This window comes from Crinia signifera, chromosome 2 (genome assembly GCF_055691185.1).
Source record: "Crinia signifera chromosome 2, ASM5569118v1, whole genome shotgun sequence".
In the NCBI taxonomy this organism is placed as follows: domain Eukaryota; kingdom Metazoa; phylum Chordata; class Amphibia; order Anura; family Myobatrachidae; genus Crinia; species Crinia signifera.
Genome location: NC_139218.1, coordinates 52498594 through 52556900, shown reverse-complemented (window position 1 = coordinate 52556900; position 58307 = coordinate 52498594). Strand labels below are relative to the sequence as shown.

Here is a 58307-nt window from a genome sequence, read left to right as displayed (position 1 = left end):
GCTAAACCTAGTTGTAAACCTGCTTGAAGAAAACCAAGTACTGAGGCAACTTTACTTGGTATTTGCTGGTTTGAGCTGCACCAGGACAAATACTTCTTCCATACTCGATAATATATTTTGGATGTTGATTGTTTTCTTGCTTTAAGCAAAGTGTTGATCACTGAATCACAGAAACCTTTAGATTTTAATGTAGCGGTTTCAGAAGCCAGGCCGTCAGTTTCCATGCTGGTGGCTGCGGCTGACGTACTTGGCCTTGGACTAGGAGATCGGGCCATTCGGGCAGGAACCATGGTCCGTCCACTGCCATTTGCATCACCGTGGCAAACCACGCCCTCCTTGGCCAATACGGAAGTATTGCTATCACTTCCGTCTCCTCTCTCTGTATCTTTCTCAGTAGGCGCGGAATGACTGGAATCGGCGGGAAAACATATGCTCTGAACATGTTCCACTCCGCTGTCAGGGCATCTACCTGCTCCGCTTGTGGATCTCTGAACCTTGAGAAGTACCTTGGGACTTTTTTGTTGTGCCTTGTGGCCATAAGATCCACCTGTGGCCACCCCCATCTCTTCTACGACCATGTTGAACAGGCTGTCGTTGAGCGCCCACTCGCCCGGTAGGCACTCTGTTCTGCTTAGCGAGTCCGCAACCAGATTGTCTTTCCCTGCCAGGAAGACTGCCGAGATGCTGTGCACGTGACACTCTGCCCATTCCAGCAACTGGGATGTTATCTCCATGAGGCGTCGACTTCTCGTCCCACCTTGACGGTTTATGTAGGAGACTACCGCCCGGTTGTCTGATCTTATGTTTAGATCTCTGGCCAACAGCTGATCCTGGAACTCGTGACAGGCCATGACCACCGCCTTCATCTCCCTGAGGTTGGAATGTGCGGCTTGCCACCTTGGAGACCACCGTCCTTGCGCAATGGACTGACCGCATGTCGCTCCCCAGCCTCCTTGGCTGGCGTCTGTTGTTACCGTGACCTGGTTGACTACTGCAAACGATTTTCCCGCTTCCAGTCGTTTCACGTCTGACCACCAGGCCAAATCTGACTTTGCGGCTTTTGTCAATATTATCTTTTGAGTGAGATCTTTGCTGTTCTTGTTCCACTGTGACAGGAAGCAACTTTGGAACTTTCTTGTGTGGAACCTTGCCCAAGGTACAGTTTCCAATGCGGCTGCCATCAATCCCAGTATTTCCATGCAGTCCTGGGATGACACGACTGATCTCCTCATCATTAATGTCACTTGGTGTACCAATTTCTCTCTCCTGGTCTCCGTGAGAGACACTCTCATCATTTGCGTATCTATTGATACCCCCAAGTATGTAATCTTTTGAACTGGCACCAGTTGGCTCTTTTTTACGTTGACCAGCCATCCATGATGTTCCAGGCATTTGAGCACTAGCTCTGTGTGCTCCTTTACCAGTTCTTCTGAGTCCGCCACGATTAAGATATCGTCGAGATAGGGCCAGAGTTTTATCCCTTGTTGTCTTAGCCTTGCTATGATCACAATCAACACTTTGGAGAAAGTTCGCGGGGAAGTCGACAGGCCGAAGGGAAGAGTCACAAATTGATAAGTGACCCCTTGCAGACGAAACCTGAGAAACTTGTGATGGTTTGCGTAGATGGGTATATGTAGATAGGCGTCTTTTAAGTCTATGGACGTCATGTAATCCCCGCGTTTTAAGTCTGGAATTATCGATCTTACTGACTCCATCTTGAACGTTCGACTTAACACAAACTTGTTCAAGCGCCTTAAGTCTAGGATGGTCCGAAAACCTCCTGACGCCTTTTTCACCACGAAGAAGCGAGAGAACCATCCCTGCCTCTCTTGCTTCTTCGGCACTGCTTCGACAACTCCTTGTCTTAGCATTTCTTCCAGACTTGAAAATAGCGCCTGTCTCTCCTCCATGTCGCTGGGTACTGGCGACTCCACAAAGAGACTTCCCGGAAGTCTCATAAATTCGATTCGATATCCGGACTGAATTATTTCCAGAACCCACCTGTCCGTGGTGGATTCTCGCCAAGCTTGGTAAAACTGTTTGAGCCTGGCGCCAACTCTCTGTATGACGGCGTCATTGTTGCTCCTTTCGGAAAGGAGCCTTCCCTTCTTTCCCTCTTTGGGAACGAAAGGACGCCCGAGACATCCAGCTTCCTCTCCTATAGGCCCTTCCCGGCCTATAAGCCCTGGAGTCTCTGTATTCCTGCTGCTGAAATCGATTAAATTTCGCTGGAATATTCTTTTTGACAGCTTTATCTTGGGGCAACCAGACTGATTTGCCCCCCGAGATTTTAGTAATTAGCTCATCAAGCTGTTTGCCAAACAGGTACTCCCCTTGGAATGGCAAGGATAACAGTTTATTCTTTGACTGTACGTCAGCCGCCCAAGGTTTCAACCAAAGGGCCCGACGTGTTGCCGCTGCAGTGGCAGCTGCTCTAGCGGATAGGCGTATGGAGTCCATAGTTGCCTCACACATAAACTCAACAGCCAATTGTACATCTTGGACTGTTTTTAGGAGTTCGGACCTTTTAATACCGTCCAAAATGTCCGCCTCCAATTGCTGGCACCATCCTCGCATTACACGTGATGTGACAGCCATAGCAGCCGCTGGCTTAAGGGATGCCCCTGCCGTAAGGTACTGCTTTTTTAGACCCAGCTCAAGTCTGCGCTCCATAGGGTCTTTGAAGATATTTACATCTTCCAAGGGAAGTGTAGTCTTCTTAGACAGCCTAGAGATAGCTGCGTCAACCTTTGGCGCCTCTTCCCATGTCGACACCTGATCCTTGTCGAATGGGTACATTTTCGTTACTCTGGTGGAAGCAGCCACCCTCTTATCCGGGTGCTTCCACTCCTCAGTAATAACAGCTTTCAAAGTCTGAGATAAGGGAAAACATTTCCCCTTCCTTTTCTTATCCTTGAACAAAAGTTCCTGTAAATTAAGGTCCTCTTGCTGATCCTCAATATTGAGGGCCCTATGGATAAGCTCTAACAGGTTATTGATCATATCAGGATTAAAGTCCTCCGACCTGTCCTGAGGTACATCTTGATCCTCATCTGGATCCTGACCCAGCAATTGCGCACAAGTGATGTCCTCCACAGAGTCATCCGAGTCGTCACTTAAGACCACATGCTTCCTTTTGCCAGACATTTTACTCAGGTCTTCTTTTGTAACAAAAGTCCGTGCTAATGCTGTTTTCAGCATATCCACTAGGTTCGTCATTTGAGCCGTGGGTAAAGGCTGAGGGGCCTTACACTCCTCACAGATGCCGCCCACATACTTTTCCGGTAAAGTTTTATCACATGAAAAACACTTAGGTGAGTGCGTCCTCTTGTGTTTGGCTTTACTCTCCTTCTCTTTGCTGGCCTCAGACCTGCAACAGCCAAATACCATGCCTAATTAGCCTTAATCCAAAGCACCATCACCTGATCACCATAAGGAAAAAATTCCCAAAACCACAACCAAAGTACCAGTAACAAAAACCAAAATCAAAGTACCAATAACCAAAACCAAAATCAAAACAAAATCACCCAAAAAAAAATCACTGTTTGTGGCTTACCCTGACTTTTTGGCTGTCTGCCGATTTTCCTCTTCCATAGTATAGCAGCGGTGCGTACTGACACAAAATAGAACAACAGTTCAGACTCTGCTTAACAGGAAAGCCAGCAGCCCCCCAGCATTAAAATGCTGCGCATACCTGCTCCAATAATGAACACCTGCAAACTAACAGCCACCTGGATGCTCTGCCTGCTTCAATAATTATCCAACTCCCTGTACAACAAGACAGATACTTATTATACTGAATAATATACACCCAGTGTGGCATGGAACTCAAGGCTGGAACCATGCCACACACTTAACAATAAACGACATAAGCTCCATACCTAGACAGAAAGATACACAGGCTCACCAGACCAGATCGTACTGCTGCCGCTCTCCGCTCCTTAGCCCGCTGCACGTGGATGCCGGGATACAAGCATACAGACGCCGGCTTCTTCCGCCCTTAAGAGGACGGAGAGCCGCGTCATCACCCTGCGCCGCGCACCGCCGCTGACGTCCGCCTGCTTTCACTTCCTGGATTAACGCAGGCCAGGCGTGCTGCGGCAACGCGATCCCGGCCGCCATTAGCAGCACGCCTGTGGACGCCGCCGCTTGTAGCTGCCCCCGTAGGGGTCCGCATGCGGCTCAAGGAGTTTACATACCTCCATCCGGGCTCGGCCTGCCCTCCCTCACTGCAGGACCGCCGGAGCTGCCGCAGGGGGACACATAATAGTCAGACTCTTCCTCTACAGCCCCCAGGGTAAGCCACCTCTCACACACTACCCGAAAGGGAAAAAAAGACACTGAGGCCAGGAGGAGGTGCCTTCTTATAGGGGCAGGTGTCTTTTTTTCCCTTTCCGGAGCACTACCCAGTGGGGAGGAACCCATTTGTGATGGCTGCCATGGGGGAGGTAGAGGAAACACTAATATTAAACATTTTGTATGCTACAATGTATGCAAGCATTGGGAAAATTAGAATTCAGACAGACAACAGGTGCATGTGGTTCCTTCTGTTTTAATATTAATAAAGGCAAACACTTGTTTTCATATAAACTGTACTGTACATGTGCCAAACCCAGACAAAGTCTCCCTTTATACAAGATCACAAGCAAACATTGAATATCTAGAAAAGGGAAAAGTCAGTACAAAAAAATGCACAAAAAAAAAAAAATGACTTTTCTGTTTGACGGTCAGATACCTGTGTCGGCAGAGAGGAAGTTTAAAAAAAAAAAAGACTCCTTCCAAGAAGAAGGGGACCACAAGGTTATCTTCCAATCTATCAGTCCTTGCTGGTAGCGTTTTAAATAGAGGGAGGCAGGCAAAGTTGGGGGTGCTGGTGATTTTCTTTTTAGGGTTGTATCCAGCTTCAGAGTCTCCTATCTGTGTGTATCTAGGGCACATTTACAAGGAGCAGTTGGCATATAAACTCTAAATACCGAAGGTGTGGGGGGAGAGCTCAGACATCCCTTTATATATGACAACACAAATACAATTCGGAGTCCGGGAGCCAAGTGACCATTATAAACTCTGCCGGTAATGTAGCCGTTTTAAGGTCAATGATTTTCAGAACCCAAACAGTACCGAAATTCACATGAGTCATTCTCTGGCTGGACACACCAATAAGTGCCTTTGATAGAAGTGTGCGCAGCTTTCACACCAGTAATAGAGAAGGTATGTGGTGGCCCTAACCAAGTTGCCATTTGTGACTTAGGACACAAATATTGTTGAGAAACATCAAGGTTTGAGCAAACTACTAGGTGATTGAGCGTCACTTGACTGCAGCACACATCCAAGAGGGAAGAGGGAGAAATAAAATAAAAAAACAAAAGCACACCTCCAAATCTTTACTGAGCCTCCCAGACATTATATAATCTCAACAAAACATGTTTGGTCTCTAAAATTGGGGAAAACTTCCAGTTCAGTCCCCCACAACCTCCATTCTACCCCTCTCAAACCTCGACTCCCACCCACCTTCCATTACGAGTATGCCCTCATTTCTTCCGCTTACGCCCTGGCCCATGGTTTTCTGGTGACTGATCGAGTGCCTGGTGCTTACGGTGCTTCCTCTGGTAGGGGTGTCCGGGAAGGTGTTTGCTGAGGAGGTCTCTAACACACTGCTCTGTTTTCTCTAAGCAGGACATTTGCTGGGCTCCTGGGTCATAGTACTGCTCAGCATTTCCAAATACCAGTTTCATGTCGTTGAGGAATTCTTGTACGGTCTGATAGTTGCTGCATGAGCACTTGCTTTGCATGGTCTGGAAGTCCATAGGGGTAGCCACCACTTTCAGATAGTTCTCGTCATCCTCTGTGTTCACTGGCTCCCTGAGTGGCACAATTAGAACTATTCAGTCATTGAACACCATAAATCAGCGGTTCTCAAACTATTTTGCTCTGGGACACAGTCAGACAATAAAAACTATTACGGGACCCCAGCAAGTTACCACAGAACGGTCACCACACATGCATGGTCAGCACATGCACGGCAGTATTGTGGAGGCACCAAATGATGCAAAGAGTCTGAAGTAACAGACAAATCAACTGATTGTTCAAACTCCTTGAATCACTGGCTGAGAGATTAGAGATGTCATCAGCCTGATGGTCAGCAACATGGAGTCATGACCCACTTTGGGGTCAGGAACCACTGCCATAAACCAAAATGAGAGCACTATTATATCTTGTAAGGCACCACATTGATTTCTGATGTGGACAGTGAAATAAAAATATAACCGACATATAACCTAACATACATGATCGATGAAACAAACCCATTCAATTACTTGAACTTAAAAATGTCAAAGTTATGTACAAGATCTTGAATGTATTACCCTGTACGTTTATTTGTTTTTCTCTATGGCAGCAGGTGTACAAAGTCTGGCAAAGAAAGTGGAGAGAAAAGCTACCAATCAGTCGCTGTCTCTTTTCAAGCACAGCCAGTAAGCTGGCATTTTGGAGCGGATTGGCTGGTACTTTAGGACTCTCCAGTGCTTAGTACATCTCCTTAATGTAATGACATTTTCCCGACTAGTTTAGAAGTTTTGCTGTAGAACAAATTTATATAGAGGCAGATGTCCACATGTCTGACCAGCCTACACACAAGCTAAATGTTGGGTTTGTGCAGCATATTATACCCTATTCCTGGGTCTGATGAGCAGCGTTCACATGCTAGGGGCAGAGTATGGTGTAGGAGAATCCCTCAATATCCCCCCCCCCCCCCCCCCCCCGCCTCCCCAATCCCTTTTTCGTTCTATGCGTGACACTGGAGAAACCAAGTGAGGACTTACCTGAATGGCCAGCTGAAGCGGTACTTGATGAGTTTGCATAAAATCTCTTCGCACTTCTGTAACTCATGGTTCTGGCGCCTGGAGGCTGGCTTGCTCTGTCGTATCTGCAATCAAAGGAATACAATATTGAACACATCCATGTAGTCTACTTTATGCCCCTTTAAAACAGACCATTCTAAGCCTTCTGTGACAGTTATATGGACAGCAGTTCATTTCTCTGCCAAATACAAATCAAATGTGTGATTTTAACGAGGTCTGCGCTAAGGGACAACCTAACCTAGCCATTAGAGCCCTCAACCAGACCTCCTAGTACTGGGACTTTCTAGACCTACCCGACACATTCTCTCTACACTCTTCCTCAGCCAATCTACTTATCGTAATGTAGGACCGTTGTATAAGCAGCATTTCACTACATATTGTACTATGTATGATTTTTGAATGTGACATAAAATTTGATTTGACATTGTCTTCCATTGGAAGTACTAATAGGTGCAGAATAAATCGCAGCTGAGGGCTGCTTCTGTTTAGCTTGGTACACACTAATAAATCTGCAAATCAATTGATCCGATTCACACTGCACGATCCGTTGAAACTGACATTACAAGTGGGAGAGTGTATTTGCATGCACCCACCCACTGAGCTATCAATATATCTGAATGCACCTTTAGATACCTTTTGTCATTCGGGTAAGTTGTTATATCAAATGGATTTAAACAGTTTGTCTGAACAATAGTTTTGGTCTGTTTTCTAGCTTTCTGATTGTCATATGCTCCCATACATTATCATTTATTGTTCAAACCACAGATTGGACAGAAAGCTTTTGGTGTGTAACCAGCTTAACTCATCCAAGCATTATTAAAAGACAACCATTAAACATGATCTGTTAGTGGTACATGAGCAAACTTGCTGTAGAATACCAGCACAATGATATGGGAAATATGTCAAGTGTCTAGCAAAAGATCCACGTGGGAAATAGGTAAATAAGTAATTCCCCCTTTAGGATGCCAATGCCCAAGGACCCCCAACCAGTGTATCGCTTTGCGTGCCATGCTTTGGGTCACGTGCCTCATGATGGTAGAGGCTACTAATCTTCAACGGACACCTAGTGAGAACTTGTTTTGTGATGTGCTTATTTTGAGAAAAAGATATTAGGAAACGACTTACCACCTCCTCTACTTCAGCATCATTTTCTGGCAGTGCACCTCTGGAGGACCTCTGGTTCTTCTTTCCTGGCGGGCGTCCACGTCGATTCGTACTTTTAGGTTTGCTAGCTTTAACCTTCGTTGCTTTGCGAGATCTCACTAAAAAAGGAGAGTACATGAAATTTAGTTAATGTTGAAAATGTATATAAGGTTGAAGTACCAGAATTAAAGAAAAAATAAATAAATACCCAGAAGCTCATAAAAGGTACGGAAAGCTTTAAATGGCACAATTAGTCATAAATGGAGAGATGCAAACCTTCCATAGAATTACTAGTGATTGCTGTAGACAACTGCAGAGGGACATTTGTTCCCATCTCAGCCCCCTCCTGACTTAATAGCTGTGATACAGCTGCTGCCGGTGAGAGATGAGTCGAGTGGAAAACAAAAAGAGGGCCACACAGCAGGATCCCGCAGTTGCTACGTTAATCAGTGGGAACTTAACCGGCACAGGGTAGGAGGCAAACACGTGTCGTGTTACTACCACAAGGGCTAAACTTTGAACTTTAACGCCTGCTGCCTCCCTGTAACTGCATTCTCCAGTAAGGCGGCTGTCACTGGTGGAGAAATGCTGATCCTGTTCGATCCCTGTGCTTTAATCTTTATGACCCACACTCACACACAAACGTGTCTCTTGTAAATGAAACGACGGCCGACAGCATGCCATGCAGGCGGTTCCTGTGTGCAAGGGCCAACAATTCCCAATTCTATGAAATCCCATAGGATTGTAAAGCATATCACTAGCGTTAACTCTTTGGAACCGGCAAAACAGCCCCAAGGTAACATTGCTTGTGACACATGACTGTCGCTCAGATGAAGGAACAGTACGTTCCACAAAAACAGCAGACTCACTTGCACTACAACGTCCAAGAAGTTTCCAATCAGAACGAAAGAATATTCACAGAATAACCAAGCTCACTGAACTCTAAAACCTTACCCATCATTCCTATCTAATGCTTTACACCAGAGATTGTCCGTGTTAAAACTCCTGGTTTTTTTTACACATGGATGAAAGACTCACACGGTGCCACCATCAATCTCATGTGACACCAGCACACATGGCTTACATGCAGCATACAGCTGTTGCAGAATAGCGCCAAGTAAAACTGTACATGGAAGTATAAAAACTTAGGTTTATGAAAGACCAAACAAAAAATGAACCATGACTAGTCTAAGTTATTTCATGTAGACATTGCAACAGTCCCATCCATATTATTGGAGACATGGAATTATTCCGTATTACTGAATACAATGCATCTGTACCGTTGATGTGAAAGTGTCAGATGCTATGGGCTCTTGGCTTATGTAGACATTTCATCTCCACTTTCAGACCTTTTCCTATAGCCTGGTAAATATGGTTTAAACGCATGGCACACAAGTGCACTATTCAGCATCATTTAAAAAACTGGAGCCACCAAGCCTGCAAGGAAACCTACAGCAGCAATTTCAGCGCCCCACACATCTAGACGTGACATGACCCTAGAATGATACATTGAGATTTATATCATACATGTGAGGCTCCATACATTGAGGTATGCCAGGGGCTGTATACACATATGCCACAATACAACCACACAATTTTTTTGCTGGATAAATTGACACCAAAGAAAACAAAAACAAAAGAACGAACATACATGACAGGTGAGTGTACCACACAACTAACTTCCAAATATACATTGCTGGACCAACGTTCGCTGTACTTGGCATACTGCTGTAATGTAGACAGAAAATGAGCATATATGAATTGTAGTAACACAGGAAGTGGTCAGTTCAGTGTTTTTTCACTTTATGACCATATTGTGTTTGTATGGCATTCTCTGCAGTAGGGTCTAATGTTGTGCCTGTGGTTTAAAAAAGCTTAAGATTCTGCCATAAGAAAATTGTTTGGTCACGCAGTGCTGTTGCCAGTCCACAGCAAAGAGAATGAGATTGTAACTTACTGCATTGCAAGAACATAAGGTCAGTACAGATGACGACCGCAGTGAAGCATTCAATAAACTAAGCATTTGTGAACAGACCAAGCGGCAGTGATGTGAAGGATGGTGAAGTACTGTACATGGATCAACTATCTATGTTATTGAACCACATAAAGAAAGCGTTCTCAACACTGCACACCATTGTTACACATTGCTAACCGTGCTGAATAAGGAAGGTAAATAAAACTTACAACACTGACAAATCTCCAAGTTAAGCAAATTAATTAAACACAATATACTATATACAGATATGACCTCATCTTACAGCCGCCAGTGGCTACTTGCGGCTGGTGCTACAAATGCACCAACTTTCACTGGAATACATGGGCATGTACACACGCTGCAACCAGTCGTGGCAGAATGCATGTAATCACTGCCGTGATGGAAAAGCAAGAGGCATTGTATCACATGACAGATAAGAGGACATCTGTATTAACTGTCCCCGCCCACTTTTATCCCTGAGAACATATGTTACCTCTTGGGAACATATATACCAACTAGGTGATTCATCGCGCCCTCCGGGCGCTCTTCACACCGTTGTGAGGGGCTTCGCCCCATTAGAAGTCGAAATATATGTGAGTGTGAGATATAGTGTAATTTATTCATTCATACATACACTGACACTCTTATTCATGCAAACATACATGCTCTTATACATAGATATATACACTGACACTCTCATTTATACATACATACACTGATGCTCTCATTCATACATGCACTGACGCTCTCATTCATACATACATACACTGATGCTCTCATTCATACATGCACTGACGCTCTCATTCATACATACATTCACTGACGCTCTCATTCATACATACATGCACTGACGCTCTCATGCATTCATACATACACTGACACTCTCATTCATACATACATACACTGATGCTCTCATTTATACATGCACTGACGCTCTCATTCATACATACATTCACTGACGCTCTCATTCATACATACATGCACTGACGCTCTCATGCATACATACATGCACTGACGCTCTCATTCATACATACATGCACTGACGCTCTCATTCATACATACATACATGCACTGACGCTCTCATTCATACATACATGCACTGATGCTCTCATTCATACATACATACATGCACTGACGCTCTCATTCATACATACATGCACTGACGCTCTTATATATACATACATGCACTGACGCTCTCATGCATACATACATACATGCACTGACGCTCATATATACATACATGCACTGACGCTCTCATGCATACATACATGCACTGACGCTCTTTTATATACATACATGCACTGACGCTCTCATTCATACATACATGCACTGACGCTCTCATTCATACATACATGCACTGATGCTCTCATTCAAACATACATGCACTGATGCTCTCATTCATACATACATACATGCACTGACGCTCTCATTCATACATACATACATACACTGACGCTCTTATATATACATACATGCACTGACGCTCTTATATATACATACATGCACTGACGCTCTTATATATACATACATGCACTGACGCTCTCATTCATACATACACTGACGCGCTCATTCATACATACATGCACTGACGCTCTTATACATACATACATACATGCACTGACACTTATACATACATACATGCACTGACGCTGTCATTCATACATACATGCACTGACGCTCTTATACATACATAAATACATACATACACTGATGCTCTTATATATACATACATGCACTGACGCTGTCATTCATACATACATGCACTGACGCTCTTATACATACATACATACATGCACTGACACTTATACATACATGCACTGACGCTGTCATTCATACATACATGCACTGACGCTCTTATTCATACATACATACATGCACTGACGCTCTTATACATACATACATGCACTGTCACCCCTCAGCATACACAAAGTTACCTTTTCCCTAGTTTATTGAGGCAGGCTGCTCCCTGAGGACAGCAGGCTCAGCCTGCCAGCAGCGACACACAAAAGGGCACCTGTCAATAAAAGGAGCTTAGGGTGCTATAGTGAAGAGCAGCCGGGCATGAAGCGTCCTCTGTGCCTGCCTCCCTCCCGCAGCCAGCTGTGAGCAGTGTGTCCGGAGACCTGAGCGAGAGGGGGCTGAGCACTGGGCTGACGCTTAGGGTGCTATAGTGAAGAGCAGCCGGGCATGAAGCGTTCTCTGTGCCTGCCTCCCCCCCGCAGCCAGCTGTGAGCAGTGTGTCCGGAGACCTGAGCGAGAGGGGGCTGAGCACTGGGCTGACGCTTAGGGTGCTATAGTGAAGAGCAGCCGGGCATGAAGCGTTCTCTGTGCCTGCCTCCCCCCCCGCAGCCAGCTGTGAGCAGTGTGTCCGGAGACCTGAGCGAGAGGGGGCTGAGCACTGGGCTGACGCTTAGGGTGCTATAGTGAAGAGCAGCCGGGCATGAAGCGTTCTCTGTGCCTGCCTCCCTCCCGCAGCCAGCTGTGAGCAGTGTGGCCGGAGACCTGAGCGAGAGGGGGCTGAGCACTGGGCTGACGCTTAGGGTGCTATAGTGAAGAGCAGCCGGGCATGAAGCGTTCTCTATGCCTGCCTCCCCCCCGCAGCCAGCTGTGAGCAGTGTGGCCGTAGACCTGAGCGAGAGGGGGCTGAGCACTGGGCTGACGGCTGAGCGGTGGAGGTGAGCGGCTAAACTGTCCCCTTTGGACCCCCCTTCCCCCACCGGCCTGGTTGATCATGCGGGAGACCGGCAATAAAGCTCACCAGTCAGGACTCTGAGGCTTTGTGTGCATGGCGGGCGGGTTGTGCAGGAGACTGGCAGCAGAGCTCGGCTGTCAGGAGGCGCGCAGGCTTTAGCTGCTGCTCCCGGAGACTTTAAGCGCTGGCACCAGCAGCCGCACGCATCCTGACAGCCAAGTTCTACTGTCCGTCTCCTGCACAACCCGGCACACAGTCAGGCCCAGGACACGACAATACATACGGCCCAGATGGACGCAGAAGGGGGGCGGGCGATGTGTCGGGGGGGCGGGCTAAATGTGGTTTTTTTTGCTGCCGTAGCCGGGGACCGCTGTCAGGTCTGAGGCAGAAGGGGGGCGGGCGAAATGTCCGGCGGGGCGGTGCCAAAGTAAGAGTGTGTATGAGGGGGGGCTGGGCGCGCGGTGTAGATGTGGAGATGGCCTATGGGCGGCCAGGGGATGAGGGGGTTTGGGGGTGGGGTTGTGGGTGGTGAGCAGCCGTGGGGTGGAGTTAGTGGGCAGGCATGGGGAGTGGTGGGCGAGGAGGGGTGTGTGCTTGTGGAGAGCATGTAGAAGGAAGTGCCTTGCTTTTGCAGTGTGGCTGACGGTGGATGGGCCTGTCAATCACCCGTGAAACCCCGCCCACCGTTTGCCACACTGCTTTGACTGACAGATCTGGCTAAATATATAAGAGATAATGTAATGTCACTTATATATACCAATAATGTAATGTCACTTAGGTAGCTTTTAATTAACATTTCTGAAAGGAAAAAAACACATGTACTTACATCTGAGCTTTAAATCCTGGTCTTCACCCTCTGTGTCCTCAGCATACTCATCTTCGTCGTCATCGTCGTCGTCCTCCTCATCGTCATCTTCATCATCGTTAGAGGATTCTTCAGCGTAGTTCCTTTAGGAAGGAAACAGGAATGTATGGCTCATGGGCATAATAGGATAACATCTGAGCAGACAATTTGAGAAATAAAAATAAACTTGCTGAAACGCAATAGAAGGTCTAGAAACCTAACCAAAAATAAATGACGTCACGCTCAACACAGGAGCGAGCTCGTTCTACAGCTGATCAAGAAATGTAGTCGCCTTACCTGCCCCGGGAATTACGTCTGAGAGTTGCCGGCTGACAAGCGGGGCACAGCCATTCCCGGTCGGGTATCATTAAGAGAACCGGTCGCAGACAGAAGAGATGGAATGCCTTGTTACACTCGTCACATAGGATCAACTTGTCATCCTCACCTGGTAGGGGAATATGAAAAAAAAAGTCAAAAGAGCATCCTGCGGCACAAGTAAATCTCTAGGACGGTTACAGTGCTTTCGGCGTCCTACAGAAGCAATTACAAATAAATTGTTGTAACGCATTCCCAGTTTACTAAAAACCTGTATAAGCACTCAAACAAACATGCTAGAAACCACCAACGCCTTCGCTGCAGTGTACCTTTCTTTCGACAGACTTTGCAACGGGCATTTTCAGAGGACATGTCCCACTTGATGCAGGCGTCCAGCATCCCCAGCAGCACGTGTACACGCGAGTATGTTTGGGCCTCAAGGATGGCAGTCTTCCATTTCTCCACAGCTGATGCCACCTGTAATACAGAGGCAAAACAAGGGCAAGTGAAGTAATCCTACACATACAGGTTCCTATCTCATTGGCATACCCTCCCATCAGGATCAATGTTGCAGAGACATTTACTAGACATGGGAGAACAGGGCCTAGATAACACGGACATTCCACGCGAGACAATGGCCCAAAGCAACCACATCATTAGGATAGGGAAGGAAAATCTTCTCTTTCAAACTTATGTTACAATAGCTCTTGTAAATACATTTTAAAAAAGAAACCGTTTATAGACAGCAGATATAAGGGTTGCAATGCACTGGATTTAAATAAAGCTGTTCTTATTGACAAGTTGTAGTTTTAGGATATCTGCAATAGGATATGTACAAGTATTTTTGAAGCACACCACTCCCCCTGCCTGGTGGTTAAATGTTAACCACTCATTGGATGGCATCACTTGTTCTACAGCCGTTATTTCTAAATACTTTTGCAGAAAGAAAAACTTGCACAAGACCACATTTATACCCCTTTCACACACAAAATGAAATTCCTGGGTGAAGCAGCTTTACCCGGGAATTTAATTACAAAACACGGGTCATTTTTCTTTGTGAAAGGGTCGATCCGGATTTTAGACTCCGGATCTCCGACAATGCAAAAGACCAAAACCGTGCAAAAAAACCACCAGACAGTACAGATCTTCTAGGACGCAATTTTAGACAAATGTTGGATATAGTTTTAATTATTAAAACTGGTAATTTATTAACACCTCTAAATACTGTGTGAAATTAGTGTATTTGGATTAGAAGTACAAAAAAATTAAACTTGTAATGAAAACAAGTTTCTTTATTAGAAGTGCGCTTTTAATCTAGCAATTTCATTTTGGTTTTTCCTATGTATTAACCCCCCACAAAATAATAGCCTGGCGATATTGTACAAGTTCACTTTGCGTATTTTTAGCTTAGTAGAGTGTTTATTCCCTTTAAAATCAGCCATTATCACCGATTTATTAAATACATTCAGGTAGATTGTGAACCTCTTCATCATGCAAATAAATGAGGCACTGGCACCAGCGTTCCATGCCAAATGGGTTTTAATCACGTTAGTCAATAGCTGATCATTTCTTGATACATAAAGGGAACCTGCTCAATGTCACCAAGCTATTATTGTGCGGGCTTAATACAAGTGAAAATAGAAATGAAAAGCACTATTGTGTAAAGAAATACACTAATATATACTTTAGTGCTTTTTAGAGGTCTAACATGTTTCTGAAAGTGCGTCCCAGAAAGATTTCTATGTTTTCTTTGCTTTTGCAAACAGTGAATGCGCCAGTTTCCCTTCGCCATCATAAAACACACTTTCAGTGTGATTCAGCTTTTACTTATCTGCTTCTATTGAAGAATGAACGGAACGCTACAGTGGTTAAGGTGAAATGCTCAGACTTATCTTGTCACATTCAGTCTAGTTCAGCCATGCGAGCAATGCACATGGACACTGTACTAAAAAAACAGATACTAACAGCGAAAATCCGTGTCCCATTGCGTAAGTCATCTGCTGCTAAAGCCCGTTAATGCCAGCTCATTAAAAGACTGCATTTTGCACTTCAGAATGAATCACATGCACAGTATACAAAGTTTCAATATAGCATTTACCTAGTGAAGGAAACACCAATGCAATGGAAGCCTTATACAAAATAAAATAAAAAAGCCCTACTTCAAAACATTACCTCCCCATACTGGAACAGAAAGTTACAAATATACATTACACCTTGTAGTACAGTGGTGACAAACTCATGGACCTCCAGCTGTTGTGGAACTACACGTCCCAGCATGCCCTGCCACAGTTTTAGCAATCCATTATATAAAGTCTGTGGCAGGGCATGCTGGGACGTGTAGGTCCACCACAGCTGGAGGGCCATGAGTTTAACACCACTGTTGTAGTACAAAGAGCAACATCCAGACAGACGTTTTAGTTTGCTGCCACCGTGTGGACATTTAAGAACTGCGCACTAGGGGAGATATTTATGCCTCAGACATCAGCAGGGACAGCCATAAATGGGGAACACCCATCCACACTGTTATTTTCACCTTCACAAGGATACTGATGTAAGAATAAAAAAATGTTTGGAACATAATCAAAGGCCTCCTAAAAGCACCATATGCAAGCAGGAGAATAATCTAAACTGTGCAGGGATAGATGTGACAAACAGCATTGTGATCAAGACACAACCTGGCAGCTTTGTAATGTAATCATACAGCTACATGACATTTAGACTTAATTCAGTATTTGTGCTATAGAAACGGCCTATTGCAGGGATTCCCCATCTTTTTTGATTCACGGCACCCTAGAGAATCAGAATTTTTTTCACGGCACCCCTAGGCCCCCCAAAAATAAATTAGATTGGGTTTATATGCGATTCTTAGCGGCAGTTATGTGGTAAAGGGCAGGATTTGCTTCTGTTTGTACACATTCTATGATTGGCAGCCACCAGCACTGGTTTTGCTCCTAAATAATTAACCATTAATAATTTGAGTTGGTCCTGGACCACCAAGCCGTGGCACCCCTGCATGTGTCCCGAGGCACCCCAGGGAGCCACGGCACACAGTTTGGGAACCATTGGCCTATTGTTGTCTAACAGCATTATTAAACCGACCATTCTCTAGGTTAAAAAAATATATATATTATATATATATATATATATATATATATATATATATATATATATATATATATATATATATATATATATATATATATATATATATATATATATATATATATATATATATATATATATATATATATAGAGTACGGTGCAGGCCGGCACTCCTAGTCACTGTAGGCGAATACTTGCCGGGTGCCTTCTGAATTGAACACGTGCGGCGTGTTCACAAATAGCGGGGATGATCAGCGTCACTCCGGTCTTGTAGCAAGATAATCAGGAAGAAATCACATCATGCACAAAGTTACTTTTCAGCAACGTTTCAACTCATTTATTGACAAAAACTCTAATAAATGAGTTGAAACGTTGCTGAAAAGTAACTTTGTGCATGATGTGATTTCTTCCTGATTATCTTGCTACAAGACCGGAGTGACGCTGATCATCCCCGCTATATATATATATATATATATAAATAAAATAACTAGTTTAAATATTTGCCAAATAAAGGGTTTGTCTTTGTGACCAATGGTAAAATCTCCTGTTTGTATTTCAGTATACAGCCAATTAGAGCAGCTTGAATACCTTTGCTTCCTCAGCCATTTTCTTTTCCTCATCTTGCTCCTCTGCTTTGGCCGCGGCCTCCTCAGATTGGTGTTTACGCTGCTTCTTTTGCTTCGGAGCCATAAAACCCTGTAAGAACTTCTTGATGACAGCGGCTTGAAGAAAGATGATACATTCTCCAAAATCCTTTAAGTTCTCCAGAGAACGAACCTGTCAAAAGAAACGGAGAGAGTGAGCTCTGCCACTAGTCATTCAAGCATGGGATACTGTGGTTTTGGACTATTGCAAAGAATATGCAGCTTTGATTTTTTTTACCTTGGCTTCGAATTCAGTGGTGTCATCCAGATATCCCAGGCCACCCTTCTGAAGCCTTGTTGCCACTTCTATTACATCACTGCGCAGAAAGTTCAGCAGCTCCTGGGCACCGTCGCATGACTTCAGGCCTAGATTGGACTTACGAGCAAGGTGAATGGAATGCAAAATGTCCTGATACCTGTGCACAAACGCCAGAACAAAAATCATAATTATGTGCAAAATGTCTCTCGTAATAAACACATTAAAGGTTTTCAGGAGACCAGATTGCGGGACTCATCTCATCATTTTTGCAATGGTCATTAGTTACAGATCCTTCTCATCAATTTAGTAACTGTAGTGATGCGAGTGCCAGATGCTAGAGTCCCATAATATAGTAGAATGGGTACTTGTTTCCTAGCACGGCCACCCCGATTTCCATCGGGGTGGTCGTGTCGGAAAAATCGCGTCGGTCGCAAAAGATTTTTTAATTGAATCAAATGTGAATAGGGTCCCTGGGACCCGATTATACATTTGATTCAATGTAAAATATTCTCTACACCCCCAATTTGACATCCTCAACGCCACCCCACGATTGACGCCAACCCGAAGCGTGGCGAACGCAGCGAGCCCGCGAGGGGCGGCGGTGCGCGTCCTCCGACCTTTTCATTCCCCTACTATCCACGTTGGTGTGGAGTTGAGAAAATAAAGTGTGGCGAGCGCAGCGAGCCACCGAGTCCGAAGCGTGGCGAGCCCCGCGAGGGGACACGTATAACTTCACAGGTATACGCGTCCCCTCGCTGAGCTCACCACGCTTCGGGCTCGGTGGCTCGCTGCACTTTATATTCTCAACTCCACCGACATGGATAGAAGGGGAATGAAAAGGTCGGAGGACGCGCAACGCTGCGTTAGCCACGCTTCGTGTTCGCGTCAATCGTGGGGTGAGGACGGGGCCATATACAATGTGAAATGGGTCATATTGGCCCATTTCACAGTTTCCTATGTGAGATGGACTTAATAAAGTCCATCTCATCTTGTGCCATTATAATGGCACAAGACTGACGCGATGCTCCCGATTTCAATGTTAAAAAATATTTTAACATTGAAGCCTATGGCAAAATCGCGGGCATCGTGTCGGAGGCTATGTTAATGGCCGCGACCGACGCGATGCCCGCGATTTTGCCTTTGCCGGCAAAATGGACCTGATTTCAAAGGAAATCGGGTCCATCGCGGGCATCGTGTACCTTAACTTTAAGGTACACGATGCCTGCGATTGTGGCTGCACTAAGAAACAAGTACCGTGGAATGATTACATGATGCAAAGTACTCACTCGTTGGGATTGCCCACTGGAACAAGGGAGCAGCTATTTGTAATCAGGCACTACTACCAGTGGTAGAACAGGAAAGCAGAGGTGCAGTGAACCCAAAATAGATTAAACCTATACAGGGAATAATTCAGAATTGCTTCAAAGTCCATTTCAGAGATGAACCTTGTGTGGGCGTAACTGGGCATTCGGATCTAAGCTAATGTTAGGGAGGACAGACTTAATTGTCGGCTAAATTGAGTTTTGCATATCAGATCTAATGACAAGGCAGATCAAGTGGACTACATCTATGAAACCAAGCATTAAGTCAGTGGGGACAAAATTTGTTACTACTCTCCTCAGAGGTTAATATTCTCAGTATGCTACGGCTATTATATTGACTAAGTTCCCATGGTCTTTTGCCCGGATAATAGAACCCTGGGTACTTATGTAATATCTGGGCTCCCGTTTTTCTTATGAGACCGCGTTCCCTCGCTGCGCTCGCCACGCTTCGGGCACGGTGGCTCGCTGCGCTCGCCACACTATATAACATCAACTCCATGCGTAGTTGGATAGTAGGGGTATGAAAAAATGGGGTGCATTTAACATGGGAGCCCAGATAATACATAAGTACCGATCCCTGCTGTCAGTACTAGCACATTAAGCAGTAGCCTTGACCCAAAGATACTGAAATAGGAACTGACGTATGCGAACCCTACAGTTGTAAAGGCTGGTGTTTGTTCTCCACACTGAAGTCCCTATGGCAATAGGCAAGGTGCCTTTGGAGAGGCTACGTCTAATAAGGACATCTGGCTGTTACTTTATCTCTGTACAAGTGCATACACATGGGTGATTTCAGCCCCTTTTTCTAAGCGATCTGACTTTGAAAAGTACCACGGATTGCTCAGTGTGTAAGCCCTGCAGCGATGGCTACGCGCAGTGAAAAAAAAAAAAAAATAGACAAAGCACTGCTGAGAACGTTGCTCAGCCAAAAAGTCAGGTCACCTGTATGCCCCTTATCACTCTCCATTTTATCACTTGTTAAGGCTTAATACATTTGGCCCACTAACGCAGAGGTAGTGATGCAGCATCCACCAGATGGATGAAAGAGGATTTTCTTATGAGAAAAGAGTAGAGAGTAAGAGGAGTCACTAGTCTATAGAAGCAATCCTGCTGAGCCTGATAGGTCTCCTGTGTACCCCAATTACATGGAGGAAAACCATTTCAACCCGAAATTCAATTACAACAGCTTACTTGGAAGGAACAGGCAATGTGGAAGACTCTCAGCTAATACAAGAACCACCCAGGAGAATGGGCATTGCAAAAGGTGTTTCAACAAATAATTTAGACATGTGGGAAAATCAAACCAATTTCGAAAAAAAAAAAAAAAAAAAATTCCACTCCCCCTACAAAGATTTAAAGGCTAAAGGGAATATATGCCATAACAAAACCAGATTAATATCCCCTCCTGTTCCTGTGTTTGGTACCTACAGTAAATCAGTTTCTCTAAATCCGCAGGGGACACTGGGGTTTAGAGCTGGGAATGCTGGGAGCTTGGCACGGTACTTATGTAGTATCTGGGCGCCCGATTTTAAGAGCGGGTCGGAAAATCGCATCGAAATTGAATGTGAGATCGCATGCAATCCGATGCGATTTTTCATAGGATTCAATGTTAACAAGGTCCTGTTCATTTCCCCACTATCCAAGTGGGCATAGAGTGGATTTTATATAGCGTGGTGAGCACAGCGAGCGACCGTGCCCGAAGCGTGGCGAGCGCAGCGAGCCCCACTGATTACTTAAAATGTTTTCCGCGTCCCCTCACGGGGCTCGCCACGCTTAGGGCTCGGTGGTGAGCCACGCTATATAAAATAAACTCTATGCCCACTTGGATAGTGGGGAAATGAACAGGACCTTGTTAACATTGAATCCTATGAAAAATCGAATCGCATGCGATCTCGCATGCAATTTCGAGGCGATTTTACCGAAAAATCGCGTCGAATCGCATCTGATTGTATGCCTTAAGGTAAGGCATACAATCACAAAATCGGGCGCCCAGATACTACATAAGTACCCTTGGCACTCCTGAAATGCTTTAGAAAAAAGACTGGCTCCTCCCCTCTAATACCCACCAGCCTACAATTAGGAAATTGATGAGATGGAGAACAAAAGTAACATTTAAGAAAGAAATATCATCAAATAACACTCAGTGTTATTTGAGTGTGGAGGGCATCCAGTGTCCCCTACTGATTCAGAGAAACTGATGTACCGGTAGGTACCAAAAACCTCTTTTCTCTTTCATCCAACAGGGAACACTGGAGTCTAACACTTGGGAGGTTCCAAAGATATTCACCTGGGAGGGAGAGCTCGATGGAACCTACAAAACCAAACATCCAAAAGCAGCAGACAAAAAAGTAAACTTATCAAATCTATAGAACTTTACAAACGTGTGAACGGACGACCATGTAGCTGCCCTGCAGAGTTGAGCAGCAGACCCACCATGGCGTGACGCCTAAGAGGTTCCCACCTCTTGGGCAGAGACAAAGGTCGAGGCCAACTGGCCTGTACATATGCTTTGCAAATGGTTAAATGGATCCACGTGGCAAAGGGTCTGCTTGGAGGCCGACCACCTACGGCATAAAGCATCATAGAAGGCGAAGAGGCAATCAGTCTTACAAAGACACTGATCTATTGACAGATTGGCAAGGCGCGGACCACATCCAAGAGAACATTTCAGAGCCATCCTGGAACGAAGGAACCACAATCTGTTGATTGATATGGAAGGCAGAGACCACCTTGGGTATGAACTAAGCATGTCCTAAGTTCAGCCCTGTCATCACGGAAAATAAGGTATGGGGGCTTACAAGATATCGCCCAAGCTCAGACACATGACGTGCTGACGCCCCGGCCAGCAAAATCACCGTCTTCCAGGATAGGTATTTAAATTGCACCTCTTCCAGTGGTTCAAATGTCGGGGATTAAAGGAAAGCTAGAACCAAGTTATGGTGCCCAAGCAGGTGCCGTAGACAGCACAAAAGGCAGCTGTACCCAGATAACACCTTGAATAACACCACTTCAGAATCTGTGCTAATTTCTGTTGGAACAAAATAGATAAAGCTGAAATTTGGACTTTAAGTGACCCTAGTAAAAGCCCGATTGCAGGAATAAGACGTGAAAATTTTAATTTTCGAAACGCTACAATCATTTCACCATCTTTCTTCTATAGAACATTATAGTATGAAAAACACTGGCTGCTAATTGGAATAACAGTGGGTATCCGAGAGAGAGAGAAGATACGCCGGCAACGCTGCCAATAGGATACTATCCTCGGTTTCGTAATTCAATCAAATGTAGAAGTGTTTTCCCGGTGCATGAAATACATAAGCCGTCTGCCACTGCCATTTAAACAATTTATTAGGTCAGGATGAGATAACACCCATTATATATTGAAACTATAGCAGTGAGCCAAAACATCACAGGCAAATGGAGATTTGGCGCCACCTAACTGCAAAAATAATAATCAGGTCCTTCCTCCTCTATGGCATAAGTTAACCTTACAAGCAAAAGTACTTCTAGTAAGCAGCTCACCGCTGACCCTACAGCTAATGAGAGCTGGCATTACAGAGAACAGGGTTTATTAGATAATTTGACACAAGACTGTGCTCTGCTAACATTTACCTTTTCTGCAGACGTTCTTTTAGCTGGCTCTCTCTAATACCCTGTGGATGGAGACAATCCAGCAGCTCATCAAACTCTTTCTGGGTATCACAAAGGAACCTAAATAAAAAACACACAAGTAAACTTTAGTTAAGGTCATATACAATGTATTAACAGTGAGTGTTTTAAAACATGCCAAAAGGTATCTTTCTCTGGAGTAAGGTGGCATTATAAAGGGTATATATACATACAGATCAGTATAGCATGTCTGTGTGATCATTAAATTAATCAAAACCTACTGAAAGCAACTGGCACCATGGTATAGAAAGACAGGAACTTGGGCACTTTCACAATGAAAAAATAAAATTATATACACACACTTTATCTTCAATAATCGCCAGAATCTGACTACCGGAGTTCTTCCTAGATATCCATGATTTTTTTTTTTTTTCACAACCCAAGGTGTGCGAAAAACACACAAGGACTAACTCACCATAGGTTCTGCCCCTGTTTAGGTACTGTGCTCTCCACCGGTCTGTCTTCCTTCTGTGGGGAATCCTCCGGTGCACCGACACTACTGTCTGCGTCTTCACTCTCCATGTTAGCTGAGTAAGCAGGAGAGAAGTTGCAGTCATTCCTTGCAAGCAAAGGAACGTACAAAAACTCACATTTAAATATAAACGTATTTTATGGAGAAAGTAAAGAAAAGTGTGGCTCTGGGAGGGCTGAGTCACTGGTTCACTATGCATGGCTAAATTAGGGTAAGTACAAACAATAGTCTCCTGCAAAACTAAGTGCAGTATGTTGTTACATGGGGCTGTCCCAGGAATTCAAAGGTTTGCCACCCGTCCTAGCAGCGGTGTGTTTGCCCGCTGGTGGTATTCAAATGTTTCTGACAATCAGCTTTTGTCGTCGCAACAAAAATCATTTACCATGCAATCTCCCGTTCAGGCACGATATGACATTTGAATCCCCCCAATAGACATCTCCATAATGGGGTCCATACACTGCTTTGCGCACTGTGAGTTTTACACGAGATGCGATCTAGTTCAAAAAGTAGGTGCAGCACATACTTTGTGCTGTGCGCGGGAGCTGCTGCGCGATGGGAGGTGCGCATTGTTCCAGTACATCACAGTGTATGGGCACCATTAGAACTGAAAGCAATTCTAACCATAGTATAGTGGATGCTACTAAATTCAGCGAATAAAACTAGTCTCCAAGCAGACCCTTGCCACGTGGATCCGGTTAAAAAAAAGCGTCCTATAATTACATTTGCAACCGGAGTATGCTGTTAAAAAGCATTTAAAAACTCAATTTAACAGTGCTGGGAAGCGTATCGGGCAGACCGAATTAGTTATGGTTTATACAAAGACCCTCATGCATAATGCATTTTGGAAAACAATTTTTATCAAAACAGTAGCACATCCATGCCTGAAAAACACCATGTTAAGAGGTTATAGCTCATGAAGATCAAGGGGGATATTCAATCACCGCCGCTATTTCCGACAGGGAAATAGCGGCGGGCACCTATTCAATGCTGTCTTGCGCGACAGCATTGAAGAGACAGATCGGGCCCGATTGTTGTTGCAATCATAGACGAATCTCGTCAATCCACGGCCGTTTACACAGACACCCCCCCTTTTCGACGATCGCCAATCGGAACATTGAATCCCGTCTGGCGATATGCTATAAAGCAAAACGAAAATGGGCCAGGGTCAAGGCTGCCGGGACGGATACAGTCGTGACCCGGGATTGAATACCTCATTAGTGTTGCACTTTTTTCTGTACATAAAGTCCAATGATATCTTAGTGCCGGAAGTAATTCCCAAGCTCACAATTTTTTTTAGAGATATTACACCATGCAGGCAGGAAAACAGATGAAGCACCAAATGCTTACCTTCTGCATCTGACTCGTCATCTTCCTCAGGAAGACTAAAGCTGTAATTAATGCTGTCATGCACCCAGCCTTTCTCAATGAACAACCCGGGAGCACCATCCGAGAACAGCCAATACCTGCAAAGAGTTTTAAAGGCGCGCTATTTATTATTTATTTACAGTTTCTTATATAGCGCACACACATTCCGCAGCGCTTCACAGAGTATAGTTGAACATTCACATCAGTCCCTGCCCCAGTGGAGCTTACGATCTATGTTCCCTACCACATGTACACGCACACAGACATTCTAGGGTTAATTTGTTGGGAGCCAATTACCCTGCCAGTATATTTTTGGATTGTTGGAGGAAACAGGAGTACCCAGAGAAAACCCACGCAAGTACGGGGAGAATATACAAACTCCGCACAGTTACAGCCATAGTGGGGATAGAACCCATGACCACAGTGCTGTGAGGCAGTAATGCTAACCATTACACCATCAGTGCTGCCCCATGTTGGCGCTATCAAAACACATAATTATACCAAGGTTATTACATTAATAATCACATTCTACGACAAAAAAAAAAAAGGTACTTTTTTCCTAGAACGGCACCCATGATTTCCATCGTATGGGCTCCTAAAATCTCATTGCATCGCATCCCCCTGGAATATTGCGGCATGCGATGCAATTCGCACCCATGCCATGAGATGTGATGGGTGCTTACAATGAGACGTAACCCCCAGTATTCACACCATCCCGAAGCGTGGCGAGCCCCGCGCGGGTTGGCCGTACGCGTCCTCCGACCTTTTCATACCCCCACTATCCACGTCGGCGTGGAGTTGATTTTAGATAGTGTGGCGAGCGCAGCGAGCCTAAAGCGTGGCGAGTGGACGCAGAATATGAGCCCGAAGCATGGCGAGCGCAGCGAGGGGACACGGATTACTTTACATGTATTCTGCTGCGATCGCCACGCTTCGGGCTCGGTGGCTCGCCACACTATCTAAAATCAACTCCACGCCGACGTGGATAGTGGGGGTATGAAAATGTCGGAGGACGCGTAGCGCCGCCGCTCACCACGCTTCCGGATGGTGTGGATACTGGGGGTTACATCTCATTGTAAGCACCCATCACATCTCATGGCATGTGTGCTTGTACAATTAAAAAATCGCATCGCATTGCATTTGCTGGCATGCGATATTTAATTGTACAAGCATCGCATCACACACCACTAAATAAAGGTACACGATGCCATGCGATGGGGAAACCAGGTGCTAGGAAACAGTACCAAAAAAAAAAAAGGGGGGGACAAAAGAGCTAATATACAAGACATTTCTTGCCACTAGCAATCAAAAGAAGATAATTCTGGCAACAGTTTTACGCAGGTAATAGCAACAGCTTTATGCAGATAGAAACAATACAGTCTACAGCAAATAATGCCTATAACAAAATCTATCAGACAAACTGAAATTTCTAATCCTGTATGTGCTACGTCTTGAGACTTATTTTCATGACCGACTAGTTTAATATCTTACCTGTTGTGGTTGCGGTCAGTGCCAATGGGATATCTTCTCAATACCTGCTTGGCTTTGGCAATCCCTTCATGAAAAGCTTTCTCTGCAGAGGCTCTATGCTTGCGTAATCTGTCCTCTTCTGCCTCTTTCTGAAACCTTTCTGCAATGGAAGAAATTAAACTTAAAGCCACTGTCAAATAGGTCCTCAAAGTCTTCATAGTCCCTGGTCTAAATTCCAGAGCCTCCGGTATGTTTAAATGTTGGTTATGCATAAAATAAAAGAGCCAATTTTACCTTACAATGGATTACCTTGTATCAGTGATAGCAGTAATGCCTAGAGCACGTTATCGAGAAGAACTAAGGCAAAGCTAAATGCTAGTTAGTTCCCAAATATCTACTGTAGCATGTTTCCACAATTTCATACTCCTTGAGGTGAAAAAAAAAAAAGCTGTAAAATCGGTGTTCACTTAAGCAAAGTTCAGCGCATCAATGTAATTGCAAGCTACGCAAAGTTGTGGGTATGCAAAAATGTTCCTCATTTCAGACATCCGCCTCAGTATAGGGCAGATGCAAGTGTGCACGATGTTACAGATCGGCATTGCCCAGCTGCAGATAAGCAAAATATACCCATTTAGTTCTACACACAAAACACGTTTGTGGATACAGTATGCCTGTGACATGGATAAACTCTAGATCTGTGACTCATTAAGGAGCTCGATTCTAGAAATTACTACTTCTGTAAATGTTGAGGCCTGGATGTAAAACTCAAAGGATATAAACAAAATGAATGCCCAAAATTCTTGCACAAACGTTCATAAAAATAATGAGAGGGCATCTTGAGGTCCACGATTAATACGCCCTGGAAATTCAGCAACTTTATGCTATTGAATCAAAGCTCACATACCTTTTGTAAGTTTTGCATTTTCCTCTCTCTCTTTTTTGGCTTGAATTGCCTGCAGCCTCCTGCTCTTCACGACACTTATCATGTCCTCCGGTTCCTGCTCTGCTGGCGATTGCTCTGGTTTGCTTACTTTCTCCACTTTCTTAGGTGGTGGTGGTGGTGGTTTGGGTTGTGCGCTTTCCTCTTTATCTTTACCCTTGTTGGCTTCAAGCTCCTTTCTCTTCTGTTTTTCTGCTCGTTTCTTATCATTTTCCTCTTTTAACATAGCCAACCTCTCCTTCCAGAGCTCTGCAGACTGCTGCTGCTTGCCATCCACATGATCCTGGACGGAATAGGTCATAAGGATTCGATGGCAAAGAGCAACAAGGATATGAAGCTTTTCTTCGGTAGTTAGCTCAAAAAACTCAGAAGTCTCCAGCTTCTCCAGGAATTCATCTTCCACTTCATCGTCCTGAAACACAGCAGATCCTTCACTCTCCTCATCGCCCTTATCTGAACAATTGCTTTCCCCAGCTGGCAAGTCAGACTTGCGGAGGCACAGGCGAACCAGTTCTGAGGCAGAGTGTAGGGTAAGTGGTATCTCGGACAGCTTCATGCCTAGTTCCCCGTAATCCTCAGCAATTTCGTCTTGCAGGAGTGTCTGAAGAAGTACAACAAGCACTCTGTTAAGATACAGAAAGCCACCTTTTTCAGCAGAAAGAGCTTCCATCAGTGAAACGGCAGTCACCGGGTACTGACCATCTGGAAGCAGCAGATCAGAATAGCAGCTGAGAAACTCGACCACCAAAGCTACATCACCAAACAATGTATTTGGAAGCCCCTCGGGAGTATCCACCAACTTAAATGTTGGCAAGCTTTTGCCTGTCAACTCTTGATCCTCAAACCTTTTCTGTTTCTCTAGTCGTTGTTGACGCTCTTTCTCTTTGCGCTCCCGAGTCTTTTCTTTAATGCGAGCTTTTAGAGCTGCCCGCTTCTGCCGCATGTGTTCTGCTTTCTGTTCCACCGTCATCATAGCCCAGCGCTTGCGTTCCTCAAGCATCTCATAGCGTTTCTGCACCAATTCTTTCAGCTCATCGGGCAATCTGCCACGATCGTCGTCAGAAAGGAGCCTTGCCACCTTGGAGATCAGAGCAGAGAGGGCACTCTTCCGATCTTCACGATCCTTGTTATCACGATAGTAGGAGACCAGATGTAGAGCTGCAGGAGGAAGTCTCTTATGTGGTCTACTAGTGGACTTGGTAGGAGTTTTAGGTGTTCGTGACACTTTGCTAGAGCTTTTGGCCATATCCAGTAAGGTCATCTGTTTCAGCTTGGAGTTTTTCATGCCTTTTTTAGGGGAACCTTTCTGGCCATTGATCACTTGGCCCTTACCACTTCTCTTCTTCCCTGCAGCAGAGCCTTTTTTGAGGTTGGCATTATGTTTAGGACTTACGATTTTCATCAGCTGTGCAAGCTGCTCCTCTGTGTATTTCCCTTCAAGCTCTTTTAATTTTGAAGGGGAACCATGAACTATTTTCTTCAGATTTACTTGACACCATAAGGTCGGGCTGAGTGGGGATTTCTTTCCTTTTAGAGCATTTTCTGATTTGGCCTTTTTGGACGGCTTCTGGTCAGGCGATCCTAGGCTTTTTCGCTTTGTTGCTGGCGTTGGATTTAAGGACATGTACTAAGTGACAAACAAAAAATACAAAAAAAAGAGTTGACAAAATTAGGAAATGGGAGCACATGAGAGCAAGACCGCTGAAACCACAGCTGATATTTTCTAAAGAATGCAAAGCAAAAAAAAGTTCTGTACAGAACTGTAGTGGTTGTCTCTACATAGAAATTGTATTGTGAAACATACTTTTAGGGACGGTTTATGAAATATGGAGACTAAAGCAAAAAAATGTGTTCATTTTGGCATCAGGCAAAACCTGTTGGCGAGTTTGGATTCAATTTTCCCTCTAGTATAGCTTAGTTGCCTAGAAAGAAACTGAGGTATGCATTATCTCGATGTGACATTAGGGAGATGAGCAATAAAAGGAAAACATTTTACACACTGAACTTTAACAGACATCCACACAAGCAAAGCCAGGAATAACCACTATGATTTATAGGGCAGTATAATATGTAGTGATAAGCCAACACTAATACCACTTTTACACCAGAATACCGGGTAGGACCCGGGAAATTGCCAGGGCGTGCCCTGGCCTCAGACCCCATTTACACTGCAATTCAATCCGGGTTATTCCCGGGTAAGGCCCTTTCACACGGAAAACGGATCAGCCCTGTCTTTCCTTGCTGGTGTCATTAAAAATGGGGTGGGTTCTGCTCCCAGCATTGCAGCAAAGATGGCAGACGGAGTAGCTGTGTTGCAGTTTGTGCTGTACTTTTCAGCAATTGAGAGTTTGAAGCAGCTTCTCACCCTGTGCTACTTGCTTCATACTTGGAGGAGGAGAGCACAATTCTTGGCTGAGAGGTCTAGATCTCGATAGATAGATCTAGATAGAGGTCTAGAGCATGGTAACGCTGCTGCTGCGCTGCTACATGCGCCCTGTGCAGGTCTCCAGCAGATGACATCTGCCAGAGCCGCAGAAGCACCAATCAGCTCTTCGCGCCCCTCTACCCACCAAATAACCCGGATAATGACCATTTACACCACCCTGAGCCCTGGATAAGCCCCGTGTCCGACCCTGAACATTTGCCGGGTCAGATTCCCGGGGAACAGTACCCGTGTTATTTTTTTTCAGCCCATTTACACCATGCCCTGCCCCGGACTGGAGCGGCAATATCCCGGGTCCAACCTCTGGTGTAAAAGGGGTGGCTGACCCAGGAATAACATATGCATGGAGCAGTGTAAACCAGGTCTGTACAGTGTCCAAGTATTAAAGGGGGTAAATGAGGAAGCAGAATCGGGAGAGAGCAGGCAGTTTGTCATATTTGCTAATACCACTTTATCGGTCGCAATAATGCAGCTTATTGCCAGGTCTACCCGAATTGGCTCAGGAACTATTACATACAGTGTATAAAATTATTATTATTTTTTTTAATGTTTACTTACTTTATGTGGATCCAGTAAAAAGTCACTGAACTTGCTAGGTAGAGAGTACTTTTTAACGAGATCATCCTCAACAACCCACGGAGCATTCTCTCCTGTACCAATTCGCAAAGCGTTATGGCGAATGAAATAACGCAGGATCTCCTTATTGGGAGGACGTTCTGAGCGGTACAAACTTTCCACTGGAACCATGCTTATTATCTGAAGATGGAGACATCGTAGGTTTAGCAAAGCACTGCTTAGGCATGGTTTATACTATCTTTACAAGCTCTAGAACCTAAGCATTTTCTAAAAAGCCAACAATTTCATTAAAGTAGGGGATAATGGCACATATGCATTACCTTATCTTCATTCAGCAATTTCACATCATATTTGTGTGGCAGAAATGTAGGTGGAACCCATTTTTTTTCCTTTTTCAGGCTTTCAGGGAGCTTACGTGGAGAACGTCTTGCTCTGTCACCTAAAAGGAAAGATTTAATTATTTCCTTATACCAGAGTGAAGGTGCTAAATTAGTCTTTAGAATAGAAATCTAAATGTATAATCTCATTTATAAATTCACAAACTGATAATTTATTACGGGTAGAGAAGATTCAAGTCTAGATTGAGTGCAGGCAGCAGAACACTTAAAATGTGATCAAGTAGATAAGAGATAGAGAAAAATAATAAAAAAATCAAGCCACATCAGCAGCACCTTTCTCCTTGGGACATTTGGGGGAACTGGAGGTTCATGATATTTGGTGGATTAACTGAGGCTGAGGTGTTTCATTGAAATATAACCAGACGTATGTGCACAACTGCACGGTTGATTGCACAAACAAATGTTTGTTAATAATTAAAGAGCAAAAAGTGACCACTACCGCCACAAAATCCAAAACACTGCTGGCTTCACAAAATACTGACAGTGTATCTGCATTCATTAAAAAACTGGACTAAGGGCTGTTCAACAGGCCATAAACACAGGTAGAACAGGATGCACAAATGTATAGTGGCTGTCCAGGAAACCACTCAGCCAGCTGCACATTTACTGGACTGGCCAGAAGTATGGCAGATCGGGCAACAAAAAAGGATCACGATTAGATTGATTTTACTACTTCAAGCGATGTGAAAGCTGGAAATCTCACTTTCTCTCAGTGCGCTCAGTGTATCTCTTCTGCTGCTCTCTTCCTTTAGCTGGATATCTTGGACCACTTGACTAGAGTTCTCCTTGTCACTGGATGGAGAGTCACATGACCCATCAGGCTTCTTCTCAGCTCCAGCCTCACCAGCCTGCTCCTCTTTCTCCAGGGGATGAATCTGGACTATATTGGCTCGCAAATACTTCTCTGGCCCCACCTGAGACAAGAAACACAAACAAGCAATTGTAACAGTTTTCTCCTTTCACAAAACTCACTATATTTAGCCGGCTAAACTGGAGAAAATGGTCTTGGCCGCAGCAGCAAAAGCATAATCTCCAGAGGTGCGGTGTCCAGCTGGTCATCAGAGGCATCTATTAAGAAACCTGAGAGTTTTTATTACTGTATTTTTAGATGTTGAATTTGAATAACCAAACCCAGACCACCATATTTTCATAATGCTTTGAAGGACACTCCATTTCTTAGGCAGGCACCACATTTATGTGGTAAGTACACTCACAATACTGAACACAATATATGCAAATTTCAATTAAGACCAATGGCCCATACACACTGGGTGTCTGATCTGAAAGCAGCTCAGTTTACTTGGAGTTGCTTTCAGCTTCAAAGTCGCCCACTGTGTACGGGGGCAGCCATGAGAGCTGATGTGCGCTTCCACACCATAGCTGCTGGAATTACCAGCAGAGGAGTAGACTGCTTTCCTTAGCGTCCTGCTATGGAGCATCCTCCACCCCCAGGGGAAGGAAAAAATGCTCAGTGTGTATGCACTAAGCGTTTATTCAGCCCAGTGAATTTCCCCATCGGTCATCAGTTTCTTCATCATACACGCTGGGCAAAAACGCCCAATGAGTATGCACCTTAACACTGAGCACTCACATTTAAGTGTTATAACAGTTCAAAAGCCATTTGTTTAGCTGTAGGTATTCATGTTAGTATAAGGTTTTAAGCTGTGTGACTTCTCCATAATAGTATCACAGCTAAGCTATAAGTAAACTTGATATCTATCACCTTTCCTTACTATATCAGGCTATAAATAATCTACCAATGTGCCCACATACATCTGCGTGTTAAACAGCCCTACCAATCATGGCGTGACTAGGTAGCACTGGACGTAACTCAAGTATAAAACTATGTACGTACGTAATTATCTGTCTGTAAATTGTTAATATGGGGGGGGGGGGGGGCGTGCTGGGCATTGGAAGCAGACGTGCCTCTCTGGAGCGCCTCATACCCCTGCTATATAGTAGGCTCCCCAGCCACACTTAAATAGTGCCCACACCAACCCTTCGGAGTCCAACATTGCCCCCAATAAAGGAGATAGCGCCCGTGGAGCCGGGAGAGGCTCGGCTTCGCTGCGGGTTGCGGCCTATCTCTCGCCTGCACCCCAACTAGTGATCCCGGCCAGACCTCAGAGTGGTCCTTATGTCACACTATCTGGCTCCAGCCTGCTCCGGAGTGCCTGCCGTCGCTCCGGCCCTGTGAGGAGGCTGCCACCAGACTTGTACAGCGCCCGCCATCTTGCTTTCTCCCCGGTCACCTTGTATGGTGGCTGGGTGGGGGGGGGGGGGGGGGGGGGGGTGTGTGTGTGTGTGTGTGTGTGTGTGTGTGTGTGTGTGTGTGTGTGTGTGTGTGTGTGTGTGTGTGTGTGTGTGTGTGTGTGTGGGGGGGGGGGGGATGGGATGGGATGCACGACCTGTCTCCCTGACTGCAGATGCTCGGTTCACTGGCCCGGTCCCACTTTGCACCTGCATTGAGGCTCTGTGGCCTGTGTGTGGTGACCTTCCTGCCTACAGCTGTCTGGTGGCCTAGGCACCGTCCGGCAGGGCAGCCTCAGAGGTGCAGTGGTCACTGGCTGGTCCATGACTAACACCTCTCACTCTCTGCAGCATTGCTACTGCTGCAGCAGCCTGGCCTTGTCTCCCTGGTGGTACCGAATTGACTCATGGTGAGGGAAAACCGCTCATAAAGGATGGGAAGTTCCTCGCAAAGGCAGGACTCTGCAAATCAGATGGGTACCCCATCCTCAGCTGATAGGAGACAGTTTGTCCACCCTCAGGATACTGTGCCCACTGACAATCTCTGTACCCTCTACTCCACGCCTTTCATGGAAATCGCCCTCTCGGGTTGGAGATCAGGTGGACTCTAACGAGGCATCAGAGACGGTGGGTGTTTCAAAGATCCTACACCTACTCCATTTCATGCCAGCAGGATATTGACCATTTGGAAAGTAGACTCAGAAACTGTTCCTTCAGGGATTGCAGCATTTCAAGCCGGAGTGTTCCACACAAGCTTCTCTTCTGACTCCGCTGCGGCACACAATGCTCTCAGAGCAGCAGTCAGACAGGTGACTGATCTCCACAAGCTGCAAGAGCGTCTTGACAACCTGAACAATTGCGGAATACTTAATCTAAAAGGTGTGTACACACGGGCTATATTGCCAGTGACTGGAGTGTGCACCGGCGATAAATTGCCGGGTGCATGCTCCCGGTTTTTGACCTTTTATGAGCGCAGGAGCTTGCTCCTGCGACCAGCGGATTTCCTCTGGGGCTCCCCCGGCAGAGGTTCCCCTTCATCAGCGACCATCTCTGGTCGCTGATGAAAAGGAGACACTGAGCAATATATTGCTCAGCAATATATTGCTAAGCTATATTTCGCCCAAGTGTGTACACAGCTTAAGGATTAGAAGGGTTTCTGAGGACATCCCACTGCAAGCAATCATTGATACTTACTAGGGCCTTCAATGAGCTCCTGGGCAAGGACCCTTTTTCCACTATAGAGTTTGACCGGGCTCACCGGGCCTTGAGGCCTAGGGGTGCTTCTTCGGACCGGCCTATAGGACATGGTCACAGAAAGAGGATATTCTTTGCAAAGTCCGCAGTCTGTGCGTCAGAGATCAATGATCAACGCATCCAAATTTTTCAGGATCTCTCCCGGTCAACTCTTCAGAGGCGCAGGGCTTTACAACTGCTTAACACTGCTCAACACAGAACTTCGCAAAGCCGGAGTTAACTACAGATGGGGGCTTTCAGATTTGCAGGTCTCGCTTAATGGAAGGCTCCTTACGTTTTTAAGACTCAGCTGATTTGCCAGGCACTTAAAATCCCAGTAGTCGCCCTCCCATATTGGCAGGAGCCAATAGTTCGCTCTATTCCACCAGAACTTTCTAACCCAGAAAACGATTGGCACCTTTTCCAGTGCAATCCAAAACCACCTAGAGATTAACGACCCCCTTTAAAGCCGTTAGCAAAGTGAAGACTTCCTCATGGGATTTGTTTTCTTTTTACAAATGACATTGCTACCTGTTGATGGACCAACATTGATGTGCCTCTATTGTGGCATAAGAAATCTGGTCTACACTGGTTGATTAGATGCTTTTCGACCTCTTTGGGGTATTGATACTTCAGTTTATTCCAGATTTTCCTCAGAGTTGCGCGATTGGGTGGTTTCTTTCATTTTAGTTGTAATTTGCTATTAGGGCTGGTGTCACTACTGACCCCCAGTTACCCTCCCTCACCGCCTTAGTTTTCTTGGTCTCCGTTGTGTCTTGCACGTCTGAGCTCCCAAGCTGTGGTAGTGTAATTTTCTAGAATTGCTGCATATGATAGCTCTTTTGCATTGCTTTTGTAAAATGTCCTCCCTGTCTCTATTTGTCTGTCTCCTTTCTCTCTCGTTTGTGTGGTTCCCTGCTCTAGTGGAGTGGATACCCTCCTCAAAGTCCTCTATAACACTCCCTGCACAAAGGATAATGGCATTTGAGGCCACGCTTCCAACATTTCTGCTCCATTTCTCATTGTATTATAACGTCATTGTCCTCAACAGGATAATGGAATAGTCCGGAACGACCAATAACAATAGGTGCTTATAGAGAATGCTACCGTAGCTTTACCAATAGGGCACTTCCCCTGGCGCTCGAGAATCCCTACCATCTCCCATCCCACTGTTGGCCCTACACTTACACGCTGGGGCAGGTTATGGGCTCTGTCATGTGTCTTCTCAGTTCTCTCCCCTGATCAGTCGCGGAGTGTTGCGTGTTGGCCAGCTGGTGGTAGATGGGGTGATGCTCCCTTTTGGAAATCTCTTCCGTTACAGCATTTCGTTCACGGTTGACGTGAGCAGTCCGTACACCTCGATTCCTTAGGTGTGTAGGCAGTAAATTTTTTAATGGATCATCCTTTGTACAGGGCCTAAATTAGAGCTAATTTTGGAGCTATTGGAAATGATTTTTATATAGGAATTATTTCTCATATGTCAAGGATTTTAATCTTCTGACAATTGGATGTGCAATGGGGTCCCTGGTGGCCCCTTTGTACACCAATATATTCATGTTTATGATTGAGGGGTCAGTATTTTTTTCTTATCCCGACAGGTCTATAAAGAAAATTCTACAATAGGTTTATCGATGATCTGCTTATAATGTGGAATGGGTCTATGGAATCATTTGAGGACTTGATAGACTCATAATTCTAGTAATTGTCCCAGTTAGATGTAAAAATTGTTAAAAATAATGTGGTATCAACATAGTTCTCAAACGAAAAAGAAACAGATTAAAATAATTTACTACCATATAACCGCTTTCACCCTGCCCTGTTACAAGCCTGGTTACCGTACTCTCAATTTGAGGGTACGTAGAATTGTAATTTACAAAAGCAATTGGACAGTATTTATTAATTTATTTACAGTTTCTTATATAGCGCATGAATATTCCGCAGCGCTTTACAGAGTATAGTTGAACATTCACATCAGTATAGGGAAGATGTCAAGGGTGATAGAGAGATAAACAACCAGCCCATCGGCTCCTTACTGTCATTTTTTAAACAGAGCCTTTAACATGGCAGTTAGCAGGCGATTGGCTGAATGGTTAACTCTCTATCACCCTTGCATTGATCTCTTGTTAAGGCTTAATACATCTGCCCATTAATGTCTGTCAAATCTAGAGAACGTGGATACCCTATATCGTTATTAGTTGAAGCCAAAAATAAAGTACTTAATTTAGATAGTAGAGAATTGCTGGTAAAAAAAAAAGCGGCTACCGTGGATGTAAAACTTGTGGTTTCTTAATAATAATAAAAAAAAAAAAAAGGTAATAATTTTACACGTCCTCTTTCTGGACAAAATTTATGACATTACCTGCAAAATGAGATTTTTAGTATATCAGATTGCTTTGTAATTTTTCACACTAGTTCTCATTGAGGGGGTGAGTCCTTCTCGATTTAAAATGTCCTAACCTCAGGAGATATACATTACTATTGGGCTGTTTAGAATGTGACAATATAATTCCTTACATTGCTTTTGTGGTATATAAACTCAGGCAGAAATATGTGAATCCCAGTCCTGGGAATCCGGCGCAGAGGACGTAACGTAAGCAAGCAGACGTGTACGGTAAGCTAATAATTAGTTTCAAATGTATGCTAAAATTCAAATTACTGCTAAAACCAAATCAATAGTTCAATATGTATCAAGTTTCAGCTGCCAGCAACTATTATGAAAAGGGAAAAAAAATTAAATCCTTTTACAAAAACTAACAAAACAAAGCAATGTGATGGTCACTTATATCCAAATACGAGTAACAGATCACAGTGCATTATTTAAGGCTGCAAGCAGAAATGTCTAGGCAGTATTACATAATTTAATGTAGATCAGTGTTATGGAGCCCACACAAGGAACAACAGGAGCTTTGTGCTGAGCAACACTGTGCTGGGCAATTTGTCACTAGAGAGAACATGGGCGATGACTACATATTTCAAGCATGCTTGAAATAACCAGCCCAGCAATAGCAACACACGTGGCCAGGCATTGCTATGGGCCCCACAGAGATTTGTGCTTAAAGCGATCTAGTCAGATCACTTAGAAAATAGTCAAAAATTGCTACATCTGTAGTGCCCCAATAGGGAACCTTTGGCACTCCCAGCATGCCCTGCTACAGGTTTGATATTTAACCATGTTAATACTGTTGCAGGGCATGTTGGGAGGTGTAGTTCAAAAACAGCTGTAGTTCCAAAGTTTACCCATCATAATAAAAAAAGCCCAATACAATTAAACAAAAGCCCCTTCAGATCTTTATACTGCCCACTGAACAGAGGGCTAATCAAATAATGCACTTTTTTTTTATATGGCCTAGCCATGCACTTCTACTTTTGCATTTAATGTATTACTACTCTATAGTGGTGTTTAATAATGTAGACCTCTGCAACCTCACCTCAAATTCACACTCTTCACCAATGGAATATTTTGTCTGTATCTCCATCCATGATTGGTCCACCAGTTTGTCTAAGGAAATGGTGTTATGGTGCACGATCTCCAGCACCTGCTTCTCATACCATAGTGGAAACTCCTCTTTCAACCTGTAGCAAAACAGATCATATGATCAAATCTATAAGACCATTGTAAGACTTTAAAATGGAGGCCTGTGTGCAAATGAGCAGCCTGCTGATAAAACATGCGAAACCTTGGTACTTGTGTATTAGCCGGGCTCCCAATTAGCATACGTATGGCGTAGGGTAAGCTACGCTGTCTGCGTAGTCCAACAGCTGCCTAGCGTAGTGACTCCGCGGCAGCCCGGCTCTGTCCCCAGAGGCCATGCTAAGCCTAGCGAGTGCCTCTCAAACAGCACCGGTAACCGACAGATCCTCTGCGCTGGCGGACGCCGGCAGAGAGGCGCTCCTGCGTCTCAGTAATTATTAGCACGTGCGCCTCATGCATAAAGGGGGTATGCTGGCGCAAGTGCGTCCTATGCACAATAAAGGAGGCATTTTCAAACCCCTACTATCCACGCCAGCGCTAAGCGTGGCGAGCCCCGCGTTACGTGTCCCCCCGACCTGTTCATACCCTCACTATCCACGTCGACGTGGAGCAGATTTAATAAAGTGTGGCGAGCGCAGCGAGCCAGAAGCGTGGCAAGCGCAGCAAGCCCCGCGGAACACATGTGAAGTAATCTGCGTCCGCTCGCCATGCCTTGGGCTTGGTGTCTCGCTGCGCTCGCCACACTTTATTAAATCGTGGATAGCGGGGGTATGGACAGGTCAGGAGGACGCATAACGCGTCCTCGCAGGGCTCTGAAAATGCCTCCTTTATTGTGCATAGGACGCACTTGCGCCAGCATACCCCCTTTATGCACGAGACGCACGTGCTATGACAGGGACACTGACTGTCTGACTACGCTGATTCTGACAGGGATGCGCGCAGGAACACTGTGCTACTTCTGACTAACTACGCTGGCCGCGGGAACACTACACTGATTCTGACTACGCTAACTACGTAAAGGCGTCCGGCTAATATACAAGTACCAAAACCTTATATACAGAGGGCCTGAGCATAAGAACGAGTACACCACACCATAACATGTGAATTCTTCATCAACAAACCAAATGAGGGCTCCTACCTAAACTCAATCTGCCATGAAGCTCAAGATGCCCGGTGTGAGTGAACAACCATGTACCAAGCAACTCTACTAAAGTTAGGCATCTTTTTTTGCCATATACGTGTCTAGTGGGGCCTACATACAGGATGATTGCAGCCCAATTTCTAAGCAATTTGACTAGATTGCTTAGAAATGAAGCATGGATCGCTCCATGTGAATGGCTCCCAGCGATAGCTTGAAACATCTAGTCATCACTTGTGTTCTCTCGCCAGAGAACACGGGCATGCTGTGGTGCAGTGCTGTGTGCTGAGCAATGCTAGATTGCTCAGTACTAGGACTCAACCCATTACGTGTGTATGGGGCATCAGTTACAACACATTGCAAATAGGACACACAAGGAAACTGTGCTGATTAATTTGATCTTGGACATTTGTATATTGGCTGCTTGGCGCGACTAAAGCAAAGATGTAGGAGGACATTGCTTTAGGTTTGTAGTATTTTAATATATACAGATAAGTGCAGAGCATAGCCAATATAATTCACAGCACAACACATATGCCAGTGGGTAAATCTATTCTGCAGTAGTCAGTGACAGTTTTGCTGATCAGTTCAAGAGATAAGCTCCTTTGGGAATTAAGGCTGACTACCCATGGTTGTTCAACAAAATTATATATAAAACTAAATGAGAAAATACCAAACACCATCAATATTATTCAGTATAGCGGGGCTCGCAATTCATTAAAGTGCCCATGCTGTAAACCCACAACTAGAGGATTTCTGGGTACTCTTTACCTAGAAGGGCGCCCGTCGCGGGCATCGCGGGTACATTTATGTATGGCCGCGACGCGACCGACGCGATTTCCCATTGAAACCAATGTTAAACATGGAAATCGTGTCGGTCGCGTCGCGGCCGGCCAGAAATGTACCCGCGATGCAATGCTCCCGATTTCCCATAGGAATCAATGTTAAAAGGCGCGATGGACCCGATTTTACTGTTAAATGGCTCAATCCACCCGATTTGGCCATAGGAATCAATGTTAAATGGGCCACAGAGCCCATTAACCCTTAAATGTCCCCCCCAATTTTTAACGCCACCCCACGATCCACGCCAACCCGAAGCGTGGCGAGCGCAGCGAGCCCGCGAGGGGCGGCGGTACGCGTCCTCCGACCTTTTCATGCCCTACTATCCACTAGGGCGTGGTGTGAGAATATAATAGTGTGGCGAGCGCAGCGAGCCACCGAGCCCGAAGCGTGGCGAGTGCAGCGAGCCCCGCGAGGGGACGCGGATACCTTCACAGTTATGCGCGTCCCCTCGCTGGCTTCACAGGTGTCCGTGGCGACGCGGACACCTGTGAAGCCCGCGAGGGGACGCGTCTACCTGTGAAGGTATCCGCGTGCGCTCGCCACGCTTCGGGCTCGGTGGCTCGCTGCGCTCGCCACACTATTATATTCTCACACCACGCCCTAGTGGATAGTAGGGCATGAAAAGGTCGGAGGACGCGTACCGCCGCCCCTCGCGGGCTCGCTGCGCTCGCCACGCTTCGGGTTGGCGTGGATCGTGGGGTGACGTTAAAAATTTGGGGGGACATTTAAGGGTTAATTTGGCCTATTTGGCCCCAAATCGGGTCCATTGAGGCATTTAACAGTAAAATCGCGGTCAATCTGCCGTTTTAACATTGTTCCCTATGGGAAAATCGCGGTGATCGCGGTCATCGCGGGCATCGCGGCCATCCCGATTTACCCGCGATCACCGCGATTTTTACCCCCGATCACCGCGATTTCAATCGCTGGCGCCCTTCTAGGTAAAGAGTACCGATTTCTGTTTGCACACTCCTTTGGTGAGAGCAGAAATCAGGCTAAAATGGTGTCACAAAAGCTAGTTGTATGCTTACCACATGAATGTAAAGCATCACCTCATGCACTTACACTGTTTACCGCAACTCTATGCCTTGCACTAGAGTGCGGTAAACTGCATATCCCAACTTAAGTTCTGGGAACGGTGTGGATAATTGAAGCGCAGCTTTGCGGAGAAGGGCTGTGAATAATTCCAGTGGAGTGTTTAACAAGGTTCAAAGACAAATCTTAAAAGGCACTTAAAATACTAATGGACCAAGTTTGGCTGTACGAGTCACTGAAAGACTCGTCAAACAAAAATCTGCCAAATTCTTGGGAATTCCTTTTAACTTGAAAGCATCTCTTGGCAGAAGCCATATCAGACTACCAACTAGAACGTTCCACTGTGGCACATGGTGTATAGAGAAATTGTAGCAGCAAGCTCTTCCACAATGTTGAGGACCATCGGTCCCTGCACAACCTACATTTTCCAATAAACATTCCACCCAATTAATTCCAATCTATACCATTTAGTATGAGAACCAATTGTCAAGGTGTCAATGTATGTTACAAGATACAAACTCCATTACATTTTACACCTCTCCCAACAGTTATATTACTCACAGTTCTGCCACTTCCTGTTCTTCATCCCAGGCTTCTTTGTGAGTCAGCTGGTTGCTACCAGTGCTTTTACATGTCCATACCCGTTCTTCGTAGTGCTGCAAACGCGCTTCATATTCTCTACAGATGATTAGTTAAGGCAAAATACGGACTTCTAGTTATACTACAATCTTACATAGGTTCATTCTCCCTATCCATGGGGTTCTCAAATTCAATCTTCAAGTACCATCATGAGGTCAAACTTGTTGGTCACCTTTAAAAGGTTCATTCTCCCTATCCATGGGGTTCTCAAATTCAATCTTCAAGTACCATCATGAGGTCAAACTTGTTGGTCACCTTTAAAGATGTCAGGTGAGTGCATCAATTTTACCAGGCAAACATAGTTATATGGGCAGATCCCCAGTAAAGTCACAGTGTATGGCTGCAATAGCTACTGGATTAGAGACACTTAAGGTGGCCATACACACGCAGATTTATATTCAGATCTGGCTGGTTGGAACAAAAACATGGTTATGGATGAGAGCAAATGACAGTTGACCATTTGCTTGGAAATGCTGGAAAACTGACAAACTGTCACTCATCCATAACCATGTTTTTGTTCCAACCAGCCAGATCTGAAGATAAAGGTTACTAGTGTATGGGCACCTTTAGATTAATGCCTGCCAAGCATTTTACCGAACGGTGTACGCCCAACATAATCACGTCACATTCTACAAATTTTTTTGAAAACATTATTTGTTGGGAAAACTACTTTGTGTATAGACAGAAATGCCCGTTTTCATCATGTACATATTGTGGCATGCATACGCACGCTCAAAACTTGCACATTGCATTGAAAACCTGCTGGCGAGAGGGTACGCAGCCTGTCACAGCATAATCGTGGCAAAATTATAAATGGACAGATCTGTATGCATGTAGAACTTCATTCATGCAATTCCAATACAGCTTTACAGTCTTGTGTTTTGAGCATAAAAAGGACTACAGAACCATGAAGGAAGGGTTAGCAGCAATCATGCTAGGGTGAACTGCAGGCAGGATGCTGAGAGGCAAAGGAGAGAACTTGTTATTGCTCCTGAAAATGGGGTGTGGCCTCATCACCACTCACACCTCCGCCCTAATGGTCACTCTCTGGAGAAGCTTGGTGCCCTCGAGCTCTACCCTCTCCGTGAAAATAAGTTGTGCACAGGTCATCTATTCACTGGTTGCCTTGAAAAATTAATTGGAATAATGCCCAATGAATACTTAAATTATAGCACAAAAAGGGGAGACCTACAGATTAGAAAAGGTACTCTGATATAACTTGGCAGTTTCTGGGAAGATGTTCAGATGTGGTGCCCTCTAAGTTGTGGCTTGGCTACTTTGTGGCATTACTTTGAAACACTTAATTTATCACCATATTTTTGTCCCACTTCAGTCTTCTAATCTATGTCTTCTAATCTATGACTTACTTATGTAACTCTCCTTAATATTATGCTTTTATTTATTATTAAACACTAAAGCCTCTAGGGCCCTACACACATGCCGATGTGTGTAGGGCGACCTAGCTATGCTAGGTCAGGACGTAATGCTCCTCTGTCGCTCAGCACACAGAACGAGCTGACAGCGCCAGTGTTCTCCGGTGAGAGAACCCTGGCGATGCCGATATTGATGGACACTGCTCATCCATCTCGGCCAGCGACGAGCATTGCTGTCGCTATAGCCCCTACACACACACACACACACACACACACACACACACACTGATGTAGGGGCATTTTCTAAGCGACTTTGCCAAACTAAGCAAAGTCGCTTAGAAAATGCCTTAATATCAGCATGTGTGTAGGCCAGTGGTAGCCAACTCCAGTCCTCGAGAGCTACCAACAGGTCACATTTTCCAGAGCTGCTTAGCTGCTGCACAGGTGCACTCATTACTCACTGACACATTTTAAAAGATCCACAGGTGGAGCTAATTACTTCACTTGTGATTCTGTGAGGAGATCTGGAAAACATTAACTGTTGGTAGCTCCCTAGGACTGGAGTTGGCTACCCCAGGTGTAGGCCCTATCTAAGTTGTGTGATGCCTTGGGGTGGCTAGTGTTTGCTGGCTAGGCAGGGATCTGCATCCTGATTGAACCTTAGTATTTGGAAGCCACCAGAACGCTGGTTAGTGGGCTGGTATTTTTGGCCAAAGAGTTCCTGATAATTATTCAGCCAAAAAGTGCTTGTTACTACAGAGCGCCCACCTGCATTTTATTGTTGAATAAGAAGTCTCAGCACAATAGAACTTGTTATTTAATAAGTTTGTAATTAGGGTGAGGAGTCCAGCTGCACCCCCCCCCCCCCCCCATAAAGATAAGCAAGTCGTACCTGCATCTCAAGAGTGCCGCTGACTGCTTACCTACACATATTATGCCACGCATTGCATCAGCAACATGGCGGAGGCTATACATCTGTATATATATTTATCCCAGTAATATACGCTAAGAAACCAAGACACAGTACAATGATCCCGCCATTCAAATCGCAAAGACAGGAAAGAGATCTGTTACTGTGCGTCACAATTACCTAAGTGCTGCAGTGGGAGCAAAATGGTTGTTGCTAATGCCCAAGTCATCCCCCAGTAACAAGACCAATGACAAGTCCATGGTTTGGAAGCAATAAGCAGGAATTTAGATGGGTTTATGACTATTTGTGGCTAAACCAAATTTATTTGGGCAAGTGAAAAGTGATTGGAATCCATTTGGAGTGACAAATTAATTGCTCCAACGGGAGCCCGTTAAAACAACAAATTTGCCCCCTTATAGCTTATGGGAAGTGGACAATACCGCCAAGACTTTGGGTTTAATTTAAAACACTTAAGTGGAACGTGCACATCTCCATCAAAATTAAGCATATTAAAAAAAAAAAAATTACCATAGTGAAGTCACGACAGTACTGGTTATTTAAAATCTTTATTTTGGAAATGTTTTAAAGGTCAAATGACAGTGGGATCCACCAGGATCAACTGGTGGATCCCACTGGACCTCTTTGACGGCACAGCACGTCCCAGCCTTGACGTGTGAGAACATCCACTCTTCTGCGGTTCTCCCCACCTCCAGCGGCTACTCACCACTCCGCAATAATAGTGAGGACTACAGCAATACGGGAGCCGCAGCATACCCTCATGGAGACACGATTCTTCCTCTGGTAAAGTGCACTTACCTGTGTGACTGTAATCCATAAAGGCCCATCACAAGTATATCTGCTATAATTCTCCCCCCAACTTCTCCCTTCCCCCGGGCGTGATAGTGGGCTTTCCCACCCACACTGTGGTTTAACTGATTTCGTCATTGACTTATTGTATATTGTCATTATATTTTTATCCATTTTTTAATGTGAGTAAAGTATATACATTCTAACCATTGTGATATTAATTTTAGTAGCGTTTTCAAAGGTAGGACCTTTGATAAAGCTGCACTGCCACAAGCAGCGAAACGCGTTAGTCTATAGCCTGGACCAGGATCAGCTGAACACATTTGTTCCCTACCCATCAGATTCTCCAGTGTACTGGGTGCCCATCTCCAAATCCTGGGAGACAACTGCCTATATACCACCCTGCATTTGCGGTACATTGTTGTCGACACCACGCGGACATATTTCCAAGCAGGAATCACGGTTGGTTACAACGAACTGAGATCATTGACCAGTTGGTCAACAAATTCTCCAACCCTGAGGACACCTACCATCCGATCCCATCCCCATTATTGGAGCCTCTAAGCGACGTGAGACACTGTGGCCTAAACAGTTCGCAGCCCTACAACATCCATTGGGTTTCCAACCAACTGTGGCCCCCACAGTCGCATCTACTTGAGGACCTTTTGCTATTCAGCTTTCGGGACTGGATCATAATCACAATCAGTGGTAACTATTGGGCAACCCTTAATATTCCAGCTACTTACCCACTTCCACCATTTCTTGGGTCCATTCCATTCAGCCTCCGGTCCAGTTATTGACTCACCTTTTTATTGTTGTATGTAATTGATTTATGACATGTTTTAATTGTTATTAAATATTTGTACGATTATTTCATCAATACCAGCGCCACTTCTTTTTCTTGTCTATTCCCTACTTTGGGGTGCCAGTATTGTGACTCTCCTCCCCCCCCCAAATACACCACAGCCTGTGTCTAATAAGGTGCCCATCCACTAGTGCGACTTATCGGAGGCTTGAAGTCACATTCCCTTTAATTCATTGGCAGCTTCACGAGCAGCAGCATGGTATACAATACACTGTTTGCGGTGCTTTTGCATATGAAGGATCCCACAAAGTCATGCATGGCAGAAGGATCCCACAAAGCCATGATGATCTCCATGGTCCAATCTGATGTACATGTGACCATCGGAGGTAAAACACATACGATGTGACCCCTTTTCATGCGATTGTCCGATCAAAATCGTGTGATGGGCAACTTTACCCTCTCCGCTAGTGCCCAACCCTAACTCCCGCACCCACCGCCTAACCAGAGCTCTCCCCACTAGTACCCAAACCTCCACCCCATCACACTAACTCCCCCCCCCCCCCCCACACCCCCATGTCACTCACTGAACAGAATACATGAAGAAGTCAGGATTCCGTTCTGGCATTCCAATTGTCTCCCCGCAGTAGTGGGGGATGCTGGCATTGGTAAAGTGAACGCTGACTACCCGGACAACACCAACTGTTGCCAATATAGATGAAAATCAGGTCTAAGGCTGCCCCCCTAAATTAGTACAGTATGGGCATCATACAGCCCCATAGCAAAAAATAGGAATTCAAAAAAAATCTGTTTATATTATTTGTGGACCTGTGGCAATATAACCACACATATAATAAAAAAAAAATGCAACGCATCCCACAGCAGTTCTGAATCATATCCCAAGTTGCTGTGATGAAAGCAACACAGCACCTAGAACAAGGAAGTATGATTCAGCGGCTTGATTTACAGTTGTATGCATGTAATTAAAAGGGTGTGGATCGTTTTATCGACCACACTTAGGTCGACAGTCCTTAGGTCGACAGTGCTGGGTCGACATGTTTTTAAAAGTTTTTTGACCCGAATGTCGACACAGTCGACATGGACACAGTTGGAAGTCACCCGTAGCCCCTCGCAACGCTCGCAGTGCTTAGGGCACTATTTTATTCTCCCACCATGCCCTAGTGGATGGTAGGGCATGAAATACCGCCTGTCGGCACACGTCTGCTCAGAAAAACAGTAAAAAATACCATGTCGACCTTCCGACCTAACCCATGTCGACCTTCCCACCTGTTGACCCAACGGTGTCAAACTAAGTGGTGTCAACAATACGAATTAAAAGGTGTCTATCCTGTTTATATACTAGAACAGCGGTTCCCAACCCGTGGTATGCGTACCACCAGGGGGTTCGCGCTGGTCTTTCAGGGGGTACGCAAACCAGAAGCCGCTAATGGTGGCTGCGAGACCCGGCATATGCGCAGGACGTCGGGTCACGACGCCGCGGCTGGAAGGACGGATGGCAGTCAGACGGGTTGCTGGGGGTATGCTGCGCCGGCTTCTGAGCCTGAGGGGAGGAGAGTGCATTGCGCATCTCTCCTACCCCTCACCGTGCTTCCCTGTGACTGGGCCGCCCGTCAGCCAATTAGAGCTTGCAGGCCGGCAGCCAATCAGGAGCCGGCCTGCATACTTTGATTGGCGGGCAGCCCAGTCACAGTGAAGGGAAGGAGAGATGCGCAGTGTGCTGTACTCTCCTTCCCTGAGAGAAGAAGGCGGCAGCTACATGTCAGTGACTGCAGGGGGACACTGGACGGTCCTCTCCCCGGCAGCAGCATCAATGGTGAGTGTGTTGCTGCTGGGAAATACTGTGGGGGGCATACCTGTTGCTGGCACTGTGGGGGCATACCTGTTGCTGGCACTGTGGGGGCATACCCAGTACCATGGGGTCATACCTGGCACAGTGGTGGCATTCCTGTTTCTGGCACTGTGGGGGCATACGTGGCACCATTGGAGCATATGTGTATCTGGCACTTTTGGGGGCATATGTGTATCTGGCACTACTGGAAGGCTAACGTGATCCCTTGGAATGTCTGTTGCTTCAGTAATAGAGATTTGACAAGGTTCTGTTATTTTATATGCTGTCCGCAGAATGGGCCGAGTTTATATTGCGGTCAAGTGGTTGCACTTTTTTTTTTTCTTTTTCTCGTCATTGCCAGTATGAACGCTATGTTTTATATTTGGTACCAGAATGATTTTTGTAGTATAAACTGGGCACTAGAATCTTTTTGGATATCATACATCAGCATGTTCTTAAATTAATCTGAAGACATGGCACATACCACCACAGTGAAAATAGGGGAGTGACTTGCCCCTGTTAAGCCACACCCTTCCAATGAAGCCACACCCCCTAACATTTTGGCACGCGGCTTGACACGAGGGGGTACTCATAAATTAAAAGCCTAATCAAGGGGTACGGGAGACAAAAAAAGGTTGGGAACCACTGTACTAGAAGAATCAAGTTCCCAAATACAGACTGTGGATTATAGAACAGTTACAGACAATCCTCTGTCAGTATAAAACGTATTCAAGCCTCAGATCCATATAGGCAGTTCAAGGTCTTAGTATCCTATATGGCATTAACTTGTCTATGCAATCCAATGTAGTACTTGCACAACAATATAGAAAGTTGGTCAAGATTATCAAGACAAAGCAACCAAACGGTCTATGAAGGATAGCGTTAACTATATTTGCCAAATGTAATATGTGAAAACATACGAAATCCATTACACAAGCATGAAACAGTTAAAAATTCATCATGGTCTGACTTATATAAACACACAACATGCGAGATTCAATTGTTATCGTCAGCAGCTACAGCTCTCAGGCACCCAAAGGAGCCATTCAATTGTTGCACTTCTAGGGCGCAAATAGCTGCCGACGACAGCATATCCATTTGCTCCTCCCAAAAGTGGCAAGGTAAAACTGCACTGCCAGTGCAAAATACCAATATTAGCAGTACATACCATACCATTTATTTTTTATTTCCTTAAGCTATCAGTTTTCTACCAAAGCAATCTGAATTTGAGGTACTTGTTTCCTAGAACGGCGCCCAGATTTGCTACGTACGTTAACGTAGCTAAATCGCATCGGACATTTTTTAGTTAATTTATTCACTGCTCTGTATGCCCCAGGCCATCGCACCTCCCGCAAAAATCGCATGCGATGCGATTTTTTAGTTAATTTATTCACTGCTCTTATGTCCCCAGGCCCATCTCATCACATCTCCAGCAAAATCGTATGCGATTTTCTGGGGTGCGATGCCATGTCAGACACTTGTATGACATGCAATTAGGTTTGAATGACCCCCCTCACTATCCACTCCACCCCGAAGCATGGCTAGCACAGCGAGCCCCGCGCGGGGCAGCGGAACGCGTCCGCCCTTTTCATTCCGCCAATATCCACGTTGACGTGGAGTTTATTTTATATAGTGAGGCTCGCCACGCTTCAGGGTGGCGTGGATAGTGGGGGGGGGGGGGGGGGGGGCATTCGAACCTGGCATGGCACCCCAAAAAATCGCATGCAATTTTGCGGGAGGTGCGATGCCACACAATGAATTGGGCCTGGGGACATAAGAGCAGTGAATAAATGTAAAAAAAAAAAAAAAAAAAAAAAAAAATCGCACTAAAATGGCCCATGCGATGCAATTTTTTTAGGCAGAATAGCCCTCTAAGCAATTTGCTTAGTGGGCGCCGTTCTAGGAAACAAGTACCGAATTTGATGCTGACCGCTACCCAGTAGCTTGAGGAAATCAGATTAAACCATAGGGGATATGGGCAGGTACACACAATGTACAATTTCATGACGACTTTTAAGCCAAAAGCATTTGTCTCATAATTAAACAGACAGCCACCTGATCATTGTCAAATAACCCCCTTAAGGGAGCAAATCAATTATTTGTAGCTGTAGTCTAAACTGCACAGGAGCTATTCAATTTGTTTTACAACATACTGTAAAACTATAAAAACCTTCCAAAAAAAAAAAAAAAACTAAAGATACCTAAAGATATGCCAGAAAAACTAAATATTTCAAATATGAAATAACCAGGGTGCATGACTCACCCACATAAATCTTCACTGTGTTGGCTTTGATAGACAGATATTGTTGAAATAGGGGACCACACATCCCATCACTGTATTATACTGTGCAAGCAAAAAGGCCCATGTCTCCCTCACATCAGGGGTCACACGAACCCCATTTCACGCTGGGGTATTATACTGTACAACTAACAAAGCCTAAACAGGTCCATCTTTACCATATATGTAGCGAAGACCACATGCCATCTCATGACAGGGTAGTATAGCCTACAATAATGGGTCACACGAATCCAGTCTCACTTTAAGGTAATACTGGTGCAACTATAGAGCAGCAAGATCAACACAAGTCCTATGGAGTAAAGCACTACACACTAGATATGCTGGCCAATAGGACCAACATATTGGCCACATTGTTTAGTGTGCACCCGCCATGCATACAACTACGCATGTTCCATCAGTGCTAAATGCATGGGTGACCCAAGTATTTGGTCAGTGAGGGCCAAGCTGTCAAATTATTTATTACCAGGTATTTATACAGCGCACACATATTCCGCAGCACTTTACAGATAATATTTGAACATGCATACGGGCTATTTCACACACTCCGGCTCCTGCCGGACAGCGAAATCCCGCACGGCCAGGAAGCCATGCCGCACTAAGAAGTTTAGAATGGAGGGGATGGCCACAGCCCAGCAGCCGTCCCTCCCAGTGGTGGGATCCGGCTGCAATCGGACGGCCGGACCATCGCCGTCCCGTGTGAATGGACACAATAGTGTCCATTGACAACTACTGTGCACGGCTTTTGGCCATGTGGGATTTCGCCGCCCAGCAGGAGCCGGAGTGTTTGGAATAGCCCTATCTGTCCGTGCCCCAATGGAGCTTACAATCGGTATTCCCTGCCACATGCGTACACACATTCATTGTTGGGTTAATTTGGTTGCTAGCCAATTAACCTATCATTATATATTTGGATTGTGGGAGGAAACCAGAGCACCCGGAGGAAACCCATGCCAAATGCAGCATAGCCTTCGTCATTACTCCATCAATGCCCACAGTATATGCCAGCTTCATAATGCTGTCAGACAAGCATTGAGGGGCAGACTAGATGGGCCAAGTGGTTCTCATCTGCCGTCAAATTCTGTGTTTTTTAAGATGACTACAGATTGTGAAGTGTGTACCCAGCTTTAGTCATCTCACATCAAGATACTATACATACCAAAAGTATCACACATCAAAACTCCTGGCAGGTTATGTGCCAGTAATAAGGACTATACAGGTCTTGAGTTAACATACAAATGTTATACGGTGCTAGTACCACACATGTTCTATCTCACGTAAGAATATTATACTGTACTAGAAATGGGAACCATATAACCATACAATAAGGCCTAAAAATGTCCATCTTACATAAGACTGCGAGAATAGCGAAGACAGGTCCTATCTCACACCAGGGTATTACACAATGCAAGTAACGAGGAGCCATCTCACATTAAACTGCACACACAGTCAAGCTCACATATGTCCCATCTCAGAGTATTCTAGCGTAGGAGAAGCGAGTGCATGCATCTAGGTCAGGGTTTAACCAAGAGTAGCATCACTGCTCTACAGTGACCGAGATGCTAAAACACATGCTCCATGTATTAGATACAGCAATAGGCAGAAGCCCCTGTACACAGCGCCAGGCGGCTCCCACACTGGGCATATACTGTAGCTGTGGTGCCTGATCACCAGCCGGACACAACACAGGCACATAACTCAGCCGGTCACCATAGGAATCACCAGTAACAGCCCGGCTCGGGGCACAATAGGCCACGGCTGCCCCCACCGCACACAGGAGCAGTACGGGAGAGCAGGGGAGGCAGCAGCGTAGGAGTAACATCCCCTGACAGGCGCCGGCTCTCGGCCTCACACCGGCACTGGACGTAGGAAAGGATACTCCCGGTTCCGGAAAGCCTCCTTGCTGTGCTCCACCACGAATACTTCCTCCCCTTCTGCGGGCGACTCGGTCAACGGCTTCACCAGAGGGAAAGGCTTGCGGCCCAGCAGCGGCGCCATCGCTCGGGCTGTGCGACGGGACGCTACGTAGCTCCGGGATGCGGCGAGCGGCCTGATCCGTACGCGCGTAGAGCACGGGGTGTAATGGGGACACCGCCTGACACTTCCCGCCCCCGCCGCTTTCCCGCGCCGACCCCTCACGCACCAACAAGAGAAGAAGGGATTGAAAAATGGCGGGAGATTCCTTTCCGCCGCCGGCTCACTCCACCGCACAAACAACCATGAATGCGATGACAGTAAGGCCCCGCCCACTGCCCCGCCAAACAGCCACGCGATTGGCGGTCGCCGCAGCCGGGATTTTCCGTCCGCTCTTCTTAGTGGACGTCGATGCTCGCGTGGCCACGCCCTTTCTTCTTTCCCTTCTCCACAGCAAGGTGAGTTGCAGCGCGCGCAACGGGGTCGCAGATGTCATTAATATTGTATGGATTGTTTTTTTTTTTTTTTAAATTAACTTTATTGAGATGACCAAAAAAACGTAAACAAAAATATCCGGCCATTTCCGTGCTTTGTCTTTTCGTTTTATACCACCCCCTCCTTATCTTATTCTCTGCCCGCGTACTGCTGCTGCGTGCTCGTACACTGTAGGCCGAGGCCTTATAGCAGTCCAGCTCTGACAATTACAGCCTGGTAGTGCTGCCCAAGCTGCCATAGTCTTCTTACATAGTCTTCCATGGTGCACTCACTGAATGTGTATACTATTTGATATCAGAACAAGATGTTTATTTTACTTCCACTCTATGGGGTTTATTCTAGTTCATTCTTTCTGACAAAATCCTTCTTAGATGGACAAAACCATGTGCACTGCAGGGGGGCAGATGTAACATGTGCAGAGAGAATTAGATTTGGGTGAGTTATTTTGTTTCTGTGCAGGGTAAATACTGACTGCTTTATTTTTACACTGCAATATAGATCTCACTTTGAAGTAAAACCCCACCCAAATCTAATTCTCTCTGCACAAGTAACACCTGCCCCCCTGCAGTGCACATGGTTTTGCCCATCTAAGAAGGATTTTGTCAGAAAGAATGAACCAAAATAAGGCCCTATGTGATCTGATAGCCAATGTTGAGGTATTTGCACGTTGAACCCATGTTTAAACCTTAACCCCTGGGAAAAAGGACAAAACTACCATGTTCAGGGAGCGCAGCTGCTATGGGTCCCTTCCCTGTTACTGTAACCTGTGCTACATACAATTTTTTACCATTGGGTGGTATATAGTAGCATTGGCCATTAACGCTATCGCAGGGTTGCCTACTTTTGAAAAACATTTCAGGGAGAAAATGAAAAGCCGGGGACGGGCCTTGTGCTGCCAGGGGGCGGGCCTTGCGTTTACAGTATTTTGATAAGCATTCTACTAGGGCAGGGATGTAGGCACACACAGTCAGGGGCACACATGAACAGGGGTAGAGGCATACATGGGCAGGGGTAGAGAGGTACACAAGGGCTAGGGAACATGCAGGTAGGAATGGAGACTGAAATGAGCAGGGACAGAGGCACATATGTGTAGGGACAGGGGAACATATGGCTGAAGTAAATGGAGACCTACATATGCACAAAACTGTTGACAGCCACCACATTGGGTATACATAAAGAAAGACCTGGGATGAGAAGGGAGGGGGGAGTGCAGCATGGCTGGGACCATGCGTGGCCGGGCTGGGAACACATGCAGAGCTCTTGAGTCAACTGCTAGCCTCCTCAGCTGCAGCGGCCACCCCACCTCCCCTGGCTGCAGCAGTCTCCACAGCAAAGAGAAAAATACACACATAAGCTGCCATTCTGACCTGTATTCAGTTGTCAGCAAGCCCAGGGAGAGAGCAGCAGCGGAACCTCTTTTCACCTGCAGAAACTAAACATGTTGGGGCGGGGCTGATTCTGTGCAGCGAGTATACTTACACATGCTTTCTTCCGCAGCTGCCGCTTCACTTTCAGGATGGCTACTTTGCATGCGCTAGTGGCTAGATAACGGCGATGCGCCACTGTAAGGATAAATGTGTAGCCCCTCGATCTGGTGGCCCCTTAGGTACCAGTGAGAATGTATTCTTAACACTACACACCAAACACACGGTGGCGAGTCAAGAAACATTCTGATTTATTAAGAGTTTAACAGTAGGTTAAAAGACATGATACATGGGTGTGGACAAATGTATGGTACTTTGTTATTGGCTGTTTAACAGTTGCTGGGCAGATTAAACAGGAGACATACAAGATATTATACACAAAGAAAATGAGTAACAAGGGGGGTTTTCGATTATACAAGAGTTTGTGCAGGTGCACGCTGCATAGCAATTCTAGAGGGGGAGGGTGGAAAATAGAAGCTTAGTAGAAACAGATAAGACACATAGGCTTATTATCGGCAACCTTGAAATGTAGCTAAGGAAAACATGATGAGAACAGACTACGTGCAAATTCTTATATGCTAAATGGGTTCTAAATTTTAACCCTTCAATCCCCTCTTAGAATCATGAATTTAGATGATATGATTCTTCTTACCAAATTCCTTATTTCTGTGCTTAGCGAGATATTGTTTGTAACCTTCAGGGGAATTTGCGTGTGCAGGGGCAATGGATTCATACATAATACCTTTAGTAGCAAGTTTTCTACAACATAGTATAATACAAAAAACGACAATACAGATAATAGTAAGAATAATCAATATATAGATTGCTAATTGAACAAGGGCCTGTTCTATACCATTTGGGTGACCATTTTTATTACATCCCTATGTCCATCGTTTGGAGACACAGGGGTTAATGGTGCAAAAGTCTATCTGGTAGGCGGCTACCTCGGTGCTGAAAAAATTGTACCAGAAAATGTATACGCCTGCCTTTTCAGTCATGTCCACTTCAGTTTTTGTGCAAAGGTATCTGGCAAACAAGAATCAATAGAATAATATACGTTATCCACCATCGTCCAGAATTCTAGAATGACCTTATCTGCTGGTGAGTCGTCTTCTCCATCATGTAGGAGGTTAGGGCTGTCTGCCCCCATTAGTACCTCGCCTTGATCTGTTCTCTATCCGGGACGTTACTCGGGATTCTCTTTACCCTGGATGCGTGTATCCACACTGGACTCTCTTCTGTAAGGACAGCCGTCCTCGTTACTGCTACGATCTCTGTTTCTGGACCATGGGTGAAATCTCCTGGACCTTTATTCCTGGGGAGAACCTTCACAACGACCTTGTCTCCGATCTGGAAAGGATGTGTTGATTCCTGTGGATTAAAAAGATTTTTACAAATAACACTATGTTCAATTTCACTAAGTCTGGTGATGAGGGATCTAACATACTCTTCTCTAATCTGTTCTAGGTCTCCCTCCTGGACTACTAATGGTTTCTTAGCCCAGGGCGTGGGGAAAGGTCTTCCTATTAAAATTTCAAAGGGTGAATAACCCAGAGTCTGTTGGGGGGGTCATTCTAATTTCTGCTAGGACTATGGGGAGGGTTTGTTTCCATTTATTAAATGTTCCTCCTGTGGCTTTCCTAAGTTTATCCTTTTCTCCACTATCCCTGAACTTTGAGAATGATAGAGAATGTGAAATTTCCTCTCTATTTGCAATGCTTTCACTAAAGCTTGTGTGATTTTTTTGCTGTAAAGGCAGTGCCTTTGTCGCTATCTATTTGGAGCGGGCATCCCCATCTAGGGATGATTTCTTGTGTTAGTATGCGTGCAACTGTTTTTGCATCTTCTGCTTTTGTGGGAAATGCCTCTGGCCATCTGGAAAACATATCTACTATGACCAGAGCATACTCCTGTTTTGTACCTTTGTTAGGTATATGTGTAAAATCAATTTGCAAATGTGTGAAAGGAGTAGTTGGGTACTCCGGGTGTTGATGCTTTGCTTTCATTGGGTTATTAGGGTTGTTGCGCAGACAGGTAATACATCTGCTAATGTACTAATCTACCAATGTTTTAGCATCTGTGATATAAAAGTCTTTGCTCAAAAGTATAGCTGTGGTGATTTTGCTATAATGTCCTACCCCATGGTAGTGAGCAATGAACAATGGGGCGCTTGATTGTGGTATGCATGGTCTCCCCTCTTTGCAGATCAATCCTGTTATAGGATTTTTCTGCAATATTGGAAATAACCAGTCATCCAAGTCTTTTTGTGATGCTGAGCTTTGTAGTTCAGTGATCAGGTTTATCTTTCTATATTTGGCAAGCTCTTGTGAGCGCTATGAGTTCTGCAGCTTGTGCTGATTGATATGGAATGGGTATCGCTTCTAAAATGTCATTTGGGAGGCGTACCACTGCGTAGCCTGCCTGATATGTCGAGTCATTGGGTCTACTACAAGAACCATCCACAAATACATGGTCAGAACCTGGTATTGGTACAGGGGAAATGTCAAGTCTAGGGGAGGTCTCTGACTCTATTGATGCAGAACAGTCATGATCGTCAGGAATGTCATCCTGGGAGCCCTTTAGTCCTAAAAGTGCATTTAGAATGGGTGCGGGGCCTGAGGATGCGTTTGCATACTTAATGGTGAGTGAGGGGCTTCCTAGCAACAGAACCTCATCTCCACTAAGACGCTGGGCTGACATGTTGTGTGTGTAGCCCTTTAAGTAATGCTACAACATTATGTGTGGTATGGAGAACAGTGGGTGAGCCTAGGGTGAGTGTGGTTGCCATCTCAGCTACCATTGCACAGGCCACCAGTGCCCGAAGACAGGCAGGCATACCTTGGACCGACACCGGCATCACTTTGGAAAAGAATGCCACGGGGCGCAGCTTACCTCCATATTCTTGTGTCAGCACACCCGCCATGGTTTTACATTTTGTCCCTTGCATATAAATGAAATGGTTGTACATAGTTTGGGAGGGTCAATGCCGGACTTTTCATCAACATACATTTTTAAGGCTTTCATATGCATTTAACATTTCTTGTGACCATTGTATCTGTTTAGGTTTGTCATTGAGTGTGGCTTGTCTCAAAATGTTATCATAGTAGGAACAGTCAGGAATCCACTGTCTGCAATAATAGTGTTTGGGCGGACCAGACCCAGTACAGACTGTATGCGTTGTGGGCTGACTTTCCTCTCTCCCTTTTTCAAGACAAAACCTAAATAATCAACATTCTTTTTGCACCATTGCATTTTTGCTTTTTGACACTTTGTGCCCACATTCACAGAGCCAGTTTAACAGTGATATACCATCCTCTCGGCATGCCTCCTTTGTTGAACTACAGATAAGCAGATCATCTGCATACTGTAGCAGGACTGAACCATAGGGGGGGTGCCAGGGGGTTAATGTGGCTTGGAGCACGATGCTGTACACAACAGGGGAGTCAATATACTCCTGCATCATGTTAACTGCTGGCCTCAAAAGAAAATGCAAATAACAGTTGTGTCTGGGTGTCCACAGGTATGCTAAAAATGCATTTTTTCAAATCGGTTACTGAGAAGTAGGCGGCATCTACAGGGATGGCTGAGATGAGTGAGTTTATATCAGGTACAATGGGTGCAATGGGAACAATTAATTGGTTTATTGCTCTGAGGTCCTGTTGACCATATCTGAGGATTTACAGTGTCTAATTCTGTGTTTGGGTCAGAACTGTCGGTCATGAGCAAGTGTGGTGATGAAACATCAATTCCCTTTCCTGCTTCTGATGGACTAATTGTGATTTCTAGCACAGAGAGAAGATCTCTGCCTAGCAAATTCATTAGGCAGTCAGGTATTACAGTAAATTCATGTTTTCCTATGTCATGGCCCTTTAAGGTCTGTCTCTTTCACAGTCAATCTGAAATCTGGGGTTGTCTCTAGGTCTGGGTTGGCTGGGCTGCATGGGGTTACTGATCTGTCGGGGTTTGTTTGAAGGGAACGGACAGTCTCTAGCCCAATGGCTATCCCTTTTACAATTATAGCAGCTTGTCTGCCTGTTGGGTGGGGGTCCCGCAGGAGCCCTCTGAGGTAGCCTGTCTCTAGGAGAACGGAATGATTTATTCTGTCTCCTAGGATTGTTTTGATTTTGGAAGCGTGTGAACGGGGTATGTGGTGGTGTGACAGTGTTTCTTTTAACTTCAAAACAATCTGCTGCTTCCTTTTCATACAAATGTTTTTTCAAAATCCTTCACTGTGTCAGAGGTCCAAGTTGAAACAGTCGGCAGCAGATTATTAATGAAAGTAGAAACAAGTAAATTATCATTATGCAGAAGCGGCAGACCTGCTTCCTCGGTCCCGCACTTCTTGAATCTTTTCCAGAAATTTGTCACTATTTCTGACACTTTCTGCTTACAACTTACAGCTATGGGGAGAGATGAGCGTGCTTTCTTTAAATATGTTATGCATCCTATTGGTGTTATCATTGGTTTGGGACGATTTTTAATTATCCTATCTATCCCGCTAAATTGTCTACCCAAGGGTTAATGAAATAGTAATTTGTGGGGAGACACGGGCAACATATTCTTTACATGTCTCTCCTGGTAAAAGCGGGGAATATTCTGTTTCTTTACTCTAATATAATCCCATAGTATAACAGTATGTCAGTCAATATAGTCACAATAATATCTGTCACAAGTCAAGTCGCAATTGTACTTAGAATCACTTTAAACAAAATGACATTCAGTAGCCAAATCACTTTGCAAATCTACTTACAATCACTTTAAACAGCAATAACACTCAGTGGCCGTACACTTACCACCCGTTCACTGAGTATTCTTAATACAAAACATACAGTAAGGCAGACAGAACACTTCAGCGTACGTACACTTACCATCTGTCCACTGAGTGTTTAAACAAATACACAGTTTGCAACATTAACAGACAAACATGTACATACATATATTTAGGCGATCAGATCGAGGAGGCTTTCTCTGTGAACCCCTGGTTCAATTGCGGTATCCCGGATACCTGTTTCGTAATCTCAAGTCCCGGACTTGAATTACCTTTACGTGGACCCCAGGTCCTTTTTTATGACGTGGACCGCTGGTCCTTGTATCCCTGATACATTTATGGCGTCATAAATTTCCTTACATACAATTACGTAATATTAAGTCCCGGACTTAAATATTACCTTGTCACGTGTTCCCGGAACACGGAGTGAGTTCAGATCCAGTAGATGGTCGCAATCCCTTAGCGGAAAAAGACAGACAAGTAATTCTCTATCTTACCGATCAGGGGACGATCGTCTGGACCCCGGACTGGCCCCCAAATTGTAAGGATAAATGTGTAGCCCCTCGATCTGGTGGC

General features: G+C 45.2%; 1 protein-coding gene across 1 annotated transcript; it reads right to left on the bottom strand.

Annotated features, from left to right (window-relative positions):
- Positions 1-4532: 4532 nt before the first annotated feature.
- Positions 4533-51411, bottom strand: BAZ1B (bromodomain adjacent to zinc finger domain 1B). The gene is made up of 19 exons (XM_083172088.1): positions 51010-51411; positions 41016-41132; positions 37398-37542; positions 31190-31400; positions 30409-30527; positions 30071-30268; positions 27034-28696; positions 26151-26289; positions 24642-24757; positions 23238-23349; positions 22766-22864; positions 17811-17988; positions 17517-17705; positions 14156-14303; positions 13809-13956; positions 13494-13615; positions 7983-8119; positions 6819-6922; positions 4533-5859 (listed from the first exon to the last, which is right to left on the bottom strand). The coding sequence occupies exons 1-19, from the start codon at positions 51126-51128 to the stop codon at positions 5529-5531; spliced, it is 4395 nt and encodes a 1464-aa protein (XP_083028214.1). The 5' UTR covers positions 51129-51411; the 3' UTR covers positions 4533-5528.
- Positions 51412-58307: the final 6896 nt, after the last annotated feature.

Bases quoted from the DNA above. Each gene is read 5' to 3' on its own strand.
- BAZ1B (XM_083172088.1), bottom strand. From the start codon at position 51,128: ATGGCGCCGCTGCTGGGCCGCAAGCCTTTCCCTCTGGTGAAGCCGTTG. The intron at 26,290-27,033 runs GTATGTGAGCTT...CTTCCATTGCAG, and splicing joins AAATGCAAAACTTACAAAAG to AAAGGTTTCAGAAAGAGGCA. The intron at 13,616-13,808 runs GTAAGGCGACTA...TCCTTCCTAAAG, and splicing joins AGACGTAATTCCCGGGGCAG to GAACTACGCTGAAGAATCCT.